Source organism: Hypanus sabinus, chromosome 14 (assembly GCF_030144855.1).
Source record: "Hypanus sabinus isolate sHypSab1 chromosome 14, sHypSab1.hap1, whole genome shotgun sequence".
NCBI classification, from domain to species: Eukaryota; Metazoa; Chordata; class Chondrichthyes; order Myliobatiformes; family Dasyatidae; genus Hypanus; species Hypanus sabinus.
Genome location: NC_082719.1, coordinates 77,284,305 through 77,356,393, shown reverse-complemented (window position 1 = coordinate 77,356,393; position 72,089 = coordinate 77,284,305). Strand labels below are relative to the sequence as shown.

At 42.2% G+C, this 72,089-nt stretch overlaps 1 protein-coding gene across 5 annotated transcripts; it reads left to right on the top strand.

Moving 5' to 3' along the window:
- The first annotated feature begins 23,895 nt into the window (after window positions 1–23,895).
- LOC132404899 (urea transporter 2-like) lies at window positions 23,896–70,075 on the top strand. 5 transcript variants are annotated; one of them, XM_059989483.1, is made up of 9 exons: window positions 23,896–24,118; window positions 28,207–28,354; window positions 35,566–35,755; window positions 36,994–37,122; window positions 50,723–50,915; window positions 53,737–53,884; window positions 54,321–54,455; window positions 64,736–64,785; window positions 69,337–70,075. In XM_059989483.1, exons 1-9 carry the CDS (start codon window positions 24,080–24,082, stop codon window positions 69,502–69,504), a joined length of 1,200 nt encoding a protein of 399 aa, XP_059845466.1. In that variant the 5' UTR covers window positions 23,896–24,079; the 3' UTR covers window positions 69,505–70,075. The 5 variants fall into 5 exon arrangements, 4 of the variants coding, with proteins under 4 accessions (XP_059845466.1, XP_059845467.1, XP_059845468.1 ...); XM_059989484.1 differs by having other exon boundaries at window positions 23,907–24,118; window positions 35,566–35,618; window positions 69,337–69,757; XM_059989485.1 differs by lacking the exon at window positions 35,566–35,755 and having other exon boundaries at window positions 23,907–24,118; window positions 69,337–69,757.
- The last annotated feature ends 2,014 nt before the right edge of the window (window positions 70,076–72,089 follow it).

Genomic DNA, 72,089 nt, shown 5'->3' with positions numbered 1-72,089 from the left:
TAGCAAATAGCAAGTTCAAACTACATAATCTACATCAAAGCTGAATACATAGTTTTGGTTACACAGCAAACAAGTTCAAAGCAAAACATCTCTTAGCTACCTCTCATTAACACACCATTGTCTTCTACATTCAATTGGATACATGCATAGCAAATAGCAAACTCAGACTACATAATCCACATCTCTTAGCTTCCTCTTATTAACACACCATTGTCTTCTACATTCTTAAGATTTCATTCTCTAGCAAATAGCAAGTTCAAAGCTGACTACATAGTTTTGGTTACACAGCAAACAATGCAACTTTTATACTCCAATACTGGTGACTAGTGGTATTCTTCAAGGATCAGTGTTGGGACAGTATCTTTGCACATTATAAGTCAGTGATTTGGAAGATGGAATTGATGGCTTTGTGGCCAAGTTTGCAGACAATACAAAATAGATGGAGGCACAGGTTCTGTTCAGGAAGCAAGGGGTTTGGGAGAATGGGCAAAGAAGTGGCAGATGGAATATAGTGTAGGGAAGTGTTTGGGCATGCATTTTGAAAGAAAGAATAAAAGCGTACACTATTTTCTAAGTGGAGTAAAAATTCAAAACTCAGAGGTGTAAAGGGATTTAGGAGTCCACGTGCAGGGTTCCCTGAAAGTTAACTTGGAGATTTAGTTGGTTTTAAGGAAGGTAAATGCAATGTTAGCATTCATTTCAAGAGAACTAGAATATAATGCTATAATGCTAGGCTTTATAAGGCATTGGTTAGACTACACTTGGAGTTGTTATGAACGATGAACAACTCTGATGGGCAGAAGAGTACAAAATCGCCAATGCCCCCCCCTTTTAGAGAATCGCAAATCGCTACTATTTCAACGCTGTTATCAAGGAAATAAGAGAGACGAAAGAGACTCTGCCAGGGCAATTGTTATTGATAAACAGCTCATGAAAATTAATGAGAGAGAGGCACAGCTAAGGTGAAATGTCTCCTCCTAACAAAAGCAGAACGGAACCACTGATTACTGCTATTGTCTCTTGGAGAAGGATTGTGTACTTGGTACTGTTCTATTCATTGAAACCCCACAGGGGACAACCAGAGTGGGCTGGGTTGATGGGTTACATCATCCCAACCTGATTGACACCTGAGACCCCGTGAGTGGGGATAAAAGTGAGGTCTGGGGAACACCCCTCAGGCGCACCAGGAGAGACGCTACGAGACCGGTGGGGGCTTGTGTGTGTGTTCACCCTTGCCTGGGTGATGAGTCCACCACGGAACAGTCTAGCTCAGGGGTCAGCAACCTTTACCACTGAAAGAGCTATTTGGACCTGTTTCCCACAGAAAAGAAAACACTGGGAGCCACAAAACCCGTTTGACATTTAAAATGAAATAACACTGCATACAATGTTTTTTTGCCTTTATGCTATGTATAAACAAACTATAATGTGTTGCATTTATGAAATCGATGAACTCCTGCAGAGAAAACGAAATTACATTTCTGCATGCAACAAAAACATTTTGAACTCCGAAAAAAAGACGTTGGGTTGAAGGTTACTTTTAAGTAAAATACTCAATGTCTATTTGAGTCCTTCTTGTATTTATGAAAAACGCCGAACTTAAATTGTCCACCAGCAGCAAACCAAAAATAACGTCAGCCAGCTGTCAATCTGAAAATAAAAGTACTTGTGCTGTCTTTACGACAGTTATTTAGTTTATAATATTTTCGCTTAGTAATTCATTCGATAGTATTTTCTAGTTAGAATTAGAAGTGTTTAAAGTATACTCATTGCATGTAAAATACATCGGCATGCGATGATGTCACATCCGGTTTCGCCGCGTCTTGTGGAAAAGTACCGGTTTGAAATTAACGCGAGGGTGAGGGCTCACCACGAGGCACACCTGAGCAGAAGTTGTTTTGCAGGCATTAGAAATCACAGTGAGAGCAACGCTGTAAGTTAATAGATAATCGATATATTGAACTAAGATGTTAATGTCGATCCTGTTAAAAGTAACGACAGTCGATAATGTTTATGCTTTCGTTAGTTAAAGAGTTGCGGATAGTTTGCATTGAAGTGTATTTAAAGTAGTCAATGGAGCAGGTAAACTCTCCCTGTATACTGCACCTTAGTGTAATGTAGTTATAGTCACCTTTACAAGTATTTACAATTGAAATGTGATATTAAGAAAGGAACAAATACTGTATCAATCTTGTATTGTTTTATCAACAGTTTTCACCATATGTTGATGTGAAGAGTGAACAGTAAATGGTTAATCTTACTGCGATCTGGTTTCATTGACTGTGGTTTATCTCGACGTTGAATTCGGCGTTATTAGTTACACCCAAAGGAGAACGTTACAGTGAAAAAGCGGCATTATCAGGTGTTTCAAGTGCTGCAATGTCAGCTCGATCCAGCATCAAGTCGATGGCGCCCAGCGACAAGGGCAGTAGAGTGGCATCAAGTAAGTCCACCCAGGCAAGAGCCAAGGCAGAAGCCGCCATGGGTGCGACTGCGTTACGCCAGACAAGAAGCAGTTTTGAAAATGGAACAGGCCACCAGAGAAGCCGAAATCCAGTTGGAAATGGCAAAAATATCGACAGAGTTGCAAGTGCTGCAGCTAGAAAGAGAAGAAGAAGCTGCCAAGGCGGAAGCAGAGTACATAGAAGAAGCTGAAGGGTCGCATGATCTGACCGAAGTAAGATCTACTTTAGAAAGGACCAGATTGGAACGCACAAGCGACTATGTACAATCTCAAATAGACAGGCAGGCTCGTCTCTCCTCTCCATACGTATTCGATAACTTCCCCAGCTACAAGGAACCTCAGAGAGGCACGATTGCATCACATCCATACGAGGAAGACAATTTACCCTCGCGACTCCGTGATGAAGTCAAGAATGAAAGAGCTGACAACCGATACTTCTCGACACCAAACTTACAAGGTTTGATGCGAAGAGATGCAGAGGTCGAGTCCAGGACAGCAAATTCCATAAGAAACGTACGCTCTCAGTCATATAGGCGCCAACGTACTTCTCCAGCCCGCATGCCACTTACAGCCGATCCCACGATGCAGTATTTAGCACGACGGGATCTCATCACTTCGGGACTGTACCAGTTCGACGATAAACCTGAAAATTACCATGCATGGTACTCCACATTCACCAACGCGATCGACGGAGTCCAGCTCAGTGCAACCCAAAAGTTGGACCTTATGGCGAAATGGCTGGGGAAAGAATCACGCGACCAGGTGAGACGCATACGTTCAGTGTACATCAACAAACCCGAGCTAGCCTTAAGCGAAGCGTGGGAGAGACTTCAGGAGAGATATGGGGCCCCCGAAATTATTGAAGCGGCGCTATATCGACGTCTGGAAAACTTTCCTAAGGTGTCAGCCAAAGATCACTTTAAGTTAAGAGAATTCGGAGATTTACTCATGGAGATCCAAGGCGCCAAAGAAGATGGCTACTCAGCTGGTCTAGTATACCTAGATACTCCATCCGGGATAAGACAAATCGTGGACAAACTTCCATTTGGGCTGCAGGACAAGTGGCTGACTGTTGCCTCAGAGTACAAGGAAGGCCACGGTGGTCGATTTCCTCCCTTTAAACACCTCACTGAGTTTGTGCGCAAGGAGGCGAAGAGGCGAAACGACCCTAGCCTCGTGGGTCCAGGAAGCAGTTCGATTTACACCAAGCCAGGTAGATCCTCTTCAAATGTTTTCAACATTGATAAACCCGTGTCAGTGCTCAAGACTGAAGCCCTTACAACTAACAACGACCCTAGCAAGTATTGTCCATTGCATAACAAACCTCACCCCCTCAAAGGATGCAGAATGTTTAGGGAAAAACCCCTTGCAGAGAGGACGGCCCTTCTCAAAGAGAAAAGAATATGTTTTAGATGCTGTTCCTCAACCTCTCACCTCGCCAGAGAGTGTACGATCACCGTGAAGTGTCCGGAATGTGATAGCCCAGATCACGTCAGGGCCATGCATCCCAGCCTGTCACCGCAAACTGACGGCGCTCCTTCTCCCCCACAACAGGATGGCGGGGAGGGAGAGGCTCACCCCAGGACAACAGTTTTCAGCACGAACTGTACAGAAGTTTGCGGTCAAGCTCGGTCAAGCCGTTCTTGTTCTAAGATCTGCCTCACTAAGGTGTACCCTAAAGGAGCCAAAGACAAGGCCATCAAAGCCTATGTGATTCTGGATGATCAGAGCAATCGCTCACTAGTCAGTCCAGAGTTCTTTAAATTGTTCAACATTGAGAGTGAGCAGTTCCCATACTACCTTAGAACTTGCTCAGGCAACACGGAAACCCAAGGAAGGAAGGCAGAAGGCATCCAGATCGAGTCCCTGGATGGTAAAGTCGTCATCTGTCTCCCTCCGCTCTTAGAGTGCAATGAAATCATGAATAACCGCACTGAGATCCCGACACCAAGTGCGGTGCTACACCAGCCACATCTCCACCACATCGCCAAACACATCCCAGAACTGGATCCAAAAGTGGAAATACTCCTGCTATTAGGAAGAGATGTTATCCAGGTACACAAGGTTAGGCAGCAGGTCAATGGACCACTCGACGCTCCCTTCGCGCAACGTCTGGATCTGGGCTGGGTGGTGATAGGAGAGGTGTGTCTCGGTGACGTACACAAGCCGACGGTTAACACACTCAAGACCAATGTGCTAGACAGTGGCCGCCATTCAATTTTTCAACCCTGCACGAGTTCCATGTATATCAAGGAAGCACAACAAGGCGTTAACAAGCGCGAGGCAAGCGACGAGTTGCTGGGCCAGTCAGTCTTCGCTCAAACGAAGTATGACAATAAACTTGCTCCATCAGCTCAAGACGTCTTCTTCTTAAAAATGATGGACACCAAAGTCTTCAGGGATGAAGCAAATAATTGGGTCGCCCCACTACCCTTCAGAGAACCACGCCAGCGCTTGCCAAATAACAAAGAGCAAGCGGTCAAGCGGTTCATGTCCTTACAAAAAACCCTGAACAGGAAACCCGAGATGCAACAGCAATATATAGCATTTATGGGAAAGATCTTCGCTAACGGACATGCCGAAGTAGCACCACCACTGCCGGAAGGCGGGGAGTGCTGGTACCTCCCAACATTTGGAGTTTACCATCCACAAAAACCCAATCAGATCAGGGTGGTCTTCGACTCCAGTGCCCAGTGTTCTGGCGTCTCCCTAAATGACGCGCTTCTCACAGGCCCCGACCTTAACAATACCCTACTCGGGGTCCTGCTGCGCTTCCGGAAGGAGAAGGTCGCAATCTTAGCGGACATCCAGCAGATGTTCCATTGCTTCTTAGTACAGGAAGACTATCGTGATTTCCTCCGTTTCTTATGGTATAAGGACAACGACATCAACAAGGAAGTTATCAAGTACCGGATGAAAGTCCACGTTTTCGGCAACAGTCCGTCACCTGCCGTGGCCATCTATGGGCTGCGAAGAGCCATCAGAGAGAGTGCACAGGAGCACGGTGACGACACCGTTAAGTTTGTAGAAAGGCACTTCTACGTCGACAATGGTTTGATATCACTACGGACAGAAGATGAAGCAATCGATCTGCTCCGACGTACACAAGCCTCACTCGCGGAGTCAAACCTCCGCTTGCATAAGTTTGCATCAAACCATCAGGCAGTAATGGAGGCCTTTCCACACGATGACTGTGCTCCAGCAATCAAAGACCTAGATTTAGATGGAGAAACCATACCTACACAAAGGAGCTTGGGTCTCCTCTGGGAGATAACGACTGACTCGTTCACATTCTCTGTGCCGACCGTGATCAAACCATTTACCCGCCGTGGAGTCCTCTCCACTGTCAACAGTATTTTCGATCCTTTGGGTCTACTGGCACCAGTTACGATTCAAGGAAGAGCCCTTCTCAGAGAACTTACGTCTGAGTCCTCTGACTGGGATACTCCTCTGCCTGAAGACAAGCTAAGCAAGTGGGAGGCTTGGAGAGATTCACTCCCGGATTTAAAACAGCTTCATATCCAACGTAGGTACACTGTGACCTCACCCACCGAGGCAAGGCACACAGAATTGTGTGTTTTTTCGGATGCGTCCACCAAGGCCATCGGCGCTGTGGCTTACTTGAATGTAGACGGAAAGGACGGCCAAGTCGAAGTGGGATTTGTAACGGGTGAGGCGAAGCTCACTCCTCAGTCCGAGCCGACGATTCCAAGGCTTGAACTGTGCGGAGCCGTCCTGGCCGTGGAAATGGCAGATCTTATCCAGGACGAGCTGGACCTAGAGTTCGACGATATCAAGTTCTACACAGACAGTAAAGTCGTGCTTGGTTATATTTACAACGAATCAAAACGCTTCTACGTGTACGTTCATAATAGAGCTCAACGCATCCGCCTGTCATCAAAGCCCGAACAATGGCATTATGTACGTACCGAGGATAACCCTGCAGACCATGCATCGAGATCCTTACCTGCATCCCGTCTGGCTCAGACAACCTGGCTTACCGGACCCCCCTTTCTGCATCAGCCACCATCGGAAAGGACTCAAATGAACGAAATATTTGAACTGATCGAACCCGAGAGAGACTCGGAAATTCGGCCGCAAATACAAACAGGAGCCACCAACCTCACGGAATCGATACGTACCAACGAACGCTTTCGGCGGTTCTCCACTTTGAATTCTTTAGTGAGAGGACTTGTGTTCCTCATTCATATGGCCAGATCACACAAACATTCATCCCGAAACAGTAAATGTAGGGGATGGCACAAATGTACTTTGCCTCGCACCGCGGACGAATTAGCCCAGGCAAAGGACGTCATCTTCAAAGCAACGCAAAGAGCGGCTTTCGCAAGGGATTTTTCAGCTCTCCAAGTCAACAAACCAATACCAAAGGACAGCCCTTTGAGGAAATTCAGCCCAATCCTAAAGAACAATATCATCTGCATTGGAGGCCGGTTAATACACTGCCAACTTCCGGCCGCAGAAAAGAGTCCAGTACTCCTGCCCAAAGGCAGCCATGTATCCTTACTGCTCGCCCGCCATTATCATGAACAGGTAAAGCACCAGGGCCGTCACCTTACCGAAGGAGCAATAAGAGCAGCGGGACTGTGGATCTTGGGAGGTAAAACACTGTTCAATTCGGTACTTCATAAATGTGTAACCTGCAGGAAACTACGAGGCAGATTAGAAGTTCAACGCATGGCGGACCTCCCACCTGAGCGCCTTGAAGCCTGCCCTCCCTTTACAAATGTGGGACTCGACGTATTCGGCCCCTGGTCTATCACTACGAGACGCACCAGAGGAGGACAAGCAGAGAGCAAGCGGTGGGCCATCATGTTTAGCTGCATGAGTTCAAGAGCGGTACACATTGAGGTTATCGAATCTTTGGGTACATCCAGCTGCATCAACACTCACAGGCGGTTCTTTGCGATAAGAGGCCCTGCAAAACAGTTAAGATCTGATTGCGGCACGAACTTTGTAGGAGCATCAAAGGAGCTGGGGATGGACAAAGCAGTGCAAAGGTACCTCAGTCAACAGGGATGCAACTGGGAGTTCAACACACCACACGCCTCCCACATGGGAGGCGCATGGGAGCAGATGATTCGGATCGCCAGAAGAATTCTGGATTCAATGTTTCTGCAGCAACGCACCCGATTGACCCACGAGGTACTGTGCACCCTAATGGCAGAGGTCACAGCCATTATAAACGCACGACCACTCCTGCCTGTGTCCTCTGACCCAGAAAACCCCTTCATACTTTCACCATCAATGCTCCTTACACAGAAGGCAGGAGCACCTCCTCCACCAGGAGACTTCTCAGACAAGGATTTGTACACAAAGCAATGGAGACAAGTCCAGGCTCTGGCAAATCAGTTCTGGTCTCGCTGGAGACAGGAATATCTACCTTTGTTGCAACAGAGACAAAAGTGGACAGAACTCCGCAGGAATCTTCAAGTTGGAGACTTAGTCCTGCTCAGGGACAAGCAAATCGCCCGCAACAGCTGGCCAATGGCCAGAATCACTGCTACATTCCCTAGCGGGGATGGACATGTCAGGAAGATCGAATTGAAGACTACCGACCAAGGCGATGTGAAAATTTACCAAAGGCCAGTTGCAGAAGTTATTCTACTTCTACCTAATGACTGATTAAGAGACTAAGTTTTGTACTCTGTTCATTATGACCTTACGAAGGTCAAGCGGGGAGTGTGCTGTCTTTACGACAGTTATTTAGTTTATAATATTTTCGCTTAGTAATTCATTCGATAGTATTTTCTAGTTAGAATTAGAAGTGTTTAAAGTATACTCATTGCATGTAAAATATATCGGCATGCGATGATGTCACATCCGGTTTCGCTGCGTCTTGTGGGAAAGTACCGGTTTGAAATTAACGCGAGGGTGGGGGCTCACCATGAGGCACGTCTGAGCAGAAGTTGTTTTGCAGGCATTAGAAATCACAGTGAGAGCAACGCTGTAAGTTAATAGATAATCGATATATTGAACTAAGATGTTAATGCCGATCCTGTTAAAAGTAACGACGGTCGATAATGTTTATGCTTTCGTTAGTTAAAGAGTTGCGGATAGTTTGCATTGAAGTGTATTTAAAGTAGTCAATGGAGCAGGTAAACTCTCCCTGTATACTGCACCTTAGTGTAATGTAGTTATAGTCACCTTTACAAGTATTTACAATTGAAATGTGATATTAAGAAAGGAACAAATACTGTATCAATCTTGTGTTGTTTTATCAACAGTTTTCACCATATGTTAATGTGAAGAGTGAACAGTAAATGGTTAATCTTACTGCGATCTGGTTTCATTGACTGCGGTTTATCTCGACGTTGAATTCGGCGTTATTAGTTACACCCGAAGGAGAACGTTACAGTACTATTTCACTGAACAACGAAAACATTTGAATATACGGAAAATAATAGGCAATTAAAATATTTATCATACTTGGTTAATGGGATTTCTGCTCCTGGACCTCAGCGCACAGCGTCTGCACATCAGGGCTGTATGACGTCACCTTCATCTTTACACAGGATCGCAAGCCGTCATCTGTGAGGCGTGCGCGATGTTTGTTTTTAATAAAGTTCATGTTGGAGAACACCTGCTCACATACATATGTGGATCCAAAGATCGACAGGACTCCAAGCGCATACTTTTTAATGTTTACATAAATGTCGGGGATAGCTTTCTATGTTTTGAACACAATTTTGTCTGGTTAGAGGAGGTTTTCAATATCACTCCATCTGTGATTCTGAGTAAGAATGGCCTTCTGACGGGCAACATCTTCAAGGTCTGCTGTCAAGCGTCTACAGTTGGACACCCATATGTCTTTGTCGCCTATGTCGGCCAGTTCCATCTCAAGATCAGGTTCACTCACACCTGCCAATTCAGTCGTATTCAGTAGGGATGGATCGATGCTTAGGGGAGTGACCGGGAAGGATAATGTGTTTTTTCCCTCTCTGAACTCACAGAAGCGTTTCCCAAATGATGTTTGCATTGCACTGATTGCAGAATGTAAATACTCCGAATTTATCATGTCGTGAGTTTGTTTGAACTCTCTCAAATTGGGGAAGTGAGACAATGTGCCTTTCTGTAAATCTCTGGCAAGCACTGTCAACTTGCGCTCGAATGCAAAAACATCTTCCAACATGTGCAGGGTTGTGCGTCCTTTCCCCTGAAGAGCTGTGTTCAGCGTGTTCAGGTGCGCTGTCATGTCTACCATGAAGTGTAACTTTTCCAGCCACTCTGGCTGTTCCAGCTCAGGAAAGGTGAGCCCTTTGCTGCCCAGGAAAGTTTTTACTTCTTCCAGACATGCGACAAAGTGTTTCAGCACCTCCCCTCTTGACAGCCACCGGACTTTGTTGTGTAGCAGGAGATCAGAATATGCGCTTTCCAGCTCGTCCAGTAACAAACTGAATTGACGGTGATTTAAACTTTTTGCCATTATTTTATTGACAATCTGCATGACAACATCCATTACTTCTGTGCATTCCGGAGGAAATGTTTGAGCGCACAATGCCTCTTGGTGCAAGATGCAGTGAAAAGCCAGCAGCTTTCTGCCCAGCGACTTCTGCAGTAAAGCCACAAATCCCTTGTACGCTCCTGTCATACTTGTTGCCCCATCAGTAGCTACTGACACCAGGTGGGTGGTCTTTATTCCTTTGGCTCTTAAACAATTCAAGACAGCCTCACAGATGTCCTCCCCCCGTGTTTGGCCTTTTAGAGGTATCAACTCAATCATTTCTTCCTGTGGCCAGGCAGAGTTTACATACCGGCAGAACAGCGCTATTTGTTCAATATCACCTTTGTCTTTAGACTCGTCACAGGCAATCAAGTAGGCCACAGCTGAATTGATGTCTTTAATTTGCTGTCTTGTGATGTCTTCTGCCATTTTTATGGTTCTGTCTTTGACAGTCTTTGAGAGGGGCATATCCCTGATTTTCTGCACAATTTCACTCTTGTTTTTAAAGTCCGTGAATAGATGTTCTGAAATCTTAATGAAAGATTCTTTTATATATTCACCATCTGTAAACTGCTTCCCGTGCCTGACTATTTCCTGAGTGGCAACAAAACTAGCATATGTAGTTGATTTTCCAGACTTCATCCACTTCTTGAAATGATTTTTGCTCAGATCAACCTTCCGCATCAGTTCCGAAACGGCTTTTTTTCTCTCATCTCCATCCGGATATTTTTGAGCAAAGGCTGCGTGTTTGCTGGAAATGTCTTGCGACTTTTCAATTTTTGTTGTTTGCTAGTTTCTCATTGCATATTAAGCATACCGGTAAACCAGTCTTGTCAGCAGTGAAAGCAAATGAATCTGCCCACGTATCATTAAACGTTCTGTTTTCTTCAGTCACTTTTCTTTTTTTAGAATTCTCCATAGTTGGCCTACCTTGCATCGAAAAATTAAAGAAATCGCGCACTGGCGGGTGTCAGGCATTGGCAGTGGTGACGTATATTAATAGCGACAAAAAACACATTTTATTTAGATTGTACAAGATCACCATAATCTTCAAATTTAGAATTACATTTCAAAAACTAACAAACTAACATAAAATACATTTTAATTAAATACTCATCACTTATTTTCCAAAGCCACAGGGAGCCGCAGCACAGAGATGAAAGAGTCGCATGCGGCTCCGGAGCCACGGGTTGCCGACCCCTGGTCTAGCTAAAGGACAGAGAGATCATATGTGAATGGCCACAGCAACAACGCATTGACGGATCAAAAATCGTAAAGGAAAGATGGCAAGTCAATAGCTGTTACTGTTTTCTCTCTCTCTCTCTCTCTCTCTCTCTCTCCCTCCAACAATTGCAACACAGTGACCAACAACTACCACAGCCTGCACGAACTGAACTGAACTTTATATTTCCCTCTGACAATTCATTATCCCCTAGACAACGATAGAGCTTATTTCATTAGTGAGTATTATTTTACCCACACTTTTGGGTTTAATATTGCTAATGTATATTCTCTGTATATTCGCATTGATAGTATTTTGTATATTTTTGCTAATAAATACTGTTGAAAATAGTATCCCCAAACTCCAACGGATACTTCTATCTTTGCTGGTAAGACACCCAGTTACGGAGTTCATAACAGAGCATAGTGAGAAGTTTTGGGCCCCTTTTCTTTGGAAACAAAAGATTGGAAACAGTCCAGTAGAGAATGATCCAGGGAATGAAAGAGTCAGCAGCACCGGCAGAGAATAGGCTCAACCCCAAGTCCACAAATCCTTGGAATATCGTAGGCATGCTCATCTCCTAGGCCACGTCTTTGGGATATCAAAAAGCAGCTGGGCAACAAGCCCCAGAAGTGGGTTCCACCACCACAAAGAACCAAAGTCTGAGTATAGCTCTTGGTCTGGGGCTCCGACAGAACCCTATCCACCTTGAAAAGGAAAACGAGAGACGCTAAAGTTAGAAATAAAGCTGTTTTCACAGATGAGCTCAAAGGTGTCACCATCGAGCACCTCTTGAGCATCGATTTCCACCCCACATATATGTCTAGTCTATTGTATAAACATAATGCACATGCACACATACCACACTAATGTCTACCATTTCAGCTCTCTGCCGTGTTCGTGATACTCCATGATCCCATGGTCACCGACCTGAACAAATCCAAGTGTGAGTGTTAATCTTAAAAATACTCATCCAGTTAGACTGCAGAGATCGCTGGCCAGAAGATGGGTCATGAACATATCCTGGATGAACCCCCAAATGTCGTGGCTGTGAACGAAGTCACGGAGACACTGAAGCTTTCTGATACAGAAGTATTGATCTTCGTGCACAAGTAGCCACCATACTGAGGCATTCTTGGAAGAAAATGGCTCCTAAACTCCTAAAAGTACATCACATTTTTATACTCTTAAGGTTAATGGCAATTTAATACCGTTTCAATGATTACAGTGATATTGTTTATTTCAATACTTTGGGATGAACCAACTTCATTTCAGTTAGATATAATTTTCAAACACCAACACTCCAGACCCCTTAAATTGAATGTTAATCTCCATTGTCTCTCTAGTTGCATGCTGGCATCTCAGGGTGTTTCCTGGTTTGCAATCAACCCCTGTCGCTGTTCCGAGAAGACCATTGTTTTGAGCTGTGTTTCAACTTCAATCTGCAATCCACATTCAAATATGGAGACTGGTTGCTGTTGAAATTAATATTTGTCAAACACCTAACTGCAGAATACACCCAACAATGTTTCCTAATGAACACATCTTCTGTCCTGTGAAGGTGCTCTTGGATGTCTTCTCAGAGTCTGTACATGCATGTTTACACCCTTCCTGCACATTCTATATAAATCTTTCCAAAGATCAACGGTATGAGTCTTGAGGTCCTTGAAAGAGAAGTTATCAGTCACTCAACAAATGTCTATGCATCATTGATCCATGATATTGATCTGTGGTCTTACACACAATAGTGCCTGGTCTCAGATGTTGGTGAAGTATCGCATCAGGGTTGTAAGATTTTCTAATTTATAGTCTTGTTTGACTCAAATTTTATTTTAACTTAACTCGACAGACTTACTTGTTACTACATTAAATCTCTATGAGTATAGGTGTATTGATGATGAACACAACAGCATTATAGCTAGTCTGAATTAGTTTGAATAGTGTTTTGTAGCCTTTTCAAACTGGTTGTAATTAACAATAAGGAGGTCAACCTCTGTTCCTCGTAACCTGGGAAAACACCACGAAGTTTGCTATATCCTCTTCATATGTTGCCTTTGATATGTTATTGAATGTTACTCTTTTTTTTGTTAAATGTACTGCCAGCATACCACAGCAATTTTCTATTTACAGTGAATTCCAGTTAATTGGGGCAGATCAAGACCAGTCCATTTTGGTCCAATTAGGCAGCTGCCCAAATAGCCAAAGTTAAAATGGTATAAAAAAGACAAGTTATGTATTTAAATGAAGTACAGAACAAATTGGAATGCTACCAAAACTACTACACCATAAAACAGTGTATTAGTTCCTAAAGGTTATTGATGTAGGAATTAATGCAGTGTACTCTGCCATGATCTTTTAATTGACTGTAAGTTAGCAAAATCAGTGCAGACAATAAACTGCCTTCAAACAATGATTTCAACAATTGCATCCTCCAAGTATTCATGTCCATTGTAATGTTCAAGATGATTGCTGATACCTTCAAATTCTTCATAATTCCACACTTGGTGAAGGAGTAAAGTCATTTTGTTTTCAATCTCAGCTGTTCCTGGCATCTCCAAGCCTGAATGCTTGAAACTGCGGTGAGCAAAGCAGTTGCTAAATTGTCTTACTGTAGCGGTGTGCTACACACAGCGCTAAAATTACGACACGGAGTCGGTAACTGCAGTCGAAGGAAAAAACTTTATTCGAAATCTTCAGCCTCACTTTTAAGCCTCCCTCGTGGCGCAGAGGCTCCAAAGCTCTGTGCTCGCAAACCCCCTTAGGCTATCTGATTGTGAGTCGGTTCGGATGTGCCAGGAAATGTGTCGCCACATAACCCCCCCCCCCAGAACCGGCGATACACCCCCCCAATGTCCACAGTCTGGGCCAGAACCCGCTTGGGAGGTCGGCCTCTGCGCCGAGGTGCCGGAAACTCGGCCGGTTGCGCCAGGTCCACATGGGCCGGTTTGAGGCGGTCCACCGTGAAAACCTCCTCTTTCCCCACAACGTCCAGCACGAACGTGGACCCGTTGTTCCGGAGCACCATAAACGGCCCCTCGTACGGCCACTGCAGCGGTGGCCGATGCCCGCCCCTTCGTACAAACACAAACTTACAGTTCTGTAGGTCCTTGGGTACGCAGGTCGGGTGCCGCCCGTGCTGTGAAGTGGGTATGGGGGCCAGGGTACTGAGCTTCTCACGTAGTCTGCCCAGGACTGCTGCGGGATCTTCCTCTTGCCCCCTTGGGGCTGGTAGGAACTCCCTGGGGACGACCAGGGGCGCGCCGTATACCAACTCGGCCGACGAGGCGTGCAGGTCGTCCTTGGGTGCTGTGCGGATGCCGAGTAGGACCCAGGGAAGCTCGTCCGCCCAGTTGGCTCCTCACAGGCGGGCCATGAGGGCCGACTTCAGGTGACGGTGGAAACGCTCCACTAGCCCGTTCGACTGTGGGTGGTAGGCAGTGGTGTGGTGCAGCTGTCCCCAAAAGGCTGGCCATAGCTGACCACAGGCTGGAGGTGAACTGGGCGCCTCTGTCGGAGGTAATGTGGGCTTCGGCTTGCTGGAACCATAGGTTCGGGCGCTGTGTCCAGAAACCCGGCAGTTTCAACGAAACCGCATGAACAGAGGCGGCGTCGGTCATTTCTGGCCCAAAAATCGTTTGGACTGTCGGGGTCACCAATTGTAGCGGTGTGCTACACGCAGCGCTAAAATTACGACACGGAGTCGGTAACTGCAGTCGAAGGAAAAAACTTTATTCGAAATCTTCAGCCTCACTTTTAAGCCTCCCTCATGGCGCAGAGGCTCCAAAGCTCTGTGCTCGCAAACCCCCGTAGGCTATCTGATTGTGAGTCGGTTCGGATGTGCCAGGAAATGTGTCGCCACATTACTGCTTATTACTCACCAACAATCAGTGACAAAAGTCACTGCTTTTTAAATACAAACACACACAAGTGGCATTATTAAAAAACCTTTCACTCTAAGCATAGTGTGGTATTTAACAGCCACACGACATACACGTAACTGACACTAGTTAGAAACTGTTTGGCAACTTCTTCTATCCCAGCTAAGGCCCATGATGTCCCAAATAAACAAAGGGAATCCCAGCTATTTTCTAGATTTGTTTTTGTTCTCTAGGAGTAATCCCAAATAAGCTGCTGTCCTGATTAACTGATGGCCCAATTAACTGGAATCCACCGTACATAAAAATATATCTACAGATATATGATGAATAAATTTGATGCTTGGTGGTAGGATGTTACTCTTTCTCTCTCTCACTAACTATCTTCCTCTCCTTGTCTCACCCTCTCCCTTTCCATCTCTCCCTCCCTCTCTTTTTCTCCCTGTATCATCATTCTTCCTCTCTGTCTCCCACTTTCCCTCCCTCCCTCCCTGTCCCCCTCTCTGCCTTCCTGTCCTACTTTCTCTCCCTCACACCATCACACTCTTCCTCCCCCCCTCTCTCTCACTCTAATCCCATGCTTTTACAGTCCAGCCTGCAATCACCATCTCTTTACACTTGGTTATTTAAATAGTCTACTTTTGATTATAACACTAGCTCTGAAATGTCTATTTGTAACATATTCTATATTATTCAATTATTCCGGTTCGGGAGCCCTTGTCATGACAAGCGGGTGATTTAAAACGTGGAATCTGTTGAGACTTAAAATCATAAGACCATAAGACATCGGAGCAGAATTAGACCCATTGGCACATTGGGTCTACTCTGCCATTCCATCATGATTTATTATCCCGCTCAACCTCATTACCCTCTTTTCTCCCTGAAACCTTTGATGCCCTCACTAATCATGAACCCATCTACCTCCACTTTAAACATACCCAGTGACTTGACCTGCACAGCCCTCTTTGGCAATGAATTTCACAGATTTACCACCCTTTTCTAACTCTGTTCTTTCGGTTTTTCTGACTTCCTGTTGTTTTATATTGATCATGTAATTAAGCAAAGGCCAAAAGTTAAAAATTAAGAGAAGTGACGTGGATATTGTGAGAGCAGTCATAGTGAGAGTGGACAGGGTTAGACTGGGGGAATTGAACCTTTATCTCAAGAGGCTTCACCACGAAGAGGCAGAGGTTAGCCTGAGGTCTCTGTCAAATTTCTCTGTCTTTATTATTGCACACGTAGAGCAGGGAGAATGGATCCCAGGGCGGTGATGTACTCCTCTTGCACGACATTGGAAAACCAGAAGACCTCAGTGTACCTGAGGGCTACAGCCACAAGAAGTGCACCTGGCTCCTGCTTTAGGGAACTGGAACTGGAACTGGAACTGGTTGACCTGGGAATCATTCAGGAGAGTAAGATTGGTTGGTGGGGGGGGGGGGGGGGGTGAATAGACAGGAGTTACTGGGCTACAGGGAAGCAGTCACACGTAAACTACAGAAGGCAGGCAGCCATGTATCTGTCAGGACAGGGAAAGGGAATAGGCTGACAGTATGGAGTACCTCTGCAGCTATTTCTCTCAGTAACAAGAATGTCGCTCTGCATGTTGTTGAGGCAGGGAGCTGGGGGTGGTGATGTGGTGAGTAGACCTATTAGGGAAAGTTGCAGCAACCAGGTCACTGGATCTGAGTCTGATTCTGTGTCTCAGAAAGGAAGTGCTGGAAAAGAGGAGAGAAGTGCTGAAAAGTTAGAACAACAGACAGGAAATTCTGTGGACAAGACAGAGACCTCCACGTGGTATTTTGCCTCCCAGGTACTGTCAAGGACACCATAGACTGGTTCCAAAGCATTCTTGAAGGAGAGGGTGAGCAGCCAGAAGCGGTGGTACATATTGATAACAACAACAACGGTAGGGAAAGAGATGAGGTCCTGAAAAGTGAATATGGAAAGATAGGACTGAAGCCATAAAGCAGGACAACAAGGATAGTAACCTTTAGATTGCCTCCTGTGTCACACACCAGTGCGAGTAAGAATAGCATGATTTGGCAAATGAATGCATGGCTGAAGAACTGGTGCAGGGAGCAGGGTTTCAGATTTGAGGATTATTGGAATCTCTTCAGGGGAAGATATAACCTGTACTAAAAAGGTAGGTTATTCCTTGGTGAGGGCCAACATTCTTGCAGGCAGATTTGCCAGTGCTAGTGGGGAGGGGTTAAACTAGGTTGGCAGGGGGATGGGAACGAGAGTGAATGGTCAGAAAATGGCGTAGATGGTGTAAAAGTAGATGCAGCGTATGGACAGACTGTGAGGGAGGATAGGCAGAGGATAGGGCACAAATGTACTATTTTAATGTGAGATGTATAGTATCAGAACAAAGGTGATGAACATAGGGCATTGACCAATACATGAACAATGCTATCACCTCCTACAAGGTGAAACCAAGTGAAACGGGTAACAATGTTTTTCTCCCAGATGAGCTCAATGCCTTTTGTGCTCGCTTTGACCATTAAAAGCTGAAGGCACTCTTATAAACTCCCACAGCCCATGATGACCCTGTAATTTCAGTCTGATCCTCAGGAAAGTGAACCAACGGAGAGCATCTGGCCTAGACAGGGTATCTGGCTGAGTACTAAAGTCCTGAGCTGATCAACGGGCTGGAGTGTTCACCAGCTAAACTCTCCCTTCAGCAGTCTGAAGGATCTATGTGCTTCAAACAGGCTTCAATTATATTGGTGTCTAAGAAGAACATGGTAACCTGCCTCAATGACTGTCGCCAGTAGCACTTACATCCACTGTGATGAAGTGCGTTGAGAGGTTGGTGATGAAACATACCTACTCCTGCCAGAGAAGCAGCTTGCATCCTCTCCAATGTGCCTACTGTTGCAAACAGTCAATAGGAAATGCCATTTCGTTGGTTCTTCATTCAACTCTGGAACACCGGGACAGTAAAGGTACATACATCAGGATGCTCTTCACTGTCTACAGCTTGGCATTCAATACTATCATCTCCTTAAAACTAATCAATAAGCTTCAAACCGAGGCACTAGTACTTCCTTGTGAAACTGGATCCTTGACTTCCTCATTTGCAAGCTCCAGTCAATTTGGAATGGCAGCAACATTTCCAAAATTACTATCAGCACAGGTACATCACAAGGCAGTGTGCTGAGCCTCCTGCTCTACTCGCCTTATACTCTTTACTGTGAGGCTAAGCACAACTCCAATGTCTTATTCATGTTTGCTGATGACACCACTGTCATCGGTTGAATCAAAGATGGTGATGAATCAGCATATAGGAGGGAGATTGAAAATCTGGCTGAATGATGCCACAACAACAGCCTCTCACTCAATGTTAGCAAGACCAAAGAGCTTATTATTGACCTTAGGAGGAGGAAACTGGAGATCCTCATCAGGGGATCAGAGGTGGAGAGGGTCTGAAACTTTAACTTCCTCGGTGTTATCTTTTCAGAGGGACTGTCCTGGGTCCCACACATAAGTGCCATTACAAAGAAAACACGGCAGCGCATCTACTTTCTTAGAAGTTTGCGAAAATTCAGCATACAATCTAAAACTTTGACAAACTTCTATAAATGTGCGGTGGAGAGTATGTTCACTGATTCCATCAAAGCCTGGTATGGAAACACCCATGCCTTTGAACAGAAAAGCCTACAAAAGGTGATGGATACAGTCCAGTCCATCATAGGTAAAGCCTTCCCCACAGAGATCCCAGGGTCACTAGGTGCTGTGGGAATTAGCACAGGCTTAGTGTTATACTCCCTTTTGGAGCATGCAGAAAAGGAGGTGAGCTCGTCAAGGAGTGAAGCATCTCAGCTGTTTATGCTGTTGTTTCACTTCATAGCAAATCATGGTGTGCAAACCCTGCCAGGGCTGTTGTGGATCTGATTATGTCTCCAATTTCACATGGAATTGCCTTTTCTCTCACATTGGCTTTCCATAGGTCATTCTTGGATATTTTGAGGATACTGGATCACCAGTACAGCAGAACCAGTTTTAAATGGGTCTGTACACTTAAAACATTGCACTGTTCATTTCAGCTCCTTGCGTAGGAGAAATGCCTATAAATTGAAAATAAAATGTCATATATAACTCTGGTAATGTGGAAATACTGACAGTGATTGTTGGTAGACTAGTTAAAAAGACTACTGCAGTGAGAGTTCTAAAATGGTCTTGGATAAAATAGAAACATAGAAAGCCTGTAGCATAATACAAGCCCTTTGGCCCACAAAGCTGTGCTGAACATGCCCTTACCTTAGAAATTACCTAGGGTTAACCAAAACCCTTTATTTTCTAAGATCCATGTACTTGTCCAGGAGTCTCTTAAAAGACTCTATCGTATCGCCCTCCACCACTGTCGCTGGCAGCCCATTCCACACACTATTTTGCTTACAATGAAGGAGCAGTGCATGTGTATTGTGTAGGTTACCAGCCAATGCAAAATATAGGGATGAGTAAATTTTCAGGAAAATTACATGTAAAAATGATACAATGGTGATATTGTGGAATTTCTCCAACATGGACTAAATTGATATTTATTTGTTTGTTTGTTTGCTTGTTTATATACATATTTATTTATTTATTTATTTATAGATACAATGTACAACAGGACCTTCTGGCCCAATGAGCTGCAATGTCTAACAACCCTAATTTAATCACAGGACAATTTACAATGACCAATTCATCTACTAACTGGCATGACTTTGGTTTGTGGATAGAAACCAGAGCACCAAGAGGAAACGCACATGGTCACAGGGAGAATGTACAAACTCTTACAGAGAGTGCTGGAATTGAACCCTGAACTCCGATGCCCCAAGCTGCATTCACCTGCCCCAGCAAGAACAAGCATTATTGCAGCTCATTCTGGAATAAGGCTGGGTAACTTGCACAAGCATCACAGGAATAACATTTGGAGAATGACAATCATACTATAGTAAGGCTTATTTTCACTAGGTAATGTAGGTCAGAGAATAAGTTGAACTGGAAAAGGAGGATGCATGATAAACGTCAAACTGAGAACTAGGCTAAACAAAGGAATGCTCAGCAGGAAAATGAGGAAAGAATTGAGAACACCAATGAAATAATATGAAAGTATGTCAGCAGTTTCCATAAATTCAGACATGTGAATCATAAGAGCTGCAACTATTGAGGTAGTCAAAGTACACATATGTTACCATCTACTACCTCAAGATTCATTTTCCTGCAGGTAATAACAGGACAGTAATGAGATACTACAGAATTTATGAAGAGTTATACATAAAGACTGACAAATGTGTAACCAATGTTCCAAAGAAGACAAACTGTGCAAATGAATCAATTGTGCACCATGGATCAATGCTCCTAAACTCCCTTTGAATCTTGGAATTATTTTTGCTCAAAGAATGGGAAGGTTCAGTGCGTAAAGAGATTAATACATTTCTGAGTATCAAAGAAATAAAGGCAGGAATAATAGCGGAAAAATAAGTAAAGGTGAAAGGTTAGCATTGAACAATGAATCATGGAGTTGGCTCAAAGGGTCAGGTGGCTAATGTTGCTCCTAATTTTAAGTTCTTGAGATGGATGGGGGTAATTAGGAACTAAATTGGAGCCTAGTCATGGAGGCAAAGTTGCTTGTACCTCTGTTCAAGCCATAGTTACCACAAACGTGTCACTTGAACCTTGGTGTTGGGGAAGCTTGAAGAGAAATAACCTTTGACAAATTTAACAGCTGAATGAATACGAATTAAATAAACCCAAGTCATGTGTGTGTTTCTTGATGAAGAAACACAGAGTTTTGATAAAGCCCCAATCCAGTACATGTGGTTTCAATGGGCTTTCAAAAAGTGTTTGGCAGATACTTTTCCATGCAAACATTGCTTATCTAATTCCTTATGTTCAGCCTTACTAACAAAAATATGGAATGAGGAGTAATGGCAGCAGGGATAAAAAAAACTGTGTAATAACAGAACACAGAGAATTATGAAGAATAAACATGAGAAAGTTATTTATTTTATTTATTCAATATTTTCATATTATCTAATTTTTTTTCTTTTCTATTTTTAGGCAATTTTTTCCCTTTTTTTTCTCCCTCCGTGAAGTTTCAGATTTGACCAGAAGGATGTTTTCTTCATTGTTTTTTGCAATCTTAACCTCAAATGGACTGCCCAGTCCCTTTTTTTTTGTTTTAGGTTAGTTTAGTGGTTTTTTTCCTTCTTCTTATAAATAGGAAATTTCCAGTCTTTTTTTTTGTATGAATTGTCAAGAGGAGTTGTGGTTCTCTGTTTATATATACTAGCCTAATATTATATTATACAGGATTTTGACAGTGTATTTCCTTTTCTTTGTTTGTATGTTTATTGCATTATGTATTTGATATAACTTCTCCTCTGATTTATATTTATTTATATATTTTTTTAAAATCAATAAAGCAACACACACAAAATGCTGCAGGAACTCAACAGGTCAGGTAGCACCTATGGAAGTGAATAGACAGCCAACGTTTCGGGCTGAGACCCTTCTTCAGGACTGAGAAGGAAAGGGAAAGATGTCAGAATTACAAGGTGGAGGGGAGGGAAAGGAGACTAGAAAGTGATATGTAAAGCCAGGTGGGTGGGAAAGGTCAAGGGCTGGAGGAGAAGGAACCTAATAGGAGAGGACAGAGGTCAATAGGAGAAAGGTAAAGGGGGGGGGGGGAATCTAGGGGGAAGTAATAAGCAAGTGAGAAGAGGTAAAAGGTCAAAGTGGGGAATAGAATTAGATGGAAAATTTGCTTACCATTAGGAGAGATCAATATTCATGCCATCAGGTTGGAGGCTACCTTCCAAATGGAATATAAAGTGTTTCCTCTCCACCCTGACGTTGGCCTCATCTTGGCACAAGAGGAGGCCATGGACCAACACATTGCAATAGGAATCGGAACCACAATTATATAATTTGGCCACCAAAAAGTCCCACTTGTGGTGGATAGTGTAGAGGTGCTCGACAGAGTGCTCTCCCAATTTACAATGGGTTTCACCAATGCTTGTTTTTCAAATGAAGGAGGGTAGTTAGGTGATGCTAGATGATGTGTATGTAGTGGTGGGCAATAGTGAGGGGGTGATTAATAGGTGAAGATTTGATTACATCCAGGTGGACCTCCAGATTGAAGGTAGATACAAATAATGCTGTGGGTTCAGTGCCAAAGGAAACAATGCAGAAACAGGTAAAGTGATGAATTCTGAGAGAACATTGAAGAGAAACACAAAATGTACAACTCCAAGCCTTCTGCATGAACACACAAAACTGTACATAACTCTCTGAAGGACAGGAAAGATTTAGGAAGTAACTGCAATGGCATACAAGATCCAGTAATCATACATAAGAGGAAAGGGCCTAAAGCAAGGGGTCTTCATATGCCACTGTTTTGCCCACAGTTGAAGCTCTAAGCTTAATTCTGATTTAGAAAGGATATCAGAGAGGAGGCAGTTAAATTTTTTCTTAAAGTAAGAGTGTTACGAGACATCTTAGAGATCTTCAAAACAAGGAAGGATCTGGAAAAAATTGAAAGGTGACTGTTCCCAGGGATGGAAGTTTTGAGAAGACACATTCAGAAATTGGCATAATAATTCAAATAGGTCTTTCATTTTTCATTATTCTGAAAGTGAAATGAAATTGCTAAAAGGGATGCTGGAGGTAGAGTCAACTTGCTTTTCTTAGGTAGGAATTGGATCACGACTTAAATGATTGTATGTGTCACATTTTAACATGTTGAGACCATGAATCTCAGGGTGTTTTGTTGTTATCCCAGAATTTATGCTCTATGTTCTCTATGCTCTATCTGAATTCATAAATCACTCTGTGTGTGCCTATACAGTCAAGAACACATTTTGTTACCTTTTATTTTCTTTTGCACATTGGTTTGCCTGTTAGTCTTGGACTGTTTATGTATAGTTATTTTTCTGTAAATGTTATTGTTTTATTTTCTTGAAATGCCTGCAAAATTGAGTCTCAAGATAGTATATAGTAACATATAGACACTTTGATAATAAATTTACTTTGAACTTTGAACGTTTTCATTGAGTTCTACTATACAACCATTTCTACTCATCATCCTTACAGAAACTGGCCATTCATTATTTTATTGGGATCAGATTGAGAGACAGAGAGGAGAAGAACATGAAAAAGAAAAGATGAAGTCCAATTGATTCCTCAAACACATGGATTGGGTCTTGTGGTAAACTACATATACCTGTCTGGACACCCCCCCCCCCCCCTGCTGACTGCTCCTGTGGCTCCTGCCACAGACCCCTGTATAAAGGCGATTGGAGGCACTGCTCCTCCCCCAGTCTCCAGGATGTTGTGCGGTGGTCTCTTGCTGCTAATCGTGGCCTCTTATTGCTAATAAAAGCCTATTGTTTGCCTCCCGTCTCTGAGAGTTATTGATGGTGCATCAGGTCTATGCATATCACTGAGATGGTCCAGGGAGAGGCAAAAATGTGTGAAGTAACTAAAATATCAATCTGACTAAAAGTGCACCCTTTTGTCCCCTTTGTGTGCAGCACTAAAGTCTTTAACAGCAAAGTACCAACTATAGTTTTATAAGAGGTGGCTTTCATAAAATGACCCCGACCCTTGGTTGGAGCTTAAATGGTCACCACGATATCTGTACAAGCCCGACATGCCAATTACAATAATACATTCTCTAAATTATCAAATGAAGCTTTATTTTCCACTATCATTTCCATATCGATATTTGAGTTGGCGGAACAGCCCTTCCGTGTGATTTCACCATACCCCCTTCGTCGGCATTTCCAAACTGTCCCAGTAGCAGCACACCCGCTGAGCGCATACATCCCTCTCTTAAACAAACGCCGATTGAAAATTTCCGCCACCTCTCGGCTTTCTTGTTCCCTTCCGCTGTCCGAGCTTAAGCAGTTTCATAATTGGCTTTATGCAGAGTCATGTGGGTTGTCGCGGTTCCACGTTAATCAAATGGGAATGCTCCAGCAAAACTTCAGCATTTAGCTCCGGCTAGTGACAAATTTCACACTGAGCTGTCATAGCAGCAACTCCATCAGTACGCTTCCAGCATGATCAGAGGGGGCATGAGTGACGCCGGGCTGGCTCAGGTATTTGGCACTTCATGTCTGCATTTTCTAAATTTTAGTATGTAAATGCGCAGTATTTAGATTATGTTTCTGGTGTATTTTTAATTAAGAACTCAATTGACCAAAATGACGGTTTCTTTCTCGCTGCCCGTTTCCTTCCGCGTGTGATGTCTCCCACTCTGTCAAGTTGCAAATGAGCGGCGCCAGATCTAAAGGGGGCAGCGAAGGTTGGATGGGGGTAAGTGTGCACCCCGCCTGGGTGCCAGCCTGCAACTCCTCAATGCACACCACGAAGCAATGAAGAAAGAGGAATACTATCTATGCTGTCAGTTGGATAAAACGTGAATTGTTCAGATATATTGCTTACCTTGCATGGGGCGCGTGGAATTCAAGGAATAGTGGACTATCATTGTGACCTAGGAGAAAAAAGAAACAGAAGTTAGTCAGGATAAGGGGCATGGAGACACTAGGGTGCAAGTAAAAGTAGATTTGCCTTGTGAAGTTGTGACACAGTGTTAGTAGGTCAGAGATAGATGGGATTCAGTAAGTTGTTTCCCGCTATAAAACCTGCCAGCTTTACTTTGCTTTCCCTTGACAGCTACAGCTGATTTCCTGATTTGATTTCACTCACTGTCCGACAGATTCACACTGGGGGCAAGTGCCATCCTGATTTCAAAGGGGGGAAAATGTGGCAACCAAATGCGGCTTCAATGCATTCAGCATCTTTAACATCCGTTAGAACAACTTCACAGAAGAGTTATATCATACCGCAATTTCAGACATGGAAAAGAAGTATTGGGAGAAGTGACCGAACGCTTTGTCAAAGAGTTTTATAGCGCCCAGAAGATTAGCACGGGGCAGAGCTGAAGACAGGGAATTCCAGAACTCAACAAGGCAGCTGAATACTAAGTTGTCTGTGAGGGGCAAGTGGAAATCTGGGGTGATTATGAGGCCAGAATCAAGTGGGTGCTGAGATTTCAGAGGGTTGAGAGTACAGTGAGAGCACGAAGAAAACGGAGTGACAGGCAAAGAGGGATCTAAATGGGAAGATGAAGATGACCGTGCGTAAACCGGCTGAAACTGAGCGTTCTGTTCCGCTCAGCAGCGATGCTTGAGTAGGATGCAGTGACCATTCCCCGTTCACTGATCCTGCTGCCAATCTAAGAGATGTGATTGTGGCAGCTCATAAACGGTTTGCACGAGTTTATAGATTAAAGGTATATAAAGATTGGCTTTATTTGTCACGTGTACGGTCAGCCATCGGAACGTACAGTGACATGCGGCACATGGTGACGGGCACAGTCCGCAAGTGTCGCGGCTTCCGGCGCCAATTTACTACCCCTAACCCGTAAATCTCTGGAATGTGGGCACGGGTCTCAGAGAAAACGTACAAATTCAGTACCCACAGCGGCGGCGATTGAACCACTATCACAGACTCCCAGAGACATAGAGAAGTACAGCAGAGAAACAGGCCCTTCGGCCCATCTAGTTCATGCCGAACCATTTGAACTGCCGGGTCTCATCGACCTGTACCAGGACCACAGCCCTCCGTACCCCTACTATCCATGTACCTATCAACTTTGAAATCGAGCTGGCATAGCGTTAAGCTAACCGCTGCGCTACCGTGCCGCCTAAAATGTGATGTATGTTAATGGTACATTGCCAAGAAACCTGTTTCTGAAGCTTGACTCATTTTTCTGAGGACAATGCCCTATGTATACTTTAAAACTTTTACAAGGGAGTTCTACTTCTACAACTTCCTCTACTCATAAAGGAAGATATTCCAAAGGCGGTATACTGTATATGCACATATTTGTTTTCCTTTAATTTCTAAACAAATACCTTGCCTTTTAAATTCATTATGTGTGTCATTGCAATAGTGTAAATTTAACAATAAACTATAAAATCATCAATCCTAATTTTTCTGTGGTTGCATTTACCAACATGCGCTGTACTAACCGAAATATCTCACCAAAAGCTATTTAGTCATTTTATGTATTAATTGTAAAAAAAATTATAGAACAAATTGACAAACATGCCATTCATTTTATGAAAAATATGAAGTCTCGGGAAAAGTATGAAGTTAAAATTTGAATAATTCACACTGAAGTTAAAAATAGTCTGATTTTGAAGAGTGAATGACTCAAAATTAGCTAAATTTTAATTCAGCATCACATCTCCTGGAAATGTGGAACATCTGATGGCTCTGGGTCTGTCCTCGTTGTTATTTAGAAGAATGAAGGGGGTCTCATTGAAGCCTTTTGAATATTGAAATGTCTAGACAGAGTAGATGGGGAAAGGATGTTTCCCACGGTGGGAGAGTCTAGGACAAGAGGGCACAACCTCTGGATAGAGGGGTGTCCATTCAAAACAGAGATACGGAGAAATTTCTTTAGCCCGAGGGTGGTGAATTTGTGGAATTTGTTGCCACGTGCAGCTGTGGAGGCCAGGTCGTTGGGTGTATTTAAGGCAGAGATTGATAGGTTCTGGATTGGACATGGCATCAAAGGTTACGGGGAGAAGGCTGGGAATTGGGGTAGAGGAGGAGAAAAAAAAGAATCAGCCATGATTCAATGGTGGAGCAGACACAATGGGACAAATGGCCTAATTCTGCTCCTATGACTTATGGTGTATGGTCTCTTATCACATCACAGCATATTAAAATGCTTGTCTCAACATCAAAACTTAGGTTGGATGAAATTTGTCATGTGACTGGTCTGCATCCCATAAAATTGCCCAAATGTAAGTAATAGGACTACAGTATAGACTTACATAAAAAGTGGCAAAGATCCACAATTTGGATCAATTTGAACAGCTGGGTGAAGAAAATGTTAATAAAGATCAGAAAAAACATAGTGGAAGAGCACAAAACACCAGGAGTGGTATCAAAGCAATGCAATAAAGCCAAAAATGAAGAATTTCAAACCCTATATCCCCAACACTTCTTTTGAAAATAAATTGTATATCATCTTATTTTATGTTATAACATCTCTAAATTCTACACTAATCCCATCTGGCTACCAATGTCATGTATCTCTCTATACTCTGCCCCTTCAAGTGTCTGACTAAATGCCTTTTAAATATTGCTATTGTGTCTGCTTCTACTACCTCCCTTGGCAGAGCTTTCTTAGCGCCTGTCAGTCTCTGTAAAACAAACTTGCTTGCCAATCTCTTTTAAATTTTCTTTCTACCTCCTAAAATCTATGCCCTGTTGTGTTTGGTATTTCCACCACCAGAAATATTCTCTATGTACCCTGTCTATGCTGCTCATAATTTTATATGCTGCTGTCAAGTCGACCTTCAGCTTCTGACACTCCCAAGAAAAACAATCCAATTTTGTCAAACCTCTCCTTATAGATCATTTCCTCTATTTTAGGTAGTAAACTGGTGAGCCTCTTCTGCAGCTTCTCCATAATCTTCCCGCCGTACGGAAACCAGAACTGCACACAATCCCTCAGTTGCGGCCTAACCAAAATTTTTATGCAGTTGCAACATGAGCTTCCACATAGCTGTACTCAAGTGTCCTAAACAATGTAGCCAAGTATGCATACACCTTGATAATTACCCTAATCAATTGGGTTGCCAATTTCATGAAGCGACAAGATCCCTCTGAACATCAGAGCTGTTGCTATTTATTGTGCATTATAAATTACTGTATCTCTAGTGTTTCATTTTCATTTAAATTTATTCAACAGATGAAATAACGAACTGCAGATTCAGTTATATTAAGTTCATGTTTCAGTGCACATCCATGCAAATATTTGATTTTCTTAGTAGAGGGTTTTGGTTTATATGAACTGAATTGAGGGATGTGATCAAAAAGCAACAATAAAATCTTGAAACTGAATCTATTAAAAGTAAATATGCCTTATGAAAATAAACATGCTTACGTGAAGTAGTACTCTTGATCACAAGCTGTTATTATAGTTCTCACCTATGTTATAAATGGGTTCTAAGCTCTTTTGGTACAGTGTTATTTATGAGGTACATCTTAAATTTCTAAGCTTTATTGTTATTGTTATTGCCATTTGTTCTTAACTTTGTTAAGTCTGTCCTTAACTTTAAAGAGCTTTTTTTATGGAAATTCTGAAAATGATCGTGAATTTTAGGTGGAGTCAAATACATTCCTGCACCAAATTCAACCAGAATCTAAAGAACAGAATACAGCTATCAAAGAGGCTGAGTCTTTCAAATGCAATTGTGAAGATTTTGTAGACCTCCTTGATAAGATTAACAATTTTGGTAATTGGCTTAAAGGTAAGAAGCTGTTGTGTTGATGTTTTGTCTTTATTAACTTAAGTAAAATAAGGAAATACGCAAAATGTATACATATATAAGGTGAGAGACTGAATACTAACAGAACCTGCTCTGCCATTCAACAAGATCGGCTTATATTCTATATCTACTCCTTTCTCCTGCACTGTTCCCTTAGTCCTCAATTCCTCTAGTATCCAGAAATCTATTGATACCAGTGTTGAATGCAATAAGTGCCAAAACTCCCCAGTCCTTTGGAATAGAGAATCCCACAGATTCACCTCCTGAATGAAAACATGCCTTCATTTCAATCCTAATGACTCGCCACTTACTTTAAGTTAAGACTTGCTCAATAGGTTCTAGTTCCTTAGCAAGGGTGAGCTTCCTTCCAGTATCTACCCAACATATTTCAATTTGATCTAATTCAGTCTTGCAGAATAGGGGCCTACCCTGCACAGTCTTTCTAGATCTGGCAGACCAACTAACCTATTGCAGGCTGGTGTATCTTCACTGCACTCCTTGCATATTTATTTGGGTCCAAAATTGTGCCCAGTAGCCCAGATACAGTCTAACCACAGACCAATACAGTTATAGTAAAACATTTTTATACTTACACTCAAGATTCTGCAGTAAAAAAGGCTACTCTTCCATTTGATTCTCTAATTGTCAACTGCACCTACATAATATTTTTCAGTGACATCTGAACAAGGACATGCAGGTCCCTTTGAAAATAAAATATTATGCCAACATTTCCCAATCATTTCCCCATTTAAAAAAGCTCATAATTTCCGTGTGTACCAACATTGTTTGCCAAGTTGTAGATTATGTATGAGGTGATGACAAATGTTTATATTCTATCTGAATTACAAAGCAAGATATACTCATTCCACAGTGTTCCAGGCTATGATGTTCATGTGGACAGAATGTTTCTGTTAAATTTTTTTTAATTAAGTGTAATCGTGAACAATAGCCAGATTAGAAATGCTGATCAAGACAACTAGTTTCCAAAGAGAACTTTGATAGGCCAATCAGATGGTTGACTGCTGCTCAGCGATAGAACATTAAAAAATCATTATGTACAATCAAGAAACATTTAAAAAATAGTAGAAATACTGGAGTCATGATGATCATGATGAAGTCTGCTGGAGATATTTATACACAAGCTGTCCTCCATAATTCAGAGAGATTGAAGGATAAGGTTACAGGGTGACAAGATGTGACAGGGGCCTTGGAACTCCATTGCGCTCTCCATCTGCACATGCTCTTTGAAATGATGTCAGCAACAAAGTGCTTGATGGAGTAACCCTGATCCCAAGTTCACCACCTTTTAGTCTGGTGCAATAGTCTTGTGAAAGAAGAGATTGTTGCAGAACCGATGCATGCTGATTTCCTTAGTATCAAGTATTCCCTGCTAGTTTACAGACTTTACCTGATATGAAGGAAATGCTGATTTCCTTGTTATCAGGCAAATTCTGTAAACCAGCAGGAAAGTCTGGCTATGAGTTCCTTTTCATGCAGTGGGTGGTGAAGAGGTGAAACTAGCTGCCAGAGAGAGTGGTTGAGGTTTGTACAATATCAAGGTAACTTGGATACGATGAATGGCACTTCGCACCTTTGCTAAGTCCAGAACCCCTGAGCATCCATGTGTACATATTCTCCACCAGGAGAGAGAAATTCAGCTCTCCTTGAATATCAGGCTAAGATGTTGGTGAGGCTGCACCTGGAATATTGTTTACAGTTTTGTTACCCTGTTATGGGAGATACATCATTAAGCTGGAAAGAGTACAAAGAAGATTTATGAGAACGATGCCAAGACTCGAGGGCCCAAGTTGTAGGGAGAGGCTAGGTAGGCTGGGACTTTATTCCTTGGAGGGTAGTAGATTAAAGGGTGATTTTGTAGCAGTGCATAAAATCAAGAGGACTATACTGTAGCTAGGGTGAATGCACACTGTCTTTACTCCAGGGATAATAAATCAAAAAGTAGAGGGCATAAATTTAATGTGAGATGATAAAAATTTGAAAGGGATCTGAGAGGTAACTTTTTCATGCAGAGAGTGGTGAATACATGGAACTAGCTGCCAGAGAAAGTAGTTGAAGCAGGTACAATAACAATATTTTAAAGTTATTTGGACAGGAAATGCTTAAACTAAGGATACGAGTCAAAGACAGTCAAATAGGAAAGCATCTTGAAAATGTTGGGACAAGCTAAGACTCTATTACTCCATCTCCCATATACATCAATATAGGTGAAACTGCAAAATGTTACTGTAGGAATAGTTGTGGTTGAACCGCAAAGTTGACAGATCACTGTGCTTGGCACTTCAAGAAATAGTCTCCTGATGCATTATCCCCTTGTCTGGTGGACATAGTTAAACTGCTGTTCAAAGGCTCTTCAAGGGTAAGGTCTCCTGCTAAGAAAACCACTTCCTCTCCTCCTGCTCCTTTCAGAAAACAGCCTTTGTTCACTTTCTTTGTTCACAATGTTCTCAATTTGATTAACCTGTGAGTTTTGTTAGTCGCATGAATGGCCGCTGATGCTCCCATGCTAATCAAATATCAATACCCAGTAAACTTCAGCAGTTTATTTTCAAATGAGTCACCAACAAGCTTACAGATAATTGATGATCTTCTTAAGTAAAGGGTGAGGATCCCTTCCTGCTGCTATACAGTGTTCCCTAAATACAGGCATAATGTCAGGACACTGATTCAATTTTGCTTTAACTCACAAAATGGTAAATCTGTACATTTCCAATATGTTTAACCAGTTTACTGAATATTGAACATGGCATTATGCTGCACTAAAAATCCATATAATATGCAGATAAAATCCTAACTAAAATTCACCATCATTATTCCTCACACAGTGACTACTGCTCACCTTCATATCTGACCACAGAGTTTATATTTACACTAATCCTATCTTCCACTTTGTAACACTAGTTGTTCCTATTAGCCGAAGTGTTTTCCAACCCTGATTCCATTTCTTTGTAAACTGTAGCAAAACTAGCGAACAAAATAAATAGCAAACAAGAGAAAATCTGCAGATGCTGGAAATATGAGCAACATACACAAAATGCTGGAGGAACTGAGAAGGCCAGGCAGCATCTATGGAAAAAAGGACAGTCGACATTTTGGGCCGAGACCCTTCGACAGAACGAAATAAATAAATCTGAGAAATTTCAAATGGGAATTGAGAAGAAGGTGAACAGAGCAAAGAAATGGCAGGAGGATTTTAATGTCAGTAAATATGAAATACAGCAATTTATAGCAGAGCAATAAAACATCAGTTAAATTGTACCTGGTGGACAGTGAACGCTGTCCAGCAAGGGTTTTGAAGCAAAATAAAGAGTATGCCCTGTGGAAGGATTTAAAATTATAAGGACAGGGGGCAGAATGGTCAGAGATAGCTTGCAAATTAAAATTCCCAAAGTCAGAGGCCACAGATTTAAGCTTAAGTATCAAAGATTTAGACCAGACAATAAAATTATTATTGTTAAATAGCTTTGGAAGATACTGCTGATGCAAGCAGTCAGGTGTGAGATCATGGGACTTGCTGTCCAGTACACTTAGTGCTGCTTGCTAACCTTTGGCAGGCATTTGAATGGCTTTTTATCATTCCTGCAGATAATATTCAATCTGCCATGCTCATAAGGGTATTTGGTGTGTAGGAACAAGTAAACAAAGATAAAGGCACTTAAACTAATTAGCCATTCAAAACCAGGAAATATAAATTAGAATATTTAATTAATTATAAAATTGTCAACAGGAAGCAAAATTTAATAAGAAGCAAGATGCGATTGAAAGAGAAAGGTCAAAAGTACAGAAAGGGATTTTTTTCAGTTTTCAACAATCATTAGATTACAAACAAAGACCCCACAAATAAAGATTGAATTTTCAGTGGTTGTTTGGAAATTAAGGTTTACTGTATTTTGCTTGAATCAGAAATTTACTTGGATTAAGTTTTTCGCTGAGTGGCAATGCCAAATATGAGAGGTAAGAGGAAAGTTTAAGGAGATTTACAAGGCAAGATTTTTTACTCAGATATTGGTAGGTGCCTGGAATGCACTGCTGGGGGGAGGGGGGGATAGTAGGAGTTGCAATAGTAAAATTAGACTGACATATGAACCGATAGCAAATAGAGGGAGTTGGAACACGTACAGGCAGATGTGCAGCTAAAACTGGCATCAGAATCAGCACAGATGTCATGGGCTGTAGGGCCTGTCCTTATGCTGTAGACTAATAGATCGTTTCACACTCACACCACCCTCTGAGGGAAGAAGTTCCCCTTCACACTCCCCTAAGATATTTCAACTTTTCACCCGATATTATTCTGCGTTCTATGTATGTATGTATGAACAGTACGTGATCCCTAATTCTTTTTCAACATACTCCATGGGTAACTATTGAGATATATTAACATCATGCTTCAACTTGTGTTCAAAGCCAAATCTACCAGTGAAATAAAAGTTTGTAAAGCATCAGGGCAATTGCGACATTAATTTTTTGCGTACCTACTTTAATCGTGGACTGTTAGGTCACAGCACAATTTCTCCCAAAAAGACATAGCTAAATAAGAACCTGAGTCCATAGATGCATTGTAAGAAAATATTTGCAGGATTATTGAAATGTTCAAGGCATATTGGATTAGGTTCATATTTGTTTGAAAGATAATAATCAAGACAAATGTGAAAAATGGCCGTCTTCTGTATTATAGCGTCCATGTAGTTTTACTGCTCAAGATCTCCTTTAACAATTGGAAGACAGAAGAACCATAGCAGAGAAATGCACAGCAGATCAGGCAGCATGGATGGATAGAGCAACTGAGTGAATGTTTCAGATCAATGTCTGTTCATCAGGAATCCTTTGTTCACTAAGCTCAATTTCGTGCCTTCAGGGAAAGCCATCTTAAGAACACTCTGTTGAGAAGAGGAAAATAAACCTGGATCATCTTACACCAATTAATGAACAGGACCCAGAGTGCCCAGTAAAAACAGTATACATGGCAAACTAAAAAAGTTGCAGATGATGCCATATGTTGCAAATATTGCAGATTTGACACAGGACAGAAAATGCTCACGTTGCTCAACTGATAAGCAGAACTTGCACACAAGTAGAGTAAGCACTTTAGGTCCGTAACTTTTCAGCAGAACAGGAACAGATAATAGATAAGTAAATAAGTAACACACACAAAATGCTCCAGAAGCTCAGCAGCTCACAAAAGAAATAAAGAGTTGACGTTTCCGGGTCGAATTCCATAGATGCTGCCTGACCCATTGAGTTCCTCCAGCATTTTGTGTGTGTTACTCTGGATCTCCAGCATCTGCAGAATTTTCTGTTTTAAATAAGTAAGTGAAGTGCTTTCAAATGCAGAGAAAGACTGAATGGAGAAAGAACAAAAGGAGAGTCTGTAGTATTATGGAATGTAGGAAAGGTTAGATGACAATAAGGATGATGTTGCAAGCCAAAAGTGGGTGTTATGGTGGAAGCAAAGAAACAAAAGGTGACTTCAGAGGAGGTATATTTGGAAGTAGCTGAATCATTACATGACATTGTCAAGTTTAGTGCTGATTTGGAGTAGTCATGTGTCATGTTGAGAAATAAGCTGCTTTTTCACAAGCTGTTGAACTTGCTGGGGAAAAGCAATGAAAGCCAGGGAGAGGGTGAGCTGAGTGAATTAAACAGCTGGGACAATGGAAGCACCTGGTCATGCGTGCAATCTCAGTGGAGGTTTTGCACAAAGTCGACATCCAATCCATTTGGTGTCCCTTGTGCGGAGTTCAGAAGCACCATCAGCAAAATCTGACCTCCATCTTAAACTTAAACCTGCCTTGGACTGATCATCCCAGCAAGAAGTTCCAGGAACTGCTAAAAATAATCTTCCACAGTGAATCAGAATGACTCACAACCACACAAAAAAAGATTTATATAGCCAAATGATATTTCCTTGCTGCCTCCTCAAATTTAGTTGGCTGTAAAGCTAGAAAATATAACTATCAGGCATTGTAGGGACCAGCGTGCATTTTGTACTTTTTTAAAGTAGCGTCACAATCATTACTAATGCCATGACCCTTACTGTTGGCCATCTCACCTGAAAGCCACACTGCAGTTATATATTGGTGTTCCAGGGCACAAGAGGTACTGCAGATGCTAGACATCTAGAGCAACTCACACAATGTGCTGGAGGAGATCAGCAGGTCAGACTGCATCGATGGATGGGAATAAACAGTCAATATTTCCAGCCGAGACCCTTCATCAGTAATCTAGAGTTCCAGGACATGCATAGGCCCAAACCCCTCAGGAGAATGCTCGGTGGTAATTGGTTGATGTGTGCGTGTGATGGTTTGATGTATACATTTGTTTTGAGTTTATTTATTTCGGAATTTTGGGAGCTGCGATGGGTCAGCAACAGGAGAAAGGATCAAATAGCGACTATTGATTTATGAACAGGATAGATCTGCTGAATGATGATTTAGTGCTACATTCAGAACTCGTACAGAGAGTTCTGGGGCTAGATTTCTCCTTTCTTCCTCTTGGCCTCCTCTTCCTCAGAAGCTGATCCGCTGGAGGGTATTAGCAAGAGCCGAGTCCTCGTGATCCTGCGACCATGTCATGTAGAAAAACACTGTAACACATAAATCTCAGTTGAAGCAGTACCTCAGAAAAGCGGGGTCCATTATTAAGGACCCCCATCACCCAGGACATGCCCTCTTCTCACTGTTGCCATCAGGGAGGAGATACAGAAGCCTGAAGGCACCAACTCAGTGATTCAGAAATAGCTTCTTTCCCTCTGCCATTACTTCACTTTTCCTTTACATATATTATTTCTGTTTTGCACTATTTTAATCTGTTTAATATACATATATATATACTTACTGTAATTTATCTACTTATTTATTTCTTTTTCTTTCTATGTTATCATGTATTGTATTGCCGTTGCTAAGTTAACAAATTTCATGATACATGCCGGTGATAATAAACCTGATTCTGATTCAGATTCTGCCCATATTCTGTTAAGTATTGCATGGCTCATTCAAAGCCTTTTGGGCAATGAAGATATACATTGAGCAGACCAGTAGTTTTAAGATTCAAACATTATCAAGCATGTTCATTTCAACTTGCATTTTAACTTTACTCTGGAAGTAACTTGGATGCATTATGTGAATGTCATGTGCACAAAATGGATGTTCTAAAATCTTTTTCTAAAAACATTACAGAACAAAATATTCTCCTTCGTTTCATTGACTGGAACTTGCGTGGAATTGCTCAGGTGATGTTTGTCAACAATTCATTAAGTGGGATTATTATCTTGGCCGGTTTAATTTTGCATAATCCGTGGTGGGCACTGAATAGCATTGTGGGCACTGTGTTCTCAACTCTGGCAGCAGTTGTGCTCAGTCAGAACAGGTAAATGTATTGTGCTAATATGTGTTTGCTCCTTAACAATTTTAAGACTTTGAAGTGTTTTAATGCTTGTGATCTATATTTATGTATGGGAGGTTTAAATTGTGAGACAGTTTATAGCATGAACATTTGCCTTCATTGGAAAACCTAGCCTGATTCTGAAATTATAGTTTATAGATTTGTTAAATAACAGATGGCTTAAGTATTTCCATAAACTAGTTACTTTCATTACCTTGACCTTTATTGAGGAAGTTCATGAACAACATATTGCAATTATTTTCTACTTCACATTTTCCTTAGAACTGGATGTATTCAATTTCACTTACCATCTATTCTGCTAATAGACCTCTCAAGGCACTTGCCTGGAATTTCTTGCTATCTTTCTTATTTTTTATCATCTTTTAAAGGTTTGCTTCATTAACAGATTCTTAATTTGGGCCTACACCCCAAGTTATTATTTCAAATAATAAAAGGCAGAAGCCCAGAATCAAACATGAACAAACTCCTTAGTTTCTCTCTCTCTCTACAGTTAAGCACCCATTCTTTTATTAAAATTCCTTAACTAATTTTGTACCTTGTTGCTTGGACCCTTTCTATTCCAAGGCCGTCAGTCTTGCTGGAGAGAAACTGAGCCAACATACACAAATACGCAGGGATACAACACAGAAACAAACCCTTCAGCCCACCAAGTCTGTGTCAACCATCGACACCTCTTTACACTAATCCATATTAAGCTTGATGAAGAATCTTGGTCTGAAACATCAGTTGTTTATAGAAGGTGCCTGACTTGCTGAGTTTCTCCAGCATTTTATGTGTGGATTTCCAGCATCTACAGAATCGCTTGTATTTGTCTCATATACTAATGCCAATTTGTATTCCCCGAGCAGTCTTGCTCATTTCCCGTAGATCCTAAGAGTTAGCTGCACATTAAAGGCTATTTATCATAGCCTTTCTAATTCACCAATCCACAGAACTTTGGCATGTAGGAGGAAAGCAGACCGACAAGGAGAAACCCACATGTCATAAGGGGAAGGTGCAAACTCTACAAAGCTGGCATCTGAGGTCGGGATTGAACCCAGATCTCTGGCACACTGAGCAGTAGCTCTACCAACTGTGCCCTTGAGCTGCCCTTTAGTTCAGACCAATAGCCTTTCATCTAAACTGAACAAAACCATTCTCTCCTAGAACTTATTTTTGTTAACTTGGGGTTATGAACATACATTGTGTTGTTTGTGTTTCAGATCTACACTTGAAGCCGGTCTTTATGGATACAATGGAAACTTGGTTGGCATTCTGATGGCTGTATTTTCCAACAAAGGAGATTGGTACTGGTGGTTGCTTCTACCTGTGATTGCCATGTCAATTATGTGGTATGTGAAGTATTTTTTTTAATATTTAGTACCATTGATGCACATGTTCTACATTCAAACCTCTGGTTTTGGAAAATATAATAAATTAGTATAGCAACATTAATATGAAGTACTGTACATACTGTACACTCAGTGGCCATTTTAATTGCAATCTCCTGTACCTAATAATGTGGCCACTGAACATATGCTCATGGTCTTCTGCTGCAGTAAGCTGTCCACTTCAAGGTTCGACATGTTTTGTGTTCCAAGATGCTCTTCTGCACATCAACTGTTGTAATACATGGTTATCTGAGTTATTGTCGCCTTCTTGTCAACTTGAACGAGTCTAGCCATCCTTCTCTGTCCTCCCTCATTACAAAGCATTTTCACCCACAGAACTGCCACTCACTGCATAGTGCATTTTTCTTAGTCTTTCACACCATTCTCTGTAAACTCTAGAGACCCATGTGCATGAAAATCCCAGAAAATCAGCAGTTTCTGAGATACTCAAACCACCCTATCTGGCATCAGCAATCATTCCACTGTCAAAATCACTTAGACTGCATTTCTTCCCCATTCTGATGTTTAGTCTGAACAATAACTGTACCTCTTGGCTACATCTGCATGCTGTTATGCATTGAGTTGCTGACATATGATTGATTGATTAGATATTTACATTAACAGCAGGTATACCTAATAAAGTGGACACTGAGTGTGTGCTTGTAAAGAAATATGAATGCAAAATTTGAACAATGAGAAAAGTTTGAAGGTTCCCAGCACCCTGGGGCATACTCTAGCTGACTGTCAAACAGGAAGGAGCTGGAAGCATCAGAAACCTGAAGAAACCTCTTTCTACCCAAGATGATCATTTCTTTTTTTAGCTGAATCAAATAAGGCAATAACTGCCTCAGGAAAATATTGTTGAATATCTTGGGAGTGCAATAGGATATTTTATATCCCCCAAAAAGAACAGACAAGTTGTTGGTTGAAAATGTAAATTGAAATCCAAAACCTCCAACATACCACTGAAATATTAACCTAGATCTTATGCTCAAGGCTCTGGACTGGACTCAAACCCATCACCTCCTGAGTCAAAGCTAAGAGTGTTATGGTTAAGCCATGAAGTATATTAAAACAAACAGGCCCTGCTACTTAGAAGAAGGTAAGAGTCTGTGAACGAGGTTGAAAATAACCAAAGAATACTGTAAGACTATATGTTCAAGAACTCTTTTCAAGTTTATTATTAAATTTCTTGTTTCTCCACTTGGGTACCCCATATGATTTTAAAATTTACATATATAAATGGGCAATGCAAAAGGATTTATATGATGTCAAAATATTAAAGATTGATGAGAGATGTGCTTTTAGATAAATAATGCAGAGTATGAGACCTAGTGTATTAAGTGATATGTGAGAGGTCCATACACTGAAGCCACCTCTTCCTTATCAAACTTGTTTTTCTATTTCTGGCCTTCTGTTTTCCTTTTCTGACTCTAGCTTAATCCACTAATGGTATGTGATGATTATTATTTGATGTGAGGGCTATTTTGCCACATGAATAAATGACTGCAATGTCTCACTTGATAGAAAAGTGAGAGCCAAAGAACAAACAAAGGAGTAAGAATAAGCACTCTTGGATTAAATCATAATGTTTTAAGGGTTCATAACAACAAAACTATGTCAGTCCTGTAACTTTTTTTTCTCTTTCAATCTTTTTACTATTGTTATTAATATCAACAAAATAAAATTGATACATAGATAATGGGATTACAAACATACACATTTCAACTGAACATGAAAGAATATATAAGCAATGTAACTTTTTAATGTAATAACCCTTTTTAACAGTGGCTAAAACTTTACAAGGAATACCATCATACTCAAAATTTTTGGGATATTATTCCAGAAGTTGCATCGAATAGTGCCCCCAGTGGTGGTCCCAGAAAATGGAGAAATTGCTTGGAAGATTCCTTTACAGCACGGAATAAATGGAATTAAGTGACATTCTTTGACCTCTCAGGGACTGATCTGTCTCATATCAATAGTGCTGCCATATGCCAAAGCAGCCAAGTGCTTTCAACCCCACAATATTTCCTACAGCTGACCAGGCAGCATAAAACATGGTTCAATAAAGAATTTGCTGGGGAACTCATCATCATGAGCAGCAACTGTGGGGGAAAAGAATTGTCAATGTTTCAGGTCAAAATCTGGCATCAGGGTTACATAGAGAGGGAAGATATTCTGTATGAGTCTGAGCTGCTGAGCTCCACCAGCAGATTGTTGCTCCAACATCTGTAGTCTATTGTGTTTTCAAAGGCATGGTTCGGTTAGAGCTCTTAGGAGAACCCCTTGTCCAGATTTTTAGAAACTGGGACATGTCCACTCATGTTAGGAAGCAGTGTCACAAAAGCAAAGGTCATGCTCAAGACTATTATATTACAAAATTTTAAGACAGCCAAGAAGATTGGTGGAGCCAATGGGAAGATGTTTATTTTGCGTGAAGCATATACTACCTCTGGCACTTCCAACATTGTTTTTCAGTGCTCATTTGATTGGTTGGTGACTGGGGAGTAGGAATTTGGCTTTGCTTTACCCCCATTCTCCATGTCTCCATCAAATTTACACGGAACTACATCAAACTCACAACAGGTGCTGTTTATATTGCCTATGAGTCTCCTCCAACACATTTATCTCACCAAAGTAATATAGAATACAGCACAGAAACAGGCCCCTTGGCCCAATGACCATATCACTGACCTGCTAGTCCTAGTTGACCGTATTCAGCCCATAAACCTCCAAACCCCTCTCCGCTAAGTACCTTTCCAAATACTTCTTAAATGTTGCAATTGTATCTAATTCGACCACTTCCTCTGGCAACCCATTCCATGTACTGTGTTAGGTTACCTCTCAGGTTTCTTTTAATTCTCTCCCCTCTTATCTGGTATCTGTGGTCTCTAGTTCTGGACTCCCAGCCCTGGGAAAAAGATTACAACCATCTACCTTATCCATACCCCTCATGATTTTATAAACTTTTATGAGGTCACACCTCATTCTTCTGTGCTGCAGGGAATAAAGATCCCTGTGTGGCTAACACTGACCACTGGCACACCCCCACCGGTTACAGGCCTCCTGTTGGAGAATCAAACTTCATCCATCACCCTCTGCTTCCTAAAGTCAAATATGAATCTGCTTTGTCATCTTCTCCTGGATTCCAAATGATCCAAACTTCCAGATCAGCCTACCATACAGGACCTTGTCAGAGGCCTTACCAAAGTCAATATAGAAAACATCAAATGCCTTACATTCATCTATCACCTTTGTTACCTCTTTGAGAAATTCCAAAAGATTTTTCAGACATGACCCCATCCTACTAACCCCCCCCACCCCCCACACACACACGTATAAAACAATGTTGACATCTGATTAAGCCTTGACTATCTAAGTGATGGTACATCTTGTTCCTTAGTATTCCAGCCAGTAACTTACCGACAACTGAAGTCAAGCCTGTTATAGCATGTTAGTTCCCTGGCCTGTTCTGTTACCCTTCTTAAGACCATGAGACACAGGAGCAGAATTTGACCATTTGGCCCATCAAGTCCGCTCCACCAGTCAATTTTGGCCAATCCCTTTTCTCCCCTCCTCAGCCCCATTCCCTGGCCTTCTCCCCATAACCTTTGAAGCCATGTCCGATCAAGAACCTATCAATCTCCACCTTAAATACATCCCACGACCTGATCTCCACAGATGCCTGTGGTGACAAATTCCACTAACTCACCACCCTTCAGCTAAAGAAATTTATTTGCATCTCTGTTTTAAATGGACACCCCTCTATCCTGAGGCTGTGCTCTCTTGTCCTAGACTCTCCCACCATGGGAAATATCCTTTCCACATCTACTCTGTCTAGGCCTTTCAACATTCGAAAGGTTTCAATAAGATCCCCTCTCATCTAGCTGTTCCTTTGTCTTTAAACAGAGTAGGCCAGGTGAACCCAGGTAGATCCTGCCCAGTCGCCTTAAAGTTAACCCTGGTCAACTTTAAGATTTTAATCTCTGGAGCAATTCTATTATTTCCCATAACTGTTTTAAAAGTAATGTAAATATGGTCACTGGATCCAAAAATGGTCCCCACTGCCATCTCAGTCCTTAAGTGGAGGTCCAGTATCACTCCATCTTGAGTAAGATTCTCTGTATATCATGTGAGCACACATCACACAAATCCTACCCCACCCAGGCCCCTTGCCCTCTGGGAAGCCCAGTCAATATCGGGAAAACTGAAATTTCCCACTAGTACTACTCTGCTATTCTCACAAATATGTACATTTTGTCAACATATCTGCTCCTCAAGTTCCCACCGACTATTAGGGAGAGGTGTCTATAATATAGCCCTACCAGGGTGATCATTCCCTTCTTATTTCCAAGTTCTACCTAAGTGGCATTGTTAGGTGATCTTTCAAGAAAATCCTCTCCAGCTACTGCTGTTATGTGCTCCCTTATAAAAAAGACAATGACCCCTCCTCTCTTACCTGTTCCTCTTTCACGCCTAAAGCATCAGCAAACGCATTAAGCTGCCGGTATTTCCTTTTCCTCGGCCATGTTTCTGTTATAGCCACGATATTCAAGTTCCTAAAGGCAATCCACATACTCAGCTCATCCGCCTCACCTGTTAAGCCACATACATTGAAACAGGTGCAGTTTAAAACATGATCTGCCCGTTCACTGTAAATTTGGCTGCCCTGATACTATATATACCATCACTGACTTCACTCTCTTGAGTCCTACCCCTTGCCAATCTAGTTTAAACCCTCCCCAGTGGCAATAGCAAATTTCCTTGCAAAGATATAAGTGCCCCTCTAGTTCAAGTGTGACTCACTCCTCTTGTACAGGTTGTTTTTATCGCAGAAAAGATCCCAATAACCTAAGGCCTGAACTCCTGCCCCCATACCATCTCTTTAGCCGCACATCTGTGAAGGGCCTGTTTCTGTGCTGTACTTTTCTATGCCTCTGTAAATCTATGACCTAATCCCTTGTTCTACCTATGTTGTTTGTATCAACATGTACAACAACCTCTGGCTGTTCAACCTCCCCCTCAAGAGATTCCTGCAGCCACTTAGAGACATCCTTAATCCTGGACTCCAGGAAACAAGACACCATCCCGGCATTTCTTCGGCAGCCTCATAATCTCCTGTCTGTCTGTCTCCCTCCCTCACTACTGAGTCTCCAGTCAGCATTTCATTGTACTCCTTTCCCACTCACCCGTTTGCCCTGACTACTCCATGTGGCATGTGTTTCACATTTTCAATGTAAAAATACTTTGCCTGTACTTGATGAATCTTCTAACTGTTAACAGAATCAGAATAGGTTTAATATTATTGAATATGCTGTAAAATTTTATGTTACACAGCAGTACATTTCAATTCATAATAATAAGAACTAAATTATAGTAAGAAGTTTGAAATTTAGAAATTTATAGTAAGAGGTTTGAAATTTAGAAATTTGATGGCAGAGAGGAAGAAGCTGTTCCTGAATCATTATGTGCCTTCAAGCTCCTGTACCTCCTCCCTGAAGGTAGTAATGAGAAGGGGCATGACCTGGGTGATGGGGCCCTTAAAGATGGATGGCACTTCTTTGAGGCATTGCTCCTTAAAGGTGTCCTGGAAGCTAAGGAAGGATGATGGAGCCGACTGAGTTCAGAACTTTCTGCAGATTATTTTGATCCTGTGCGGTGCCCCCCTCCCCATTCCTTAACTCATAATTCGGATACTTGCATTTGATCTCACTCATATACACAAATAGCTCCCCTCTCAGATTCTTTCATAATTTTAAAGACTGCCTTTGGACTTTGTGTTTCAGCTGGCTTTGCTTTTCCAGGCATACACAATCATTCAGTTCTGGCTATTATAAATGTTTTTGCATCTTCGCCAATGCCCCTCTTTTATTTTGTAATATGGGAACCAAAGGCCCATGCAGTCCGCTGTAAGAACAAAGCGACATTTGAACAATAGAAATGCTCTGCTTTTGAATTTTTCCTCCTCTGGAATCAACGTCAGTGCTTGGTTTTCAATTTCTGTCCTTGTCAACCTGCCTTGCTACTTTAAATGATGGGAGTCTGCATTCAGTTTATATAAGAAATAGAAACAGGCACAGGCCATTTGTTCTCTTGTACCTACTCCTATCTTTCAATAGTGACTAATCTTTTACTTCAGCACCACTTGCTCGCACCAGTCCCAAAACCCTATATTCCTTCTACATCTAAAAATCTATCAATATAACCATTTGTTTATTAAGTATAGAAATTAATTGCCTTTTCTTCACTTCTTTGATTGAAATCTCACCCCTGACCCCTGACTAGAGTGTCATTTACCTTTGGAGCTTTACCGTTTTCACGCCCTGGAAACCGTAAAGACAGACATAAGGGAACACCTGATTTCTGGTGAATTGTATTATTCTGTAGGATGTAATTTTCTGGCAAACATTCAAAGGCCATATGTGCCCTGTTGACGATAGTTAGTTTCTACATCTATACCTGAGCTGCAATTTGTATTTAATATCTATTTATTAGTTACCTCATTAACTTGAAGAAACTATAGTCTTAAGAAGAAACTAAAGAGCATGGTGTAAGTTCTATTGGAACAGAAAGAATAAAGACATATAACCATATAACAATTACAGCACGGAAACAGGCCATCTCGGCCCTTCTAGTCCATGCCAAACGCTTACTCTCACCTTGCCAAATGTTCTAAAATTATGAAGGGTTTTGATAAAGTGAGTAGGACAACCATATTCTCTGCTTGTCTGATGATGATGATTTTATTTCTAACAAAGAGCAGATTTATATGCAATTGATTACATTATCATTATAGATTGTGGAAGACATTTGGTTACCGACATAAACAATTATAAACACTAAGTTAAATCTACACATTAATAACTAAAATAAATAGAAAGAAACAATTTTATAGATTAAATTATTTTAAGCTTTTAATGGCACAGCCAATGTTTCTATCATTGCAAGATAATTTGTTAGAGATCTATTATTACTTAAGCAAGAATGAACATGCAGCTGGTTTCTAATGAACAGAGTATCACAACCCAGAGCAACATAAACAAAATGCTGGAGGAACTCAGCAGGTCAGGCAGCATCTACAGAGAGTAATGAACAGTCGGCATTTCAGGTAAAGACCCTTCATCAGGACTGGAAAGAGAAGAATTCAGATTAAGAAGGTGGGGGAGGGAAAGGATTACAAGCTGGAAGGTGAGGTAGAAGGTAGGTGTATGGGGAGGAAGAATGAAGTGAGAAGCTGGGAGGTGATAGGTGGAAAAGGTAAAGGGCTGAAGAAGGAGGAATATGATAAGAGAGGAGAGTGAACAAAAGAAGAAAGGGAGGCAGGAGAGGCACCAGAGGGGAGTGATAGACAGGTGAGGAGAAGAGAAGGGGTATGAGGAGCCAGAGTGGGGAACGGGACAGGAGAGAATGAGGAGGGTGGAGAAATGACTGGAAGATAGAGAAATCAATGTTCATACTGTCAGTTCCAGACTGAATGTGAGGTGTTTATGATATCATAACCACACAGCCTGGGCCAGTACAAAACTCCATCACTCTTTTCTTTTCCATTCTGCTCAGAATGTTCAAGATGAGCGATCTCAGCCCAAAATATCAATGGTTTATTCCCATCCATAGATGCTGCTTGACCTGCTGAGCTCCGCCAAAACATTTTGTGTATTGCTCTAGATTTCCAGCATCTGCAGTACCTGTTGTGTCTGTGGTCAAGAGATACGGCAGCTCGCAAGGATGAATTCTTGGAGTGCATGATTATGTCATTGTGAATAAATCACTTGCACAGCCCGCAAAGTCCTGCAAAGATAGCCAAAGCAAGGCTAATAAATCTCAAAGCTTACAACGGGAATTTGGAATAGTAAAAATGCATTTCTGAAGTCTGAATTGTGTTTCTTAAGATTAGCAAGATAGCAGTTGTATGCTTTATAGTGTAGTGCCAAACTAGATTTTTCAGAAGAATGAATGCTTGAGCAATAAATTTGTTAGGCATGACCAGTATGTCATAATCCCAATATTGACTTGGGGTTATTCCTTTTATTCTTGTTAAATATGCTTGAATAATAACGCACACAAGTTTTAATCAAACTGGAATACATTATTTTCTAATCTCCTGCTGGTTTCCTTGTACTTAATTAGTCATAGCTTATTTAGAGCAATAGTTCACCCTTCAATACCCGTCATTTTATCAGCCATTCTTTGATGTACTCCATCTGCCCCAATCAGTTTATTAGAAGTTAATCACTCAGTTTTTTCATATTTTCAACTAATCCCAATTTACTTCATGACTTGAGATGCAGCGCTAACATAGCAAGTGTAAGAGAATTCTATTGTATTTTGGGAGTCGAAGTCCATAATAGTTGACTTGCTACAAACATGCAGAAAACATCTGATGTCCTTCGAATTTAAAAATAACCATGTCAGAATATTCTTTTCAAAACACTTCAATTTGATCTGAGGTGAAATCTCAACAGAAACTATATTCAATAAAGGTTTGTGTTTTTCCTTTGTGTCCTACCATTCCCATTGCAGTCAGTACAGTGTCCGATCCTGAACCTTGTGCCTGATCAGCTCATGCTCATGATAAGGGAAACAACATCTCGTTTCCTCATGGAGGTTCTCTGTTACCTCCTTAGTAATGAAATGTGTGGAAGAATAATAAACAGGGATATCCACTCAAATGTGTGGTTTAATCCAAAGGTTAAGCCAGTCAAGGTGACATTGACCCTGACAAACAAAGCATCAGATGTGACTGTAGTTCTGTCTATAAAAGGTAACAGACCTCCTCATGTGACATTAAAAGCTTTAACCTCTGAATAATTTCTTCAGAGTGCTAGAGTTAGGAGAGTGACAGTCTGTACATTTTCCATGAGATTGACCATGAAGGTGACATAGTGTAGCAGTTAGCACAAACGTTTTGCAGCAGCAACGATTATCAGTGGGGTTCAATTCCCACTGCTGGTTGATCTCAGCAGGCTAGGCAGCACCTATGGACAAGAGTACAGTCATTATTTCAGGCCAAGACCCTTCAGCAGGACTGGAGAAAAGAAGCAGAGGTGGGGAGGGGAGGGAGGAACACAAGGAAAGAGCTGGGAAGTTGATTGGTGAAAGAGATACAGGGCTGAAGAGGGGAGAATTTAATAGGAGAGGACCGAAGGCCATGAAAGAAAGAAAAGAGGTTAGAGCAGATGAAGGAGGTAATGGGCAGGTAAGCAGATAAGTTGAGAGAGGGAAAAGGGGATGAGGAATAGAGGGCGGCATTACTGGACGTTCGAGAAATCAATGTTCATGCCATCAGGTAGGAGGCTGCCCAGACTGAATACAAGGTGATGCTCCTCCAACCTGAGCGTGGCCTCATCACGACAGTAGAGGAAGCCCCGGCTGGACATGTCAGAATGGGAATGGGAAGTGGTATTAAAATGGGAGGCCACTGGGAGATCCTGCTTTTTCTGGCAGATGGAGTGTTGGTGCTCGGCGAAGCAGTCTCACCGATATACAAAAGGACACACCAGGAGTACTGGATACATTTGATGACCCCCAACAGGCTCACAGGTGAAGTGTTGCCTCACCTGGAAGGACTGTTTTGAGCGCTGAATGGCACCTACGCTCAGTCTGACAGAAAAAGCAGGTTCTCCCAGTGCCACCCAATTTAATTCCACCCTCCAAGTGCTGGTGGAACGCAGCATCTATAGACAGCATCTATAGGGAGAAGCGCTGTCAACGTTTTGGGCCGAGCCCCTTGGGGCATCCCTATAGATGCCCTGCTGCATTCCACCAGCATTTTGTGTGTGTTGCTTGAATTTCCAGCATCTGCAGATTTCCTCGTATTTGCCTTAATTCGACCCTGGTTCCCATGAATATCAAACCTGTGAACGAAGTTGCAATATAGCTCTTCTAACCATATTGGATCAGGATTGTAATGCGCCTGGGACTGAATGGCATTGATAGAAATCAGCCTGAACTTTGAAGAGCAGGTTATTGGTGAATGCCATTTCATAGCAACATTCTATGAGAGGCTGCAAATATAGATTCCTCAGGGTTATCCTGGTGGCTACAACAAGTGAAGGATTGAGAAAATCATCTTTGAAGTTTCTTGCTGAGATTTAACAAATTGAATAACTTCAAGAACACCTTGAGTAGACAAGATCTGATGGAAAGAAAATTGTCTGCCCCAGTTTCATCCTGAAGCTTCTTATGTTCTGCATAGGCTATATTGATTGTGTAAATTATGTTGTACTGCAAGGGAAATTGATATTAATGATTCCATCAATAGCAATAATTGGCTTGCACAAATATCCCTTACGTGGTGACTTCCTTTATTTGAAACAACTCTAAAAAATATCAGATTGTTTCAATTCCCAAATCAAATCAGCCAAAACTTGACCTGTAAGTAATTATGGATATTTTTGATGAGCCAGGATACAAAAAGGCAACGAGTCCACAACCCAACGTTTCAAATATGGGATTGGAAACTACAGTAGATACTTGTAACATTTGCAGAACCCCAGATCAGCTGAGTAATCAATTACTCATATCATGTCTTCAAAGTTTCTGTCCCAAATTCCAATCAGAATCAGGTTTATTATCACTGGCATGTGATGTGAAATTTGTTAACTTAGCAGCAGCAGTTCAATGCAATACATAATCTAGCAGAGAGAAAAAAAAATAAAAATAATAATATTAAATAAACAAGTAAATCAATTACATATATTCAATAGACTTTAAAAAACATGCAAAATCAGAAATACTGTATATTAAGAAAAAGTGAGGTAGTGTCCAAAAATTCAATTTCCATTTTGGAATCAGATGGCAGAGGGGAAGAAGCCATTCCTGAATCACTGAGTGTGTGCCTTCAGGCTTCTGTACCTCCTACCTGATGGTAACAGTGAGAAAAGTGCAGGACCTGTGTGCTGGAGGTCCTTAATAATGGATGCTGCCTTTCTGAGACACCGCTCCCTAAAGACATCCTGGGTACTTTGTAGGCTAGTATCCAAGATGGAGCTGACTAGATTTACAACCCTCTGCCGCTTCTTTCAGTCCTGTGCAGTAGCCCCTCCATACCAGACAGTGGCGCAGCCTGTCAGAATGCTCTCCACGGTACAACTGTAGAAGTTTTTGAGTGTATTTGTTGACGTGCCAAATCTCTTCAACTCCTAATAAAGTATAGCCGCTGCCTTGCACTCTTTATAACCACATCGCTTTGCTGAGACCAGGTTAGATCCTCAGATATCTTGTCACCCAGAAACTTGAAGCTGCTCACTCTCTCCACTTCTGATCCCTATATGAGGATTGGTATGTGCTCCTTCGACTTACCCTTCCTGAAATCCACAATCAACTCTTTCATCTTACTGACATTGAGTGGTAGCTTGTTGTTGCAGCACCATTCCACTAGTTGGCATATCTCACTCCTGTACGCCCTCTCATTACTCCCTGAGATTCTACTATGATCGAATCGTCAGCAAATTTATTTGAGCTATGCCTAGCCACACAGTTATGTGTATATAGAGAGTAGAGCAGCGGGCTAAGCTGAGGAGCGTGTGAGGACGATATGTTATTACTGATCTGCACAGATTGTGGTCTTCTGGTTAGGAAGTCAAGGATCCATTTGCAGTGAGAGGTACAGAGGCCCAGGTTCTGCAACTTCTCAATCAAGATTGTGGGAATGATGGTATTAAATGCTGAGCTATGGTCGATGAACAGCATCCTAACGTAGGTGTTTGTGTTGTCTAGGTGGTCTAAAGCCGTGTGGAGAGCTATTAAGATGGTGTCTGCCATTGACCTATTGTGGCGATAGGCAAATTGCAATGGGTCCAGGTCCTTGCTGAGGCAGGAGTTCAGTCTAGTCATGACCAACCTTTCAAATCTTCTCATCACTGTCGAAGTGAGTGCTACCGGGCAATAGTCGTTAAGGCAGCCCACATTACTCTTCTTAGGCACTGGTTGTTGCCTTTTTGAATTGCCAATTGTTGCCTTTTTGAAGCAAGTGGGAACTTCCGCCCATAGCAGTGAGAGGTTGGAAATGTCCTTGAATACTCCTGCTAGTTGGTTGTCACAGGATTTCAGAGCCTTACCAGGTACGTCATCGGGAGCTTCCTCCTTCCGAAGGTTCACTCTCCTTAAAGACAGACGAACGTTGGCCTCTGAGACAGAGATCACATGATCATCAGGTGCAGCAGGAATCTTCACAGCTGTAGTTGTGCTCTTCCTTTCAAAGCATTCATAGAAGGCATCGAGTTCATCTGGTAGTGAAGTATCATTGCCATTCATGCCACTGAAAGTAATGTCTTGCAGAGTTCATCTAGAGAATTCCTGTAAGAATCACCTTGTCTCTAATTTTCCTCACCATTGTAAGTATCTCAGAAGGCTCATGTTACATGTGTTCTTTACACATTTTTCTTTGGGCCAAAACAATAGAATATGTTACTAACTTTATGTTTATAAAGTATCATCAGTGTAATGATTTGCAGCATTCATCGGGCTTGCCTATTGTAGCTAACTTGACCCTTTCAGCTTTATGATGAATGTAAATATGTATGTGTCAGGACCCATTGTCAAATGTAAACAGGTGTAAACCTGGCTAAAAGACCTTTGGTTGAATGGTTCTGTTCAATGGGTGAGGGTGAGAGTAGTAGAGCAGCGGCAAACAGGTGGAGAGAGATAATGAGTGAGTAAAAGACAGGAGAGATTTATCACCCAAGGTTGGCAAAGTCCTGATTATTGTTATCCATAGTATTTATATTTAAATACAATTTAGTTATAGAATTTCTTTGAATGCCTTCTGCCATTTTTAAAATCTATGAAGCATCTGTCCTTGGCCCGGCCCTATCCCTCGTCTGCATGCTACTACTCATCAAGTGGTAGATGTAAGCCTGTCTGCAACTTTTAAGGGAAGCTTGGATAGTAATAGATAGCTGGGATAAGGAGGGCTTTGGTCCAAGTGTGGGTCTATGCAAAGGGGCAGAGTAAAAGAGATGGGCCAAAGTGCTCTATGACTCATCCGTGCCTTCACCAGTCTCAGACTCGATTGCAGCAACAACGCTTGGCTAGGCTCCCATATTCCACCCTTCATAAACAGTACTTTATCGAAAATTCTGCTGTTCATTTCGTTATTGCACCATTCAGTGACCTAATTAGTTCTCAGTCGATCGAAACTTCAATTTTAAATTTCAATCCTTGTATTCAAATGCACCACATGACATCAATAACCTCCTCCAGTCCTCCAATGCTCTGAGATACCTACTGTCAGATCACTCCTGCCCATGGTACATCCTTATTTCCATTATTCCACTATAGATGACAAACATTCATCTGATCCCGAACTTATTTCTTGATTAGAAATTACATCCCTGAACATCTCTCATTCTATCACTTTTTGCTTTTTTAAGATGGTTCTTTCAAAAAATATTATCATTTAGCATTTTGATCCTTATATAAAAAATTTTGTTAAAAATGTTTAATTGTCATGCAGAGAGGTTGCTCAGAATTTCTGTACTTAGCCTTTAAAAAGCATGCTATTCACATCAAACATTAACAGCGTGTATTTGCACTGAAAACTATTTCTTTTTTGCAGTCCTGTGCTTTCAAGTGCCTTGACCTCCGTGATGGAAAGATGGGACCTGCCTATTTTAACTCTGCCATTTAATATTGCCATTTGGATATATTTGGCTGCAACGGGACATAACAACAATTATTTTCCCCAGGTCCTTATTCAACCCATAAACACACCAGTAAATACCACGTGGTCAGAACTCAGTATTCCAATGGTAAGCAAAATGCTACTGCAGAATTTTACGATGTTATTATCAAAACCATTAAATAAATTTAGTGAGCTGCCAGCAAATTATCACTTAAAATAATGGGTAATTATGGGTAATTCATAGAGTGATGGCTAAAACAAAAGGCAAAAAAGGGATATAAGGTATTCAAGAAAGACAGAAAAAGGAGGAAAGGATGGAGTTTTAATTAACAACATTGTTGCTACAGAGAGGTGTTCTGAAATGAGAATCTACTATATCAAGCAAGTGAGATACGACTTGCATTATTCTATAGGATGTCAACTAATGGAAAGCTTATTAAGAAGCAGAGATGCCTAAAAATTACAGAGACTTGCAGAAACAATAGTACTGTGATCATGAGGAACTTCAGTTATCCAGTTATAGTGTGGGAAAGCGATAACATATAGGGCAAAGAGGGGGCAGGAGTTTCTAAAATAGGATGAGGCTGTTTCTAGCCCAACAGGAAGCCATGAATGCCTGGCCTTGATCCTAGGAAATGAGCCAAAACAAATAGAGAAAATACCATTGGTGAACATTTTAGAAACAGCTATAAGGCTTAGAACAGTCACACACACACAAAAATTGCTGTGGACCATTCTAAGTTAAACCAGTCAAATGGAGCAGGACATCGAAGCTTGGCAGATAAAACTGCAACTAAACAATGGGAGGTCTGTTGTTAAGCTGGAGATGTCTCAACTATTGTGGAGGTATTTTCTCATGAGAGAAATAAATACTAGAGCTCCCTGGATGACTGAAAAGATGAGGGGCCAAGTAAAAAGCCTGTGAGAGACAGTAGGTTTAGAGGGGAGTTAAAAAGAAAACAAACGATGTATAAGAGAGTACCAGGAAACATTGGCAAGAAATATAATACTGAATTCTATTAGCATGCGAACCAGGAAAGAATTGTAAACTCTGGTGACCACACTTCAGGAAAGAAGCAAAAACTTTAGATGAGAAGGGGAATTACTAAACTGCCCCTTATGATAATGGACGTTAATCACCTAAATAGAGAGGAGAAGCTGGAATTTCTCTCCGAGGAACTGGGAAGATTGTGAGGCTATCAGTGACTAGAGTGATGTCCCAGGGATCAGTCTTGGGGTAATTTTTTTCATTGACTCGGAAGAAGGGAATGAGGATTTAGGGAGTATGGGAAGAGAAGGAAAGTGGTATTGAAGCTAAGATCATGTTGAACAGCAGAACAGGGATCAATTGACTAATCCTGCTAAATCAGTAAATTGGCTTATTATTGTCACATCCACCGAGGTAGTGGAAATCTTTGTTTATCACGCCATTGTGGTGAACTACATATACCTGACTGGACACGCCCCCTGCTGACTGCTCCTGTGGCTCCTCCCACAGACCCCTGTATAAAGGCGATCGAGGCCTGAGCCTGGCCTCTCAGTCTCCAGGATGTAGTATGGTGGTCAACCACTGCTTGTTCCTTCTTCCAGTCACTAAAAGCCGATATCTCGCCTTTACGTCTCAGAGCGAGTTATTGATGGTGCATCAGCCATCTATGCAGATCATTTTATTATAACAGGCCATTGAGATAGTAGAAGAGAAAGCAATAATAGAATGCAGAATAAAGTGTCGTAGTTATAGTAACAGAGAAAGAACAAGGCCTCTCGTTTCTCATGTTCTTGTGATTTGATAGAGGCATTTAAAATCATGAAAAGTAAAGTAAGTGTATACTCTAGGTATAGAAGAAAACAAGAAATTGTTCCTATTGTTGGAAAGGTCAAGAACCGAAGAACAGAGAATGAAAGCAAAGAGCAAAAGAAATGAAAGTGACAATGGGAAAACATTTTTACTGAGCAAGTAGTTAGGGGCACTATGGAGTAGTAGTGGAGGCCGATTCACTCACTGCTTCCAAAACACAGCTGATGAGCTGAAGGGAATTCTCAGAGCAATGGGAAGTGGGCAGAGGAGTAAGGCGAATGGGTTTGTTATTAGAGCCAGAATGGACTCATTGGACTGAACAGCTTCCTTCCATGTTGTAACCATAGTGTGATTATTTTGAGATAAGCATATAGAGTCCTTCAGCAGGATTAAGTATTCTCAGCAAAATTCTACAATAGATGTAAAACTAAGTAACTTGAAAACACTCACTGCTTATTTGGTATCATTTGAAAATTATCAGCTGTTGAGTTATTTTGCTTGTTATTCAAATGGACCTGATTTTTTTTCTCTCAAGTATCAAAGCGAATTTGAAGGCTGCAATTGAATCCACATCTACCATCCTTCAAACGGGGAATTCCACACGATGTCTGTGCATTATGTCAAAAGATTTTTCCACATACCACATCTGGCAATTCAATCAATCAGTTGAAATAATTTCCTTTAGTTAAAAACTCTTTCAGCAATAGTTACAGTTTCTTTATTTGTTTTGTATAGATCCTTGCTGTTAATAAACACATCCATCCATCTGCTTCTCATTCTTCATTGTGCCAAGGGAACCAATCATTCAGCTCCTTTGGTCTGTGTTAGTAGCCGATACCCCTCATCGCTAAGACCTTCCAGCTCAATCTTTTCTACATGCTGAAAAGTGCCTTCTGCTATTATTTAAGAGATGCATTATCAAGTCATAGAAACGGCAGTAAACAATGAAGGAAGGAAATAAAATGTATAGAAGGAAGTTCTGCAGTGACTTCACACTAAATTAACACAATAATGAATTAAATTGTTATGGCAAAATGAATGAAACTTAAAAACAATGACATGATTTTATCTCAACATCTCCCGTGACTTTTGCTCTTTTATACTTACGTATATAAATTAAATTATGAATTTTAATCTTTCTTTAATTCAGCTTTTGAGAGCTATTCCAGTGGGAGTTGGACAGGTCTATGGCTGCAACAGTCCTTGGACTGGTGGTATTTTGCTTTTTGCGTTGATGATCACATCTCCCATTATCTGCTTGCATGCTACAGTTGGATCCTGTCTTGGTATATTGGCAGGTAGGTTAATAATCTTTTTTTTTATCCATGAGATTCTGGAATCCAAGTTCTTGGTTTTCATAGTAAACTGGAAATATCTTCAGGAATTAAATGTAACATGTTCTCCTGGTTCAGCAAAACTTTTCACTATATCTCAGTACGTGTGACTTTAATAGATACATTACCAAGCATTTATTATAAAGTAACAGAGGCTGATTTGAACTCCATTTGCTGAAAGATAAACTACTTACTTAAGTTCCTGTTAAATACTTAAAACTTTAAAATTCTGCACTTGTAAATTAAACATTTTACCATGAAAATCAATGCGCTTTACCATATTATTTTACTGTAGTCATTATATGACTGATGTAGTTGTACATAGATAAAATGAAAATTACTTCACAAGTAGAGCTGAATAGTTACATTTTTTTGTTTTGGTATTTAATTTGTCTTTTAGGATTATCTCTGGCTTCACCATTTCATAAAATCTATGATGGATTGTGGAGTTACAACAGCGTTCTGGCTTGCATTGCAGTCGGTGGAATGTTCTATGCCCTGACATGGCAGACCCATCTTTTGGCAATACTCTGTGGTACATATTGATAGTTCATGAAAAATGTTATATAATATCTACAGTTCTAGTCTGAGGATATCATACTCTGTAATTCTATCAGCATTTAGAATAGATAAACAGAAAGATCATATTTAAACATGGTAATGTAATTTTCTGTGATCATAATCTTTTGATAAACTAATCAAATTCTTACAATGCTTTTTCAAAGAAAGACATGCAGTCTCCAGTTCTGGTCTCACCCAGCCTGCAAGGAAAAAAACCTGCACATGTGCACCCTATCCATACCCCTCATAGTATGCTACCATGGGGGTTTGACAGTAGCAAAGCCATTAGCACAATGCCTTTACCGCTTGGGGTGTTGGAGTTTGGTGTTCAACTCCAGCACCATCTGTAAGGAATTCGACTGTATGGCTTTCACCTGTGTGCTCCAGTTTCTTCCCAAAATCCAAGGGTTTTGGTGAGTATGTTAATTAGTCATTGTTAGTTGCCCTGTGATTAGGCTGTTGTTAAGTAGGTAGGTTGCTGGGAAGCATGGTTCCTTAAGCCAGAAGGGCCTGCTCTCTGCTGTATCTCTATATAACAAATAAAATAACTTTGTATACCTCTATAAGATATTCCCTTGTTCACCTGTGCTTAAAGAAATAAAATCCTCACCCCTTCAACTCTGTAACTCTGGTCCCCAGGTCTCAACAACCTATCTTGTAAATTTTCTCTGCACTCTTTCAAGGTTTTTGATATCTTTCCTGTAGGAGGGAGACTGGAACTGCACACAATATTCTGAATTTGGCCTCATTAATGATTTATACAATTTCAACATAACATGCCAACTCCTGTACTCGATACATTGACTTATGAAGGCCAATGTCCCAAAAGTTTCCTTTACAACATATATGCAATTCCACTTTCTAAGAAATATCCATCTATATTTCCAGATCCTTCTGTTCTACTACAGTGCCCACCATGTAAGTCCTACCTCAGTTCGTCCCCCCAAAGTGCAACACATCACACCTGTCTGCATTACATTCCACCTGCCATTTTTCAGCCCATTTTTCCAGCTGGTCAGATCGTGCAATTTGATTGCCTTCCTTGCTGTCCACTACACCCCCCAGTCCTGGAGTCAACTGAAAATTCTCTGATCCAGTTCACCACATTATCATCCGAGCCATTAATATAGATGACAAACAACAATGGACTCAGCACCGACCCCTGTGGCACACCACTAGTCACAAGCCTCTAGTCAGAGCAAAAAATATCTACAACCAGTCTCTGGCTTTTCCTGCTAAGGCAATGCTGAATCCAATTTACCACTGTATTCTGAATGCCAAGCAATTGAACCTTCTGGAGCAGCATCCCATGCAAAACGTTGTCAAAAGCCTTGCTAACTTGCATGTAGACAATGTCCACAGCCTTTCCCTCATCAATTTTCCTCATAACAACCATGCATAAAACTATATTGACTATCCCTAATCAGACACCGTCTATCCAAGTATTTATATATCCGTAGTCTTGACCCAAAACATCGACTCTTTGTGCATTTCCATAGATGCTGCCTGACCTGCTGAGTTCCTCCAGCATTTTTGCATTTAACTTATAGATCCTCTAGCTTAGAATACCTTTCAATGATTTACCCAGACTGATATCAGGTTCACAGGCCTATAATTTCCTAGCTTATTCTTAGAGACTTTCTTAAAAACAGAACAACATCCAGTCCTCTGGTACTTTGCCCATGGCTAAGGATATTTTAGATATCTCCACCAGGGTCCCTGCAATTTTTGCATTAGCTACCCACAAGGTCTAAAGGGACTCCCCGTCAGGCCCTGGGGATCTATTCACGTTAATTTGCCTCAAGACAGCAAGCACCTTCACTTTCATACTCCAGATATTCTTTTTCCTCTGTTCTATAGGCTCTGTGTCTAAATATTAATGGAAAAATTCATTTAATATATCCCCCATCTCTTTTGACTCCATGTGTAGTTAACCATACTGATCTTCAAGAAGACCAATTTTGTCCATTCCTATCCTTTTGAAAGGTTTCAATAGGTAGATTTAATGTCAGAGAAATGTACACAGTATACATCCTGAAATTCTTTCTCTTTGCAACCATCCAGGAAAACAAAGGAGCGCCCCAAAGAGGGAATGACAGTTGAATGCTAGAACCCAAAGCTCCCCTCAGCTCACCCTCCCATGCATAAGCAGCAGCAAAGCAACAGTCCCCCTTCCTCACCAGCAAAAAACAGCATCAGCAACCGCCTCCTCACCAAACTCTCAATCATGCAGCAAAGCACCAATAAAGACACGGACTTGCAGTACCCCAAAGTCTACTCGTTCACCCGGTATTCGACATACCACAGGCTTTCTCTCTCTCCCTAATAAGGGAAAAGGAAGTGTCTCCGTTTCACAGCCAGGGGGGAGACATAACAAACAACTCTCTGATTTACGATGTTAAAAGTCCATTGCGTCGCTTTTTCTGAGTTCTGTGCCCAAGGAGCTCGGGTCTCTGGACACACAGCCAGAGATATGCCATCTCCCACGACTCACCGATTTCCTGCAGAGGCACTGACCTCGAGTCTGCCCGCCTCCAGAGCCACGAGATCCTGAAGGTGAGCTAATCTTCTAAGCCACGTCCTTGGTATTTCGAATAATGGGCAGTCGTGAGACCTCAAGAGTGGGTCCCTGAACTGAAGTTAGCGTGTAAGTCTTCAAATGAACCCTGAAAGGGAAAAATAGAGATATTACAGATAGAAATAGAGCTGTTTCCGAAGATGCAAGCAAAGGAGTTGCCGTTAGGCGCCATTGTCTCCTAAGTCTCCTAGGCTTTTGATCTTAATATAGCTGTAGAAGCACCTCGGACTCTCTTTCACCGTGTCTGCCAGAGCAACCTCACAGCTTCTTTTAACCCTCCTGATTATGCTCATAAGTATTCTCTTGCACTTTTTATACTCAAGTGCCTCTTTGGATCCTAACTGCCTGTAACTTGATATGAAGTGGCGACCCACTTTCTGCGCAGGTGAACTGGCTCACAAAATGGTGCGTGCGTCGGCAGAGAGGCCAGCCCCAAAATGGCGCTGGGCCTTCTTCTTCACCAGCAAGGGGAGGAAGCTCGCGCGCGGGAAGAGACTTTTGTAATGCACTTCTGACGTCATTTCCACCCGGAGAGGTCGGGAACAGAACCGCGTAAAAGCCAGTGCTGCGAAGTTTGAATAAACTAGTCTGGAGTGCAACCTACAGTGTGTCATTATTTCCTGCTCTGTGTGTAGCACATCACTACATTGGAGACCCCGACAGTCCAAACGGGATTTGGACCAAAGATGACCGACTCTTCATCTGTTCACACAGTTTCGCTAAAACTGCCGACTTTCTGGACGCTGCGACCACGCGTGTGGTTTAGCCAAGCAGAAGCCCAGTTCCAGATTCGGCAGATATCCTCTGATTCCACGCGTTACTACCACGTGGTGAGCGCCCTTGACCAGGAGACGGCCGCCCAGGTTGCGGATTTCATACAGTCACCCCTGGCAGATGGCATATATGAAGCAGTCAAAGCGCTGCTCATAGGGACCTTTGGCCTCTCACGGCGTGAGCGAGGTGCCCGCTTGCTGCAACTGAATGGTTTGGGAGACAGGCCGCCGTCAGCATTGATGAATGAGATGCTGGCCCTGGCTGACGGACACAAGCCCTGCCTCATGTTTGAGCAGGCGTTCCTAGAGCAACTGCCCGAGGACATACATCTGCTGCTGGCCAACGCAGATTTCAACGACCCCCGGAAGGTGGCGGCCCGGGCAGACGTGCTGTGGAAAGCCAAGAGGGAGAGCGTGGTGTCCCATCGGTCAGATTACCAGGCCACGTGCCCAACAGCGGACCAGACCAGGCCCAGCAGGGGGGCGCACACAACACAGAGGCAGGAGTGAGGAGGTCAGTGAACAGTGGTGTTTCTACCACCAGCGGTGGGGCACAAAAGCCCGCCTTTGTCGCCCGCCCTGCAAGGGCCAGGGCCAGCTGCCGCTATGACTATGGCGGCTGGCCACCAGGACAGCCTCTTGTGCGTCTGGGACAAACAGTCAGGACGCCACTTCTTGGTCGACACCGGAGCAGAGATCAGCTTCTTGCCCCCGATGGGGTATGACACCCACAACAGGAAGCCAGGACCCACCCTGAGGGCCATAAACGGCAGCACGATACGGACCTACGGCACCCGCAGAGTGCAACTGCAGTTCGGAGCTAGCCGGTTCACGTGGGGCTTCACACTGGCTGCCGTGGCCCAACCACTCCTGGGGGCGGACTTCTTGCGAGCTCACAGCCTGCTGGTCGACTTGCAAGGGAAAAGACTGGTACATGCCGAGACTTTCCAGACGTTCTCCCTGGGTGAAGCCAAGTTGCCGGTCCCACACCTGGCCCCATCACGCTGTCTGACAACGAACTCACCAGAATCCTGGCGGATTTTCCATCAGTTCTGGCACCACAGTTCACAGCAGCCATGCCCAGACACGGGGTACAGCACCACATACCGACCCAGGGACCACCCCTCCATGCCCACGCACGGTCTCCCCCCGGAAAAGCTCCGCCTGGCGAAGGAGGAGTTCAAGAGGATGGAGGAATTGTGGATCATATGGAGGTCCAACAGCCCATGGGCCTCCCCCCTGCACATAGTGCCCAAAGCAGCTGGGGGTTGGAGACCATGCGGCGACTACCGCAAACTGAACAAGGCTACAACTCCAGACCGCTACCGCGTGCCGCACATACAGGACTTTGCAGCAAACCTGCACGGGGCAAGAATATTTTCCAAAGTAGACCTCATCCGGGGATACCATCAAATCCCGGTACACCCTGAAGACATCCCCAAAACAGCACTCATCACCCCGTTCAGCCTGTTCAAGTTCCTCCAAATGCCATTCGGCTTGAAGAATGCTGTACAGACGTTCCAGCGGCTAATGGATGCGGTAGGACGTGACTTGGACTTTGTGTTCATCTATTTGGACGACATCCTCATAGCCAGAAGTAGTTGTCAGGAACATCTGTCACACCTCTGCCAGCTCTACTCCCGCCTGAGTGATTTCGGCCTCACGATCAACCCGGCCAAATGCCAGTTCAGTCTCGACACCATCGACTTCATGGGCCACATTATTACCAAAGACGTGGTTGCCCGCCAACGTAGACGCGATCCGCCACTTTACCCGGCCCAACACAGTCAAAAGCCTGCAGGTGTTTGTTGGTATGGTGAACTTCTACCACCGTTTCCTCCCCTCAGCAGCCTGTATCATGTGCCCTTTGTACACCCTGATGTTGGGTAAAGGCAAGGATATTACTTGGGACGAGGAGGCTGCGGCCGCTTTCTTTAAAGCCAAGGAAACCTTGGAAGATGTCGTGATGCTGGTGCACCCCAGAACGGACGTTCCAACCGCACTCACGGTGGACGCATCCAACACAGCAGTCGGTGGGGTGCTGGAGCAACTCATCAAGGGGCGCTGGCAACCCCTGGCATTCTTCAGCAAGCACCTACGACCACCCGAACTCAAGTACAGTGCCTTCGACCGGGAGCTGTTGGCACTGTATTTGGCAATCCGGCATTTCAGGTTCTTCTTAGAAGGCAGGCCGTTCACTGCGTTCATGGACCGCAAACCGTAGACCTTCACGTTCACGAAGGTGCTCGATCCCTGGTCGGCCCGACAGCTGCGACATCTGTCCTACCTACATCTCCAAGTACACGACGGACATCCAGCATGTCTCGGGAAAGGACAACGTCATGGTGGACACACTCTCCAGACCAGCTGTCCAGGATCTGTCCCTGGGGGTGGACTATGCAGCACTGGCGGAGGCACAGCAGGCAGATGACGAGATGCCCAGCTACAGGACCGCAGTCTCGGGTTTGCAGCTGCAGGACTTCCTCATAGGCCCAGGTGAGAGGGCCCTCCTGTGCGACGTGGCTACTGGCCAACCTCGCCCCATCATCCCGGCAGCCTGGCGGCGGCGAATTTTCAACTCCATACACAGTTTGGCACACCCATCTATCAGGACAACTGTCTGGATGGTTTCCAGCAAGTTCATGTGGCACAGACTTTGCAAGCAGGTCAGTGAATGGGCCAGAACGTGCACGCAGTGCCAAACAGCCAAGGTGCAGCGGCACACTAAAGCCCCGCCGCAGCAGTTCGAACCCACCCACCGGAGGTTCGACCACATTCATGTGGATATCGTGGGCCTCCTACCAGTGTCCCGAGGAGCGCGGTACCTCCTAACGGTGGTAGACCGGTTCACGAGGTGTCCAGAGGCGGTCCCGCTCACTGACACATCTGCCGATTCCTGCACCCGAGTACTGATTGCAACCTGGGTAGCACGCTTTGGGGTACTGGCCCACATTACCTCCAACAGAGGCGCCCAGTTCACCTCCAGCCTGTGGTCGGCTGTGACCAGCCTGTTGGGAACACAGCTACACCACACAACTGCCTACCACCCACAGTCGAACTGACTAGTGGAACGCTTCAACCGTCACTTGAAGTCGGCTCTCATGGCCCGCCTGAGAGGACCTAACTGGGTGGATGAGCTTCCCTGGGTCCTGCTTGGAATTCGCACAGCGCCCAAAGAGGATCTGCACACCTCATCAGCCGAGTTGGTGTACGGCGCACCACTGGCCATCCCAGGAGAGTTCATACCAGCCCCAAGGGGGCAAGAGGAAGAACCCGCAGCAGTCCTGGACAGGCTATGCGAAAGGCTCGGCAACCTGGCCCCTGTACAACTTCACAGCATGGACAGATTCCAACCTGCGTACCCAAAGACATGTAGAACTGTAAGTTTGTACTTGTACGAAGGGGCGGACACTGGGCACCGTTACAGCGGCCGTACGAGGGGTCATTCAAGGTGATCAGAAACAATGGGTCCACGTACGTTCTGAACATTGAGGGGAAAGAGGAGGTTTTCATGGTGGACCGACTCAAATTGGCCCATGTGGACTTTGCGCAGCCGGTCAAGGTTCAGGCACCGCGGCGCAGAGGCAGACCACCCAAACAGAGACTGATCCAGACTGTGGACATTGGGTGGTGTATCGTCAATTCTGGGGGAGGGGGTTATGTGCCGACCCACTTTCTACGCAGGCAAACCGGCTCACAAAATGGCGCATGTGTCAGCAGAGAGGCCATCTCCAAAATGGCGCTGGGCCGCCGCCTTCACCAGCAAGGGGAGAAAGGCCACGCGTGGTAAGAGACTTTTGTAATGCACCTCTGATGCCATTTCCGCCCAGAGAGGGCAGGAACGGAACTGCGTAAAAGCCAGTGCTGAGAAGTTTGAATAAACTAGTCTGTAGTGCAACTTACAGACGGTGCGTCGTTATTTCTAGCTCTGTGTGTAGCAGATCGCTACACCTTTTTTTTCTTTACCAGCATCTCAATAAACCCTCAATAACAAGATTCCCTAAACCTGTTAGCCCTGCCTTCTATTGTAATATGCTTCTCAATATCTCACTTTTGAAGGCCTCTCACTTGTGAAGCATCTCTTTGCTGGGTAACGGCCTATCTAACCAACCCTCGTCTGCCAGATTCCTTCAGCTTGGATACCCCTGGCCTGAAAGGTCTAAATAGTCATTATTAAACCTGGAAAGGAACTTAAAAATGAGATTTCTATTCTCAAACCATGAATGAAAAAGCCAGAAATACCCCTCTTTGAAACAGATTGGCTGCCTGTCCCTTATACTGTCTCTAATTAAATAGTTCAGAGGTGGGTTAAGATAAGAGAGATGTTCTTTTCAGTTTTTACTTTTCACTTTTCAAAATTTCCATGAATGAATTGCTGGCTTTGAAGTTACTGACGACATTTAAAACATTGTTTCATAAGAGTTGCAATATAAAAAAGCCTTGAGCAGTTTATAGAACTATTTGGTAAAGAGAACAACTTATCTCCCAGCTAATTTCATGTTGCTAATCAACAATGTAATGGACCTAAAGAATGATACTATACAAAAGAAAGTGTTTTACCAAGTGAATGAGATCAAAAACACTTTGACACTTTATCTTTGTCATAAAATGTTTAAATAATTGAACTTCGTAAGTACCAGTGAGAATAGAATCATTAAATGTTCTTCACAATCCTCCCCCCCCACCTTTGTTCACTTGCCATATAGCATAAAAGGAGATCAAACAGCCTTTCAATTCTGTGCCAGCTCTCAGAGTCATTCCAGTCCCTCATTTTTCCCATGGTATTCTTTCTGACATGGCCATTCCCCAAATCAGCCTTCTCCAATAAGGGGAAATTACAATAGCCAATTAATGTAAAAAAACAGCGTGTATTTGGGAAGTGGAAGTAAACCAAGTGGCCCAGAAGAAACAAAAGTCATAAATAAAATATGCAAACTCAACTTAAGCCGCTCCAGAGATCAGATCAAATCGCTGCTCTGTGAAGTTTACTCATCTCTGCACTGAACTGTGGCTGTAGCCTGCAATTATCACAGTGAGAACCCACCTTTGTGAACTTCAGTTCTGAAAGCTATTTGCTTACTTTTATTTTTTGCACTTTTTTTTTCTCTTTTTTTTCTCTGCACCTTTGGTGTTTGACCAGTCATCTTTGGTTTCAATGGGTTCTGTTGGGTTTCTTTGTTTTGTGGCGGCCCGTAAGGAGACAAGTCTCACGATTGTATGAAATATACATACCTTGATAATAAATGTGCTTTTTGAGTTTGTGAGAGAGATGAGACCACTCAATTCCATGTAGTGCCTCTGTCCCTCTCACACTGTACTTTCAATATACTGGCTACATAAGATGTTGTTTCAAAGTAAATGATATTAGGTGCCACTGCTTTTAAATTGTCAACTATTTGCCTGCTGTCCAGTCTTGGTAGAGTAGAGGTTTTGTCTTATTAGATGTAGAAAAAAATCAAAACAACCATCTTTCCATCACAAACTCCATTGGTCACTAACATCTTCCCCCTCCGTCCAGCTGAACCGGAACCATTCTGTTCATGACTTCTCCATGAGCTTTTGACCACACAGCTAAGCCAATGCTAAGATTGCCTCTTTAATATCACTTGACATACAGAAGCCCCTACCACAAGCCAGCTAAAGGTTAATTTACAGGTTGAGTCAATGGTGAGGAAGTCAAATGCAATGTTTGCATTCATTTCAAGAGGACTAGAATATAAAAGCAAGGATGTAATGTTGAAACTTTATGCAGAACTGGTGAGGCCTCTGTTGGAGTATTGTGAGTAGGGCTGGGCCCCTTATCTTCGAAACTGGAGAGGGTTCAAAGGAGGTTCACAAAATAATTCCAGGCTTTATGTCTTGTCATATGAAGAGCATTTGATGGCTCTAGGCCTGTATTCACTGGAATTCAGAAGAATGAGGGATGACCTCATTGAAATCAATCGAATGGTGAAAGGCCTTGATAGAGCAGATCTGGAGAGGATGTTTCCTGTGGTGGGAAGGTCTACAACTAGAGGACACAGCCTCAGAATAGAGGGACATCATTTTAGAACAGAGATGAGGAGGAATTTCTTTAGCCAGACAGTGGTGAATCCATGGAACTCTTTGCCACAGGCAGCTGCAGAGGACAAGTCTTCACGTATACTTAAGACTGACGCTGATAGATTGATTGGTCAGGGCATGAAGGGACATGGGGAGAAGACAGGAGATTGGGGCTGAGAGGAAAATTGGATCAGCCATGATGACATGGTGAGCAAACTTGGCAACCAAATGGCCTAATTCTGCTCCTATTTCTTATGGTCTTATTGTCTTTCACTGAAACTCTCATCAATGCTCTTTATTATTTAAATCAATTCCAGGCCAGTCTTTCCTCCAGCCCTACAATCTTCCAGGTTTTCTGTAACGCTGACCTCTCAGTCATTGCCAAATTCAGTTGGCAGCTGTAACTTCATCTTCCTTGTTCCCAAATTGTGAAAATCCTTCATGAACCTCCCTGCCTCTCTACCCTACTGTTCTTCTTTATGATGTCTCTGAGAACCAATCATTTAATCTACCCTATTGGGCCAGAACACAAATACAACATAGAGAGGGTTAATGCAAACAGGCATCACTTAATGAATGCATCACTTTTATTGTTTTTATATCTTTTTTCTTTAAATTACTTATTTTCTTCACATCACTTTCAAATGTTTCTAAAAACAATTTTAAAAAGGCCTTTAAATGCATCATCCAGATTTGGTTTACTATCACATCTGGAAGAGGCCTTATGATATTCTAGTTAGATCAACTGCTGTGAAAATAGAAGTTGTATTATAGCAATGCATTGATATACTATGAAAAATATCTATTTGCAAAATTAACTGTGATGTTTAATATTTACAAGATAATCTTTTCCTCCAACAGCAATTTTTTCTGCATATTTTGGAGAAGCACTGATGAATATCATGTCTCTGGTAAGGTGCTATCATTAAAATTTATGTGGATTTTCTGGTGTAGTCTGTTTTGTCATGTGCTTTTGTGATATCATTCTGGAGGAACGTTGTCTCATTTTTTAACTGCATTGCAGTTGTGGTTTCTAAATGGCAATAAACCGAAATTCAATTCAACATCGAGAAGTTAATATTAAAATAGTGACAAGTCATAAACACAATAAATTCTGCAGATGCTGGAAACCTGGAGTAATGCAGGAGGAGCTCAGCAGGTCAGGCAACATCTATGGAAAGGAATGAACGGTTGATGTTTCGGGCCAGGATCCTTCTTCAGGACTGGGAGGGAAGGGGGAAGACTCCAGAATAAAAAGGTCGGGGGAGAGGAAGGAGGAAGATGATAGAAGAAGCCAGGTGGGTAGGAAAGGTTAAGGGCTGAAGGGGCAGGAATCTGATAGGACAGGAGAGTGGACCATGGGAGAAAGAGAAGGAGGAGGAGATCCTGGGGGAGGTGATACTCAGGTGAGGAGAGGAAAGAAAGCAGAGTGGGTAATAAGAGGAGGATAAAATCTTTTTGGAAGGAGAAGTCGACATTCACACCATCAGGTTGGAGGCTACCCAGACATAGAAACATAGAAAATAGGTGCAGGAGTAGGCCATTCGGCCCTTCAAGCCTGCACTGCCATTCAGCATGATCATGGCTGATCATCCAACTCAGAACCCTGTACCTGCTTTCTCTCCATACCCCCTGATCCCTTTAGCCACAAGGGCCATATCTGACTTCCTCTTAGATATAGCCAATGAACCGGCCTCAACTGTTTCCTGTGGCAGAGAATTCCACAGATTCACCACTCTCTGTGTGAAGAAGTTTTTCCTCATCTCGGTCCTAAAAGGCTTCCCCTTTATCCTTAAACTGTGACCCCTCGTTCTGGACTTCCCCAACATCGGAAACAATCTTCCTGCATCTAGCCTGTCCAATCCCTTTAGAATTTTATATGTTTCAATAAGATCCCCCCTCAGTCTTTTAAATTCCAGTGAGTATAAGCCTAGTCGATCCAGTCTTTCTTCATATGAAAGTCCTGCCATCCCAGGAATCAATCTGGTGAACCTTCTCTGTACTCCCTCTATGGCAAGAATGTCTTTCCTCAGATTAGGGGACCAAAACTGCACACAATTCTCTATGTGTGGTTTCACCAAGACGGAATACAAGATGTTGCTTCTCCACCCAAAGGATGGCCTCATCTTGGCACAAGAGGAGGCCATAGATCATCATGTCTAAACAGGAATGGGAATTGGAATTAAAATGTTTATCCATCAGGAAGTTCTGTTTTTGGCAGATGAAGCATAAGTGTTCGACAAAACGGACCCCAATTTAAAGTTCATCCATGTTTGTACTCTTCAAGTGTGTATTTCCTTTCTACATCATAGCTTTTACTTCCAGATCAATTTCTTACAGTTATCTTGCTCACCAAAATAATTTGACTTTCAACAATTCTTGAAATGACTAGATAGGGAAAAATTTAGGGCTTATAATTGTATACCTAGTTTTATAAAAGTTTTCTCATTCTTATACAGTCTGTCCCTCCTCAATTTATGAACAAGGCAGCTAGCCAGAGACCAATTGTATTTGTTCTGTTTCAAAATTAATTCCTCATACCACCACTGTTTTATCATTTCCTGTCAGAGTCATCCTATGTACAGACTCTTAATGGACATGCAATCAGTCTATGTATATAAGCTATCTCTTGTATTTATATTTATTGTGTTTTTTAATTATCTTATTTTTTTGTGCTGCATTGGATCTGAAGTAGAAATTACTTCATTCTCACTTATGCTTGGGTACTGGAAACAACATTAAAAAATTTTGAAATTTGATTCTTGAATCTTGAAAATGAGCCAGTTTGCCTAAGAACAGCTTTGAGTCCAATCTTCAGACCATAGCCATAAATTAAAAGTTTACACACAAGAAATCTTACATGCAATGGTGACATTATGCAAAACACCCAGATGTTTTAAAAGAGCATCACTTTCTTTGAGAAAAGATATAAGTACACTAAGCATAGAGCATTTAATAGCTTCCAGCTTCCAAAAAGCATGCTAAGTGGCGGAGAGTTACATTATAGTAAATTCTGCCATTATGATAGGGTGCTGAACAAAGGTTTGTTTGAGATCATTGAACATAGAACAGTACAGCATAGTCTAGGCCATTCAGTGTGCAATGTTGAGCTTACCTTTTAACCTATACCCAAGATAAATCTCATGCTGAAAAAGGATCTAGTGCTTTCCTGGTGTGTGTGATGAATAAACTCTTCTCGGGCTCCCAGCAGGGTACAGGCTTCTACTTTAACTGACCTTTCGATGACAAGCTCTGCCATCTTCAACAGGGATTATGCCTGGGCATATCTAGTCCTGTGGTATTTATAACCTTATTGTTCCTCCCTCCTGATTGTCAATCCTCATCCAGTCAGGTTTCTGCAGTCCCACCTTGTTTATAATCGAAATCCAGTTCTTACTTAGAGCGAGACCCTTCATCTTTGTTAAAATACTTTTCTTCTAGTCTTATTTGAATGGCTTCCTTCACAGGGCAGTGCCAAAAGCCAGTAGTATGGAACAGTAGTTTTGTGCCACCAAAGTCAATCCTTTGGTGAATGCGGATGCATTGTTCTGCTATTGCCAAGTTCTCTCCCAAATGGATACACCTCCTGTTCTCCTTCACATTCACAGGGAGACCTGTAAACGCCAGCTGTCCTCAGCCCCAGGTCACCTTTGACCCGCATAAGCTGTGGTTGAGCTTCCTTACGGTAGAGCAGTTCTTTATACTTTGATTAACCATGCAAAATTTTTTTCAGACCTGGAGAGTGTCCACATGGAAATAAGACAATCACAGACAACATTCCTACAGAATGTTGGAATGGTGAAGGAAATCAATCAGGCCCTTAAAAGGGCTGACAGAAAAGTCAGGGAGCCTCATGACAAGGAGGAACCCATTGCCATCACCTGTCTTCCCTATATTTCCCAGTTTCTGGAAGGGTTGCCAGGATCCTGAAGAAATACCAGGTTAATACCATCCCATAAAGAAGCTCAAATCACAGCTTATGCGGGTCAAAGATGACCTGGAACTCAGGACACCGGGCATCTACAGGATTCCCTGTGAATGGGGAACGTTGTATATTGGCCAGACGGGATGCACGGTGGAAACCCGCATCAAGTGGCACAGGGGCTATATCGATGTGGGTTACCCGGAGAAATCAGCAATAGCAGAACACTGCATTCGCGATGCCCATAGGATTGACTTCGAAAGCACACAAATGCTGTGCCACGCCATTGACTTTTGGGACAACCTGGTGAAAGAGGCCATTGAAATAAAACTAGAGGAAAAGAATTTGAACAAAAAAAGCAAGTCTCATTCTAAGTAAGAACTGGAATTTGATTGTAAATAAGGTGGGAGTGCAGAAACCTGACTGGATGAAGACTAACCAATCAGGAGGGACAGATGATGGGGGCATAAATACCACCAGACTAAAGATGCCCAGGCATCATCGCTGATGAAGGTGGCAGAGTTTATCATCAAAACATCTGTTAAAGTCAATACTTGGACCCGGATGGAAGCCCAACATGAGTTAACAAATCTAATGCTTCCCTCATGCAGAGCCTTCCATTATTTCCATGTACCTATCTAAAAGTCTCTTAAATGTCTCTAATATATCTGCATCTACCACCACCCCAAGTGGTATATTCCATGCATTTGCCACTCTCTGTGCATAAAAGGCCTATATCTGACATTCTCCCCATACTTCCCTCCAATCACCTTAAAATTATGCCCTCTCATATTAACCATTGCCACGCTGGAAAAATTTCATGTGACATTTTTTCAAAGAAGCATATCTGGGAATCAGCCTTGTTGACAGGCAAGATTCTCTTCTCATCTGGTCAGTCCCATTTGCCAATGTTTGGCTCATTTCCCTCTAAATCAGGGATCCATGGACCCCCTTGGTATTGGTTGATAGCATAAAGAAGTCCCCTGCTCCAACCTTTCCCATCCATGTAACTGTCAAAGATCCTTTTATTTGACTCATTTCTATTCCTTCAGTTTGTGCATTGGAATCAGAATTAGGTTTAATTTCACTGGCATATGTCATGAAATGTGTTGTTATGCAGCAGCAGTACATCGCAATACAGAATAAAAAATAACACAGTAGGGAGTATGTATATAGACTTATATTTTTTCAGAATTATGTTAAGTTTAAAGATTAATAGTGCAAAAAGCGAGGAAAAAAGGTAATGATGTAGTGTTCGCGGGTTCCATGTCCATTTAGAAATCTGATGGCAGAGAGGAAGAAGCGGTTTCTGAATTGTTGAGTGTGCCCCTTCAGGCCCCTGTTCCTCCTCCCTGATGGTAGCAATGAGAAGAGGGTATTGTCCTTAATGCTGGAAACCTCTGTTTTGAGGCATCACTCCTTGAAGATGTCCTGGCTGCTGGAGAGGCTTGAGCCCATAATGGGGCTGACTGAATCTACAATGCATATGTTTGGTCTGCAACCAATTGTTACTTCACAGCTGTGTTGTGTCATTTTACAGGTTGGACTACCTGGATGCACTTGGCCATTCTGCCTTTCCACGACCCTTTTCCTTTTGATGACCAGTAACAACAAAGCGATTTACAAATTGCCACTCATTAGAGTCAGCAGCCCTGAGGAGAACAGAAAATATTACAAGGAAATGCATGGCCATGAACAACATAAATGAATTTTTAAATCCTCAGTGGATTTTCTATGTTTTGCGCCTGTGCATATAATATTATTTACCTTAATTTCCAGTGGTATTTGACATTTAAATAATAGCAAAAGTTAAAAGCCTTTTTTATTTTGAGTGTCAAAAATTCAGTGGAAGTATCATAATTTTGGAGTTACTTTTCAAGTTAATTGTCTACTTTATATCAAAGATATTAAATTTGAAATAATAAAAAGCAACTTTATCAGAAAACACATCTTTATATGAAGAAATATTTACTATTCTGCCAACATGGATGTCATTGGATCTGAAAATGGAGCATATGGTTTGAATTGATTTCAGTGATACATGAATGCTTTGATGGGGTTGGATTGAGCTCATGGATTAACACGCTATGTGGTTAACCAGCCTTCCTCATCTCTGCTGCTTTTGAGGTTTATATTCAAGAATACATGGTACTTGGCATGGTACAATCAGTAAATAACTAAATTAATATGGCAAAAAAGAAATTGAGATGTCAGTTCAAAGAAACTTACCATTTGTGTTTTGAATTTTCACTGCAGTTGGTGGAGAATGGATGCCAATTTTAAAAGTAGAAGGAAGTGGAATAGAAAGAAGGAGACAGTTCTGTCATTAAGTCTTATATCCTCCCATTATAGAAGCAGTAAATATCACAACCCAACGAAAATAAAGTTCATTTAATATCTTGATATCTAAAAAGATTCGGAATGTAACCTATATAAATTTCACAAACACAAACACATTGACATTCTCTGCATTTTTTTTCAGTAAGTATTCTAAAACAAACATAAATAAGTATCACAGCACATCCCTAATGAAGATGGCAGAGTTTGTCATCGAAACTCGATTATAATCGATATCTGCATCTGCACCAGTTTGTTTGTCTCATACACTGGGAAAGCACTATATCCTTTTACCACAGCACATCTCTGTAAATTTAAAAACAGAACCTCATTAAAATCACACTGTAACAGGTACAAGTAACTTTGCAAATACCCTGCAATATTATGATAACACTCTACAAGAAGCCATTAAATCCCTATAAATGTCATAGAGCATTTCCCAACTATGATCCAGTAAATCATTGATAAATATCACTGTATCTGATCCAGAAATAATGCCATGAAAAGCCCAGATTTATGAACAAATATTGTAAAGCAACAGAAGTTCAAAATAGCACTAAGTTCTATAAATATCTTAACAAAACTCACTATAAAAATCTCAGCATAAACCCAAAATGTATTCTACAGGCAGAGTCCCATAAATTCAATGCAAAGCCCCTCAAATATAGCACAGATTTCAAATAAATGTCACTCAAACAGTCGCCTCCTTCAATAATATTCTACACCCCAATAAATATTATATTATATCACGTTAGCCCTTTCTGCAGAAGCAATTAATAAGCCTGTCATAAAAATCTGAGTATCACTCTCCATTATAGTACAGTTAAATCCAATAAATATTCTCAGGAAATGTCCCTCAAGTATCCAAAACTGCTCATCATAAATATCACAGCACTTTCACTGTAAGAACAGCTATATCCTCCATAAAGCACACTGTAAATCCTGCAATTAATACAAGGTATCTTCAGTAAATGACATCTCCTTTTATTTTCTGGGTTATGTGAAACATTTACAAATGAGCATGCATTGCTAGTTCTGATTTCACTAGCAGCACAGTGTCATAAATTATGGAGTTTATCAATTGATCACATACGGTATAAAAATCCCAGCAAAAGCCAGAATAAATACACAACCGTCATCATTGTGGCTATCCCTCGAAGTCGAGGATGATGGTCGTCAGTCCATTTCCACAGAGCAAAGGCACCTTTGTGTGTATTTGCTTAACGTGTACTTGACGTTGCACTCCAAGAAGCACATGATGCTTCACAAATCAACCAACTGATTCCAGTGGCATGGAAACCATGATGACTGGAGCTGATGGATTTGTTGCAGCCTTCATCCACCTTCACAGCTGTTGAGTTCGAAGTAACTTCGTCCACCTGTTCCACCATTGAGGTCTTGGTTGGATTGTTCTTTGTCAGGGACCTCACCCTCGACCTTACCGCCATGGGTGACCCTACCAGGAGCATAGCTCCAGATAGCATTGCTCTCAGGATCTCAGGACCACACAAGCTTCTCCACCCCAACAAGGTGACAATCCACAGGTAAGTAACACCTATCCCATAAATGTTGCTCCACTGAGCATAATTTATTTTTAGCTGAATCCTGAAAATAAGCGATGTAAGCAACATGTCTCATGGCTCTTAATATCCAGTGATCGAATTGCCAGTCTTAACATGGGATCTGGTAATTGTGGATTGGGACAGGCTGTTTTCTGGCACAGGTGAACTTGGTAAGGCCTTCAAAAGTGAAATTTTGAGAGAGCAAAGCTTGTAAGTGCCTGTCAGAATAAAAGGTAAAGATAAGAAGGGTTGGAGACCCTGATTTTCTAGAGATATTGAGACTCTGGTAAAGGAAAAAAAGGTGTAAAACAGATATCAGTAGGTAGGAACAAATGAAGTGTTTATGGAGTATAAGAACTGCAAGAGAACACTTAAGAAATATATTGAGTATTAA

Coding starts and splice junctions, on each gene's coding strand:
- LOC132404899 (XM_059989483.1), top strand. CDS start 24,080: ATGATCAGAGGGGGCATGAGTGACGCCGGGCTGGCTCAG. Junction 54,456..64,735: donor TCTTTTGGCAATACTCTGTG/GTACATATTGAT, acceptor TTCCTCCAACAG/CAATTTTTTCTGCATATTTT. Junction 64,786..69,336: donor TGATGAATATCATGTCTCTG/GTAAGGTGCTAT, acceptor GTCATTTTACAG/GTTGGACTACCTGGATGCAC.